The sequence below is a fragment of the Tachypleus tridentatus genome, chromosome 4, assembly GCF_004210375.1.
Source record: "Tachypleus tridentatus isolate NWPU-2018 chromosome 4, ASM421037v1, whole genome shotgun sequence".
NCBI classification, from domain to species: domain Eukaryota; kingdom Metazoa; phylum Arthropoda; class Merostomata; order Xiphosura; family Limulidae; genus Tachypleus; species Tachypleus tridentatus.
Genome location: NC_134828.1, coordinates 50,520,275 through 50,587,710, shown reverse-complemented (window position 1 = coordinate 50,587,710; position 67,436 = coordinate 50,520,275). Strand labels below are relative to the sequence as shown.

General features: G+C 34.4%; 2 protein-coding genes across 5 annotated transcripts; both read right to left on the bottom strand.

The window, feature by feature from the left end:
* Positions 1-7,662: 7,662 nt before the first annotated feature.
* On the bottom strand, positions 7,663-23,495 carry LOC143249112 (uncharacterized). 4 transcript variants are annotated; one of them, XM_076498438.1, is made up of 3 exons: positions 23,102-23,494; positions 21,300-21,384; positions 20,000-20,857 (listed from the first exon to the last, which is right to left on the bottom strand). In XM_076498438.1, the coding sequence occupies exons 1-2, from the start codon at positions 23,350-23,352 to the stop codon at positions 21,330-21,332; spliced, it is 306 nt and encodes a 101-aa protein (XP_076354553.1). In that variant the 5' UTR covers positions 23,353-23,494; the 3' UTR covers positions 20,000-20,857; positions 21,300-21,329. The 4 variants fall into 4 exon arrangements, with proteins under 4 accessions (XP_076354554.1, XP_076354553.1, XP_076354551.1 ...); XM_076498439.1 differs by lacking the exons at positions 20,000-20,857; positions 21,300-21,384 and adding an exon at positions 7,663-7,681 and having other exon boundaries at positions 23,102-23,493; XM_076498436.1 differs by lacking the exon at positions 21,300-21,384 and having other exon boundaries at positions 23,102-23,495.
* Positions 23,496-31,345: 7,850 nt separating this feature from the next.
* LOC143249110 (uncharacterized) lies at positions 31,346-53,567 on the bottom strand. Its single transcript, XM_076498431.1, has 6 exons — positions 51,611-53,567; positions 46,706-46,838; positions 44,576-44,758; positions 43,874-44,084; positions 37,171-37,303; positions 31,346-36,688 (listed from the first exon to the last, which is right to left on the bottom strand). Exons 1-6 carry the CDS (start codon positions 53,104-53,106, stop codon positions 36,643-36,645), a joined length of 2,202 nt encoding a protein of 733 aa, XP_076354546.1. The 5' UTR covers positions 53,107-53,567; the 3' UTR covers positions 31,346-36,642.
* Positions 53,568-67,436: the final 13,869 nt, after the last annotated feature.

Here is a 67,436-nt window from a genome sequence, read left to right as displayed (position 1 = left end):
GGTTTTAGGGATCTACTTGCAATGTTTCTTTCTGATGGCATTTCAGTCTCTATGCCTAAGTGATGCGCATCGATGTTTACTGCCATTTATTTATCAATATATTTTGGTTCTAATTTTAAACGTTAAACTACTATCCTGAAATAAAAGTTTTTATGGGCATGATACAATAAAACAGTAAGAGTGCTCCTGTACAAAGTTATATTAAACATATGAAGTTAGTTAGATTTATTGGATATGGAAGTTTTATATCAATTGCAGATAACATAAATGAAAGTTATAATTTAACATTACCTGTTCTGTTGTTTTCAGCGTGAACGAAGGAAGTTTCATAGTAAGAATAATGAGATTGTGTTGTAACGAAAGTATCATACTACGAACAACTTCGCGACTATCTGGGACTTCCATTCTCTAGTTAGCTACTACTTTTACTGTGACTTTGTTATCAAAAAAGATATTTTTAAGAAACTGTTTTGTCACTAAAGGAACAACGAAGGAATATTTTATTTATCCAACCTTTTTAAAAATTATTTTAAAGCATATTTCATACGTTACGCCCAACATACTGAAGGGCGTCTGCATGGTTTAAATGTCGTTTTCAGATTTCTAAAGTTGTTTGATTGAAGGTCTTTTTGTAAAATCCAACTCATGTAAAACTTATGCTAAATCCAGAATAAATTGACAGCTGATTAGAATAAACTAGCACCAGTATATCAGATAGGGTGCACGTTACTGGTTGGAATGCTTGCTCACATTTATCAGTCTTCTTAAGGTGTATGTCAGTAATTCTACTATTGTAGAGATATTAGCCACAGTATCTCAATAGCGTGACACAAAGCCAAGATAGCTTTAGACTTATTTCTGGTTTTTGGGCTGGATCTAATTTTGATAGTCATGATCTTCAAAGGCCAGTGACTTCTTTGCGTCTATCATACACAAAAGCAAACACTTTTCATTCTCCACTTTCAGGCCTGATATCCTCATTTAATGTATAATCAATCAAAGTTTCTCAGCAGTAACCTGAAACGTGACCAAACAATAGAATGCTGGAGAGACAGATGTTGTAAACGCCTCTTATAAGCTCTGTAATGCGAGTGGAATCAGATATATGAAAGTGAATGGCATATACGTGAAATAACATGATTTGGAACTAATACTGTTCATCATGAGTGCTGAAAGCAGTCTTAATATTCCTTTGTAATCCATCTCCGTCTGCCAGTAGCTGGGTACTTATTATAGTAAACTATATAAGTAAGATCCTTCCTTTTATGTCCAGACATTCTTTTGTACATGACAATAGAAGAACCCGGAGTGTGTCGAAGTTCGTCCACTGACAGGTAACACAGAACTTTTCTTCTTTATTACCATGATGACCAAGAATTATGATAATAATGCATAACCATAACCCCCAGTAACCAGTTGATTTTTATGCAAGTGATTTCCCTGGTAGCTTAAGGAAGCCATTGCAACTACTTGACACTGGTCCCTATTTGGAGAGCAGTAAAAATGTTCCCCGCTTGGTGGTCACCTACTCTGAGAAACACATTAGTAAACCTCACCAGCAGCATCCTGTGTTCCTCACATTAACATTCGTGAATACTGTTGTCACAATAATCTGCCAGTGCTCTCAGGTGCCCTCGTATTCACGAACATGTACAATGTGATCGAGATGATGTTAAGGCATTCCTAAATGAACACTATTCAATGCTAATACAAACTTAACGAATTAGCAAACAAACAATTTATTCATAGTAAACTCATGTCGTTGTATTGAATTGTGTCATGTTCAAGTTAATCATCTTGTAAATTTCTTAATAAAGGTATTTTAGTTATGCTTGCGTTATGTTTATTTAAATTCCAAAGTGCGACGTCTATAAAGTAGTCTTCTTTGGTATAATAGGAAATACCTTGGCATTGAATTCTAATTTTTGTTGGCCTTTTTGATTTTCTATTGTAATGGGACACACTTTATAGAAGATGTATAAATGTTTTTATCTCTACTGGATTTTTAATGTGTACTAATTGCGGTTATGTTTTGTTGTGGCTTCTGAATAGCATGTTCTTAGAGAGATCTCCGACATACGAGATAAGGCTGTAATTTTCTTCTTCTTGGTGTTTATCATCTTTACTTTGTTCTTTGTTAAATATTTCGAGTGTCCATTGTTAAAGAGGGTTGCAGTGTTTTGTTTTTCTTCCTTCTTCCTAATTACTTCAGTATTACACATCTTGTTAATTCCTGAAAATACGTTGTCTAAGATACCTCTCATGACACTGTTGGAATGGGGTTATTTATAGTAGATGTATTTACTCTCATCTGTGGGATTACTATAAACTCTTGTAGTATATCAGTTACAATATTGATAACCATCAAGTCAAGGCATGGAAATTAGTTATTTTCTGTTGTTATTATAAATTGCTTCATGGGATGTTGCTTGTACAGAATGTTCAAAAGTTTTTGAATTGTGTTTGTAGCGTATGGCCACTGTTTGATTCAATTTCTAACGGAAGGACGCTGGTTGAGAACATAACGCACAAACCTTTTCAGTCAGAAGGTCCAAGATTGAATCCCAACCACTATCAACACAGAAACAGTCCTTTTCAGGACTTTCATGAAGACGGAAGCAGATTTATAGCCGACACAAGGAGTTAAAAACAAATTAATAAAAAAGATATAGCTATAAAACAATAAAAATAAAAAGATAAAAACTTTAACTAATTAATAATCAGTCCAAGGTGATTATATAGGCTACTAACCATGACAACGACTAATAAACGATCGTCAAAACCTTAATGTAAATTCGCCATTTATATAAAAGCAAGGAAACAAGGTGTAATACTCTGTGTAAAGTAAAAGCCTCACATATAAGATACGGGCATTGTACAATTTATTCACTACCACTTCACATTTTCAGTGATAATATAGTTTCTACTATAAATTTATACAACATATACGTGTCATTATTTATTGTCTGCAACTGCTGTATGTGTATCATGTGTTTTCGTAATTATTTCATTCTTGGTATTTAACGAACGTATAAAATAGGCGTAACGTATAGCATAACAATACGATTTTATATCGCATGTATTCTGTATTTGTTTGTGCATACACACACACAAATATACATAATCCTCAAGTTTTAATGAACTTAAGTTGGTTACCCTGTTGGTGGCAGGTTACCTTCTATTACAAATGACAACTCAGACAAGCTATATCAGCGGTCCATGACCAGGATCACTCCTCCCTTTTCGTTACCATGTCGAGCATGAGCTGGTTACAGTGCCGCGGGTGAGAGAAGAAATAAATTACAACTTACCTACAGAAGTAATCAAGGAATGTGTCTGACTGTTTATTTTTAACATCACTGCATGAATAAACAAAGCAGAATGGAATGTTTGGGAACACACACACATATATACACTAGACCTGCGTATACACAAAATAACGTATTTCATTGTTTATTACGTAACAAGTGAATTACAGCAAATATACGAATTGTTTCCGATGTTGCCCCCCGTTAGTACAGCGGTATGTCTTCGGATTTACAACGCTAAAATCAGGAGTTCGATTCCTCTCGGTGGGCTGAGCAGATAGCCTTTGTGGCTTTGCTAAAAGAAAAACACACACACAGTTTCCGATGCCGTTAATTTCGGCTGAAAAAAATATATATATTAAATTTTTAATAAAACCCTTTAAAAATTCTTATTTGTATTCAAAGACAATGCTTTTGTACCACGTAGATTATGCAATCTCTGTTATACGCCCAAGCAATTATAATACTGATAATATAATTTAACAAAATGGTGGAAAATTAATCTTGGTAAGTTGTACCAGCTAACTTAAAATTTCTACAATTGTTTGGTTTAAATTTTCCGCAAAACTACACAAGGGCTATCTGCGCTAGGCGTCCCTAATTTAGCAGGGTACGACTAGAAAGAAGACAGCTAACTCTTGGGCTACTCATTTATCACAGGAAGGGTTGACTGTTATATATAACGTCTCAGCGGCGGAAAGGGCGAATATGTTCGGTGACAGAAATTCGAACCCAGCCCCGAAGATTGCAAGTCGAACGCTCTAACCACCAGACCATGCGAACCCCCTAGAATAAAGAAATTTAATTCCAAAGAAAGATTAATAAATAGAACTTAAGACAAGGTCAATACTGGTTTAGGTTCGAAATCTTCTAAGCTCCTCATATACCTTTCTAGAAGTTTTTCTTTCACTCGCAAGAACACATCTACCTTTCTGTGAGTGTTGTTTTGTTGTCTCCCGCTGAGACAACGGTAAGTCTATGGATTTACAACTTTAAAGTCAGGAATTCGATTCCACTCGATGGACACAGCAGATGGCCCGATGTGACTTTGATATTTGTGTTAACAAACACTTATTTTGTTGGCATGTACACCACAAAAACTAAAAGTGAATACGAAGTGGATAAAACCATGCCAGAGTAAAGCAGACTGAAAAAAAAAAAAAAGAATATTTGAAGCGACGCCTCTAAAAGCTGGATATCTTTTAATTGATTTTATTTGTTCAACGACAATAAGAAACACAAGAACTACATATTAGACTCGGCATGGCCAGGTGGTTAAGGCACTCGACTCGTAATTCGAGGGTCGCGGGTTCGAATCCCGCTGACACAAAACGCACTCGCCCTTTTAGCCGTGAGGGCGTTATAATGTTACGGTCAATCCAACTATTCGTTGGTAAAAGAGTAGCCGAATAGTTGACGGTGGGTGGCGATGACTAGCTGCCTTCCCTCTAGTCTTACACTGCTAAATTAAGGACGGCTATTCCAGATAGCCCTCGTGTAGCTTTGCGCTAAATTCAAAACAAACCAAACCCAACTACCTATTAACGATATTCCTCAGTGCCACCTATGGACAATCCTAAGAACTATAGACCTGTACAAGCAAACACATTTTAATGATTTATTTAGGTAGGAAACCTATATATCAGCGTAAATTTATTAAGAAAAACCTTCACTTACAACTACTGAGAATTTTTCAAATGATAAATACGTATTTTAACCAGGTGCACTATAACAAGGAACCAAAAATGGATATTCACACATACATTATTGCCATCAATCGAACGTCTTTAAATTATATATCTTAATTTTCTGTTAATAATTAAGGGTTGTGGAGTTGAACAGTGAACAATACAGACTAATTTTATGAAAAACTGAATATTACAGAAATAATATAAAAAACAACAAATCCAAATCATGCGTTTTCCCCATGTTATATTATTCTGTCCTCTTCACTGATTTCATAGTCATTCACCATTATTAAAATAATATTTAATAGTACTGACAAACAATGATTTAAGGACAATATTTACGGTTCAGCAAAGTTGAATCTAATAATCAACAAAATGGATAAACATTTATCTCAGACTAAATGTTCTTAGTAAAATGATGATTTCCTTACCTATGTCTTCATAAAGCGATTTTTAACTCTTAGATATTTGACTGAAACAACAACAAACTATTAGACTGTTTTTACATATAATTTTATGGTATAGCAGTTTAATGTCGGTTCTAATTCCAATAACATTTATTACCTTATTATGTTGTCATCTGTTCGACTTTCATGTTGTGATACCAAAGATGTTATATTGTATTCTAATTCCAATAACATTTATTACCTTATTATGTTGTCATCTGTTCGACTTTCATGTTGTGATATCAAAGATGTTATATTGTAATCTCTTGAAGTTCGGATTATGATAACTTCAGTGGTTTTTGTTCTCTCTACGGTTTCTGAATCAGTTATGTTTGGCGAGTATTCTGTACTCAAAGTGCAGTTCAGAACATTCAACATTCTTGTAGATGTAATGTTGTTTTCATTCAATTTCACAGTTTTCTCAGGTTCTACGCAGCTCAAAAAATATTTATCACATGCAGCTAAACATCTATTAAACTTTGTTGTATTTATACTACTGAAGTCTTTACTCCAATTTTCTAAAATGTTTTTAGTTGCATGTGAACTATAAGAAAGCGATTCGTCTACAGCTGGGGAGTGTTGCGTCTCTTGCTCCTGAGATTTTTTTTCAGCGTACAGGGTATATTTTACAATCTGCAGTAAAGAGCTAAAGTAGCTGGTTTATTTGAATCTTGAATAAAGATAGCTTGCTCGAGTATTGCATATTGTTCTGTGTTACTATTTTTCACACTTAGTTTCAAAATACCTTTCTCTTCTGTTGGAGTTCCTGCGCTTATGGACTGATTATAAATATTCATTTCCTAAACATTTGGGCTGTTCTTATGTTCTTCTATACGGTGAAGTGATGGGTTAGATCGTTCTTCTGTCGTTTCATTTATTTTTCTCATTTCAATGTGGGATAAGGCAGTAACATTACTAATTATCTTCTCCTTGTTCAACACAGAAAAAGGTATCCTTCATAATATAAGATGAACCGAACTTGTTCTTTTCTTTATCATGTACAAGTGCAGCTTGAAATGAACCAATGGTAAACCCTGTTGAGTCTATAGTTTTAGTAATGAATACCATATTGGGATCATTAGAAATACCAAGATGAGAAATTGTATCTGAATGTTTCTCCTTAGAATCATGAAATTCGCTCTCCAGTTGTTCAAAACGACTTAGAACCTGTTCCAAGTCGAAAGACTGAGCCAACGTAGTCTGGCTCTTCAAATTAGAATTATCTGTAGTGGTTCTGGAGAATTTCGTTGACACCGAACTTCTCGTTCCACTAGGTTCAGATTCTGTGCTCTGAGTGTCCTTTTTAACAAAGGTGTCGATGTACACAGTTGCCTCATATTCATCTTGATGTAAAGAGTCCTCCAGATGTGCCGCGTAATGCTACATCAGGACTTCCCAATGTGGTAGTTTCAGATTTTTTGTTTTATCCGTTGGAATTGGTTTTCCCGGCAGGGTATAAACCGCATTGGGAGAACGCAGTGGCTTAAGTATGCGAGGAGGAAGTGGAGGGGGTTTGGATAGTCTTTGAATAGGAACATTAGTCAACTTATCGTTTTGTTCGATAATAGCAGTCCTATCAATAACACTTCGCTCTGGTTCTTTTTGTTGTATATAGGTGGCGTTATTAATCATATCATAGAATTTTCGAGGAGAAAGAGGAGGAGTCAATCCCATTTTTTTGCTGGGTGATAGGGGTTTGTCGTCATTTTAAACTAATTCTGTTAATGTTTCTAATGAATAAGTATGGCCACTAGTAAAATGTTTACTACCATTTATGTTTTCATGTCTTATCAACATTTTAATACACAAAGAAGCATCTCTTAATAATGACTAACAATCTAAACGCATGATTTCGCGGACATTGTGTCCATTGATTTTTAAAATTTCATATCTTTCTTGTAGAGGTTTAATAAGACAATGCGCTCGTGCAGCTGGGCTGTCTGCATTTATTGAATGAATGAAAATTTGAGACATGTTGCTCTTAACGTCAAAAGCTCCTTTGAAGAACCATACATTACCTTTACCACCATAAAAATGTTTCTTTTTAGAAAAAAGAAGCCAGCAAATAATTTTTAATTCATAGCTCCATTTATTTCATTTCCACAAAAGCGTTTATCCCTACATTTAAACCACAATCCACTTCGACACGAAGTGTTCTGTTTTTATTTCAGATTTTTTCTGAAACATCTACTATTAGATTATTCTCCTTTCAGAATTTGGACATTCGCTGATGTCTCACCTAAAAGTAAGCAAAATAAAAATATTAAATTTCGGAAAACTATTTCATTGTATTACAAAATATAATTTTTGTTATTCTTATGAATCATACATAAACGTGTAGGTGTATGTGTATGTTTTCTAATTCAATAAAGTTCTCAACAACATTCACTTTGTGTTTTACGTGCAAGAAAATGGACATAAAAAGATTTAAAATAAACAAGTATTAAAAACGCGACGTTAACAACATGACCTTAAACTTCTAATGCCTCTTTCATAAGCCATTTGTTAAACTGTTTTCCGTTATGGCACGACATGAAAAAATTATAGTAATGAGGATAGGATATAGTAGTTAAGTGATAAACAGTTGTCAGTATGATATACACACATAATATTTACAGTCTTGAGGATAGGACAAAACTAGCCAAATAATCAGTTCTCAGTAAAACCGGATGACCTTCGTGATGTCACTAAACTACCTTCGTATATCACTCACTACATTACACCATCAATCCCAATTTGCTCCTAGTGAAGAAAGGGCCGCCTGTTGAAAGCGCTCGAGTTATAGGGTTTTTATTCATGACACGAAAACATTAAGTTTTTTTTTATTTTCAAAACATAGTACCTTCAGCAAAAAAATTATTTCTTAATGTAATAAAAATAACTTAGTTTCATCTGTTTTATTTTGTAAGCTTCCTTTATTTGGTGCTGCATATTTATACATTAAATAATTTAACATACGTATATTTCTATATTGCCTCAAATTAGGAATATTTGTTTTCCTTTAACTCGAAACATTTCCTAATTTAATTTTATTACAAGGTATAAATACATTACTTATAGCTTTGAACATTTACAATGTTGTTGTTTTTTCTTTTCAGACAAACTCACAAGATTGACTATATATCTGTTAACTTCTCACAATAAGGTTTTGTAGCTAATAATTAATTTGATCAACTCCAAGCAGTAAATTCTGTGTTGGAGTTACTGATTATTCTAGTTAAAATTGAGTGTCAGGAGATAAAAACAAATATATTACAACTTTTAAACACTGTTCCATTGACATTTTAAAAGAGTTAAACTGAGTTATTCTTGAAAGTATCAAAACAACTGTGACAACTGTTTTTGTAGAAACAGCTTACATAAAAAGTGTTCCAATCACTTGAGTGTGTATCCAGCAGATTTGATGAGCTCTGTATCGAGAAAAACGCATCATCAACAATAAGAGAGAAATAATGTGTTTGAAATGCTGTTCCTTCTAGAAAAAACAACAACCGAAAAACAAACAAAGGAACTGAATAAAGAACCTGTATTAAAAGATATAATAGGTATGATAATAATGCTTATGACAAGCATGATTAATTAGAACCATGCTATGCCAGCTTAGAATATGTTTCCTTGCACCTTTCTACAGGTATCGAAAAGTGTTTTTCCAGACTGCTAAATGAAATTAAAGATTTAATTACAGGTTGAAATTAGCCCACTTATGTTACAATTTTTAGCAAACGTATGTTTAAAAATTACTTTATAAAGATGAAATTCAGTTACTACATAAAAATGAAATATACATAATGAGATTCAATAACAAGACTCGGTTTTTGAGTAAAGCAATCCGACTAAAAGCAAGACAAATTTTGATAGGTTCCATTTTCCGATTACAGAATCTTTTTCTAAATAAAGTGTTTCATTACTAACCCACGTTTTATCTTTAGTGCTAACCCACGTTTAAACTTTCGTTTTCTATATGTGAACATTTTATAGCATTAAATCCACTGTCAATTTTATTTAAGTCAGCATTTTATTTACTATGAATTAGTGGTTTGCAACTAAAATGATGCTAAAATGAGCTTTGCAAATCACTTCAACATAAGAATTTTTATTTATTTCACTCAATCAATATAAAACGATGAGTAAGAAAAAATATATATAACGTATCTACTATAATGCATTGCAGAAGAACACTAAAAATAAAAACTGAATACACAATATATTTTATTAATTATTATTTGTTTGTTTTTGAATTGTTTGTCCCTAATTTAGCAGTGTAAGACTAGAGGGAAGGCAGCTAGTCATCACCACCCACCGCCAACTCTTGGGCTACTCTTTTAACAACGAATTGTGGAATTGACCGTAACATTATAACGCCCCCACGGCTGAAAGGGCGAGCATGTTTGGCGCGACGGGGATGCGAACCCGCGATCCTCGGATTACGAGTCGCACGCCTTAACGCGCTTGGCCATGCCGGGCCCCTTATTAATTATTAAGAAACATTTCAATGTGATATAGCTATATATCTTTTGGTTTGCAGAAAATAAGTCATCTTTCTTTTGTATGAGAGTTTCAGGGTCTATAAAGTAGTTAAGAATGTATTCCAAGTAAAAAAAAGGAAACCCAACGAAGACGAAAAGACCGAAGGCTTTCGAAACATCGTCCTCTACACTTGTGTTATAACAGGAAATTGCTGTCCATTTAAGTATACTCATTAGAAATGTGCATTATTTAAAGTACGTGACATGGAATGGAGCAAAGCATCCGAATAGCAAAGGAAATAACGTATCCATTACCGGAATGAACTGGGAGAAAACTTATTTATAACACAATGTTGACATATCGTTGTAGTGATTAATATCTGTTTCCTTCGGAAAAGTTCTGAGAGGACCTGAAAATTAAGTGTCAAAGGTTTCTTCCGTCATTTTAATGAAACAGAGCCGTTAATAGCATTAATCGCCTGATGGGTAATTGTTGTCTCAAGGTGCTTCACACAGTCAGTAAGTGACTCACTGAATACGTATGATCCCACCTAGACGTACAAATTTCTTCACTGGTACACTGTAAAAAGAAGGTTCTGAATGGCATGCCACTAACATTTAAAACTCTGTACCACGAGTTTAAAACTGTCATAAGAGCGATAGGTGAACTAGCAGCAGAAAGACATAACATAACAGAAACATAAGATAAATTGGCAAAAGCACAATTACCATAAGTCAGTAAAACTGTTCATCATTTTGTCTCTTAGACTCGATAATCTAAGAGAATGACACATCGGTACCGTCACAGATAATTGCCTTTATTAAACCGAGATAGTTAATTTTAAAATCAAGAGGAGATTAATTCCAAAGTCAATAGATTTTAAATTGTTCTTAATACATCATTCAAATCCTTTAATGATTTGCTGATTCTTGGAAATTAATATTTTGAGTTCAGATTTCTTTTCCCATTCATAATAATATAATAAAGAGATCCAGACTTGAAATAATTCGGTAATAATTATAACATTAAAGAGACATAAAAGGTTTTCATAGAATGAAGGCGAAGAAAATGGTTCGTAGTGGCATAGAGAGCGTCGAATTTAATAAAATAAAGCAAATAACAATTTGTCAATTCTATATCGGATTATTCTCAAACCCGGAAAAGACGTCATTCACTAGTATTGGACAATCAGTACTTTATAAAAACCGACATGTTGCCAGACGTTTTAAAGTCATTTTGTCTACTTATAACATTTAACATCAAAAGAATAATTTATCAAGGAAACCAAACAAACTTTAACGTTCTACATTCATGACAATGTTCAGCTAAATTTATGACATTGATGTACTAGTAAGTAAATAAAGTTGGGTTTTGTTCATATCAGTTACTTAATATTGGTCAGAAGTAAATTTACGGACCTACATAGCCAACATTCAGGGTTCGTAGCCAGCTTGATGCATAGTTTTGACCTATAAAAAACAAGAATAACGTAGCTACAATACAGATTCTTCACAAAAATCCGCGATTTTTTTTATGCAAATATCCTCAGTAATTAATTTTTAAGTAAAACAAAATACAGTAAAACTTGTCTAAGACGGAAACCTGTAAAAGCCGGAAATATCAAAAATTTTTAGCATTATCTTAAGATTTCTCTTATAAAAGGCCCTCTATATGGCGAAACCTGCGTAACGCGGACGAAAAACTATCTTTCACCTACCTCTACCATCAACAAGTAGGATTAGAATCTGAGTAAGGCGGAAAAAATGTTTTTGATTAATTATTAATTTCTTATTTAATTAATAATTTCTTTTAATATTAATAAATTCTCAGACATTCTGTTACAGTAAGTATTGGTTAAATATATTCTGTTCTTTTTTCATGCTGTCGTTATTCCAGAGGTCGCTATTCAAAGGAACGATTGACTGTACTTTATGTCACATTTGCTGATGGAAAACTAGAGAAACTATGGTTAATAAGTAAAAGTGAAAATCTGCACAGTTTCAAAAATTTAAGGAAGAATCAACTTCCTATGGAACGGGAAGCGAATAATATATTCGAGGAATTTTTTGAACAAATTAAACAAAAGAATGGAATAAGATAATAGAAATATTCTACTTTTCCTAGATAATGCAACTTGTCACCCAAAAATTCAACTTTCAAATGTTTGTTTAGACTTTTTACCTCCATGTACAACATCAGTTCTACAACCACTAGATAATGGAATTATACAATGTATAAAATTGAAATACAGAAAATTGATGCTTCAGCATATTATTAAAAACATGGACGATTGTAAGAGAGTATCTGAAATGACCATGAAAATTGACGTGTTAGATGCAATTGCATTTTTAAGTCAATCAATAAAATGTGTAAAAGATGAATGCGTATAATAACGTGCTTTCGAAACTGCAGCTTTGTTCTTGATAATAGCGGAGACTGTAGAGAAGTTGTTCGTTATGACGATTCTAGTGAAATCCAAACTCTGAGAAGATTGATGCAGATGGTTCTGTGAATGCGGAAAGTTTGGTTTGAATTTCACGCAAAGCTACTCAAGGATTATCTGCGCTAGCGTTAGCCGTCTCTAATTTAGCAGTGTAAGACTACAGGGAAGGCAGCTAGTCATCACCACCCACCGCCAACTTTTGGGCTACTCTTTTACCAACGAATAGTGGGATTGACTGTAAAATTATAACGCCCCTAGCTGAAAGGGCAGGCAGATTACGAGGCGAACGCCTTAACCCACCTGCCCATGCTGGGCACGGATGCGGAAAGTTTTGTGAACGTTGACAAGAATGTTGTCGCATAAACTGATGAAATTGATTTAAAATATATAAGAGAATCGCACAATGCTAATAGTGCGAGAGATTCAGAAGATGAACAAAATGGAAAAGATATTAAGGAAACAAAAATTTCTACTTCATCGCAATTGTTAAGTTATATTTACACTATCAAATTGTATGCAAACTTGAAAGGAGAAAATAAACTTCATAAAAAGGCCTTAGAATCGGCGTTTTCTTTTAACCGCATAAGAAAGCCCATTAAAAAAAACGAAAAGTTGAAATTGGACACTTTCTTCAAACAAGTTTGATTAAGATTTTGTATACTTATGGATATTTTGAATGCCTGTTTTCGTTCTTATTCTAATAAATATAGCATAAAAAGTATAACAGCTTTATTCACAAACGTCTTATTTCCCTTGAATCAAGCAACTATAATGTTCCGCTCAAAAATTATATATAATTAAGAAAATGCATGTTCACTGTCTAAGTCAGAAAACCTGCTTAAGCCGGAAATTTTACTAAGTCCCGTGCGACTTCGCTTTAGGCAGGTTTTACTGTATTTATTTATTTATTAATCAATTTTTTGCGTATCACAAGCGAGTAAACACAAGGGTCCGAGCAGTTTTTCAAACTATTGGCGTGCATAGTTTCGAATTCTTAATTATTTCAAAATCACAATTAAATAAATAACGAATAGCAATCAAAGAATAAATACCTTGGCCTACTTGTAAAGTTTGTACCAAGGTTAGAGCCTTTGATAGTATCTCATATCAATGTGAGGCCCCCCGCTAGTACAGCGGTAAGTCTACGGATTTATAACGTTAAAATCAGCGGTTCGATTCTCCTCGGTGCGGTCAGCAAAGCCCGATGTGGCTTTGCTAAAAGAAACACACACACATATCAATGTGTGTCAAAGATTAATTATAGAATAAAAAATAATCACAGTATAGTAACTATGTACATATAATATTACTGTCTGTTGTACGTCATTGTAACTACTTCGCGGGGTGTGGATGGATCTTCACCAAAATTGGTATGCTGACTTATTTGGTTCACGCTGGGGATACATACATTCGTTTGTTCGTTTTTCTTATAACAAAGCCACAGCGGGCTATCTGCTCAGCTCACCGAGGGGAATCGAACGCCTGATTTTAGCGTTGTAAATCCAGAGACATACCGCTGTACTAGCGGGGGGCAGGATACATACACATTCACACACACATTTTCAGTTTTGCATTTTGCGGTGTTTATGGGCGTTGTTTTACCACTACTTCGCCCCCTGTTAATGAATCTTTACAAAATCTGGTAAGAAAGTTTATTAAATTCATGCAGAAATACATGCAACGTTGCGGTTTCACATTTTTTGTAGTTTTTTACAGGCGTTTTTTTTAGCAATCACCTATAAAGGAAGCAAATGTTCACGTCCTCAGATATTTAATTGATCAACAGGAATTTACATTAACGTCCGTCATGGGACAGGTACTTCATATTGTAATTAAATATTAGTAAAAGTCAATATTATTTATGTGAAAAAGCCTCGATCATCTAGTAACAGTTGATACAAGTGCTGCCCCCTGGTTGTAAGAAAGAGAGAATTCACTAAAGTGTACATATCACTGGTAGTTTCTAAGCTTTAGAAAAACCAGATTTCACATGTTTGTATTTATTTGTTACATGTGGCAATAGCAAAATCAAACAGAAAAAGTAACATAAACATATAATCCTTTTCGCCACAAGTGTTCGATTTCGATAAATATTTATAACAGTAAAAGTGTAGTAAAATAGAATTTAACCTCGCAAGAGCTTTATTTTGTTTGTTTGTAGTTAATCACAAAGCTTTACAATGGGTTATCTGCTCTGCTTTCCACGGGTATCGAGATCAGGTTTATATCACTCCATGTCTGCAGATATACTGCTGTGCCACTGGGGACGAGAGCTTGTAAAAACTATAGTTTGTTGATAAGCGAAGAGCTAGACTTATAGACTTACGTGCTATGACTATCGCGGGTATTTAAATCCGATTTTAGCATTATAAGTGTTATATTATAGAATACTCTGCAGAGTATAACATTGACCTAAAACATGTCTATGATGGCTGGATGTAAATGTATATTATTTCTGAGTGGGTATAAAGAAAAGCTTAGAATGACGCATATGAATTCGCTGCTCTTTTAACTCAAAACAGAGAGAGTTAAAATGAGGATAGACATTTTAAAGATCCACTTATTTCTAGATGTCAGGAATGTTAGAAAAACTTCTAACGCAAAATAAGGACGGGTTTATAACTGTAAACAATATTTGAAAAATGGTTTATCTTATTGCTTTTACTTCTAACACAAGAAAAGGTTCAGTGTTTAGTGTTTCATGGCACAAAGCAGCTAGGCTATCTGCGCAACACAAGAAAAGGTCATCATTAACTATATCTTCATCCCGTTTCACTGGTTGTTGTTAGAAAAGTTCAGAATGACGATCATTATTCAATTGTATCCCTCTTCTTCAGTGGTCATACAGAAAGGTTAGAATGTTGAGCATCTTCAATATTCCACTTTAAGACGGTTAGAAAGATAATCATTTCTTAACTGTCTCACTGATTTTTTAGAATGACCATCTCTGGCTGTTTAGGAAGATTTAGGAAGGTGATCATCAGTTCAATGTTCCCCATTTCACTAATTGTTTAGAAATGTTAAAATAACGGTGATCTCTTCAATAACCCCCTTCCTTTGTTTATTTAGGAAGATTAAAGTGATGATAATTACTAAGTGCTATTACAACTCCTGTTTGTCGCTTATATCTCTACCTAAGATGATAAAATCACGCAGTGCTTTCTTCATTTTACCACAAGCAAACACTATAAAAAGTTTTGATTATGGAGGTCAGTGACTGAAATTGTATAACACGGCATAAATTGTTGAAGTTGAAAAACAACTTTCCTTCAATATATGTTTTATATCTTCAAGAATGCTGTCACTGCTAACATCATGATGATAAACGCCCTTTGTATTTTATTCTAACAGTCATTTAATTTACCTCAAGCAGGAGGTTCTCAAACTTATGATGCAAAACGAAACGTGATAACGTAATTACTAAAGAGCAGTTATAACTTTAAGTAAAATTAAGTTTTGTTTATTATAAAGCTACAAAGTAAAAAACTTGTGCTATGTCGACCATAAGGAATCGAACTCCGGATTATGGTGTTAGTCGATGAACTTACCGCTGACGTGAGAAGTAAAGTAACGCTCACGTTCTTTTAAATTATTTAGCTTATACCATGGCCACCAGTATCTGTATCTTAGTCCTCATAATATAGTAAATATTCTCCATTCTATGTTTACATTTCTTCTTCTCGGAACATCAAATTCGCATTCTAAGAACGTCTGAAGCCTTTTCAATAACATTTATTCCAAAAAATAATGTTCTTGGGTTTGAACAAATTATGCTCTTTCTTTTTGCTTATTAGTAAAAAAAAAAAAAAATAATTTCGGCTTATTATTTGTAATAAGATATCAAACTACTCAACTCCTCTGAAGCCCAATACAGTCAATGCTATCAAAGAGATAAGACATAGTATATTAAATTTCTAAAGATGAAAGTAATGTTTTATACTAACCAGTGTCAAAGAGATAAGACACAGTACATTACATTTCTACAGATGAAAGTAGCGTTTTATGCTAACCAGCTGTCAAAGAGGTAAGACACGGTACATTGTGTTTTTACAGATGAAGGTGTCTTATACTATACAAGAAACAATACATAGCACATAAGATCTGTACAGGTGATATTAGTACCTTATATTAAACAAGACATGGTACATAAGTTTCTATAGACGACACCAATGTCTATTATTAACCAACTATCGAAGAGACAATACACAGTACATAAGATTTGTATAGGAGACATCAGTGCTTCATACTAACCAGCTATCTAAGAAACAAGACATATTATGCTTTATTTTCTAAGGATAACGTTCCGGCATGGCCAGATGGTTAGGGCACTCTCCTTGTACTCTGAGGGTCGTGGGTTCGAATTACCATCACACCAAACTTGCTTGCCCTTTCAGCCATTATAGGTAGCATCCAATCCCACTATACTTTGGTAAAAAGAGTAGCCCAAACATTGGCGGTGGGTGGCGATGACTAGTTGCCTTTCCTCTAGTCTTACATTGCTGAATTAGGGACAGCTAGAGCAGATATCCCTCATGTAGCTTTGCGCAAAGTTAAAAAAAATATATATATATAAGTATGACATCACCGTCTTAAATTAATCAGATATAAAAGACTGTACATAAAATTCCTTATATATATGTGTTATATTAATCTATTTTCCAAGAGACAAAACGCAGCACATACGATTTCTATGGATGAAATTAATGCCTAATAATGACCAGCTATCCAGTAGACAATATACATTACATAAAATTTCTACAGATATCATTACTGAGCTATGCTGACCAGCAGCCCAAGAGACAATACACAGTACACAAGAAAGATTTCTACAGCATTAATGCTTTATATTAGATATATAATAGACAAGACAAAGTACATAAAATTTCTTCAGGTGGCATTAAAGTCTTATACCAAACAGCTATCCAAGAATCAAAAAACATTATGTATAGCCAGTTACGAAATACATTACAGAATATAATGGGTATATAAGGAATAGTATAATTAATCGTAAATGAAGAGGAAAAGCTCTGTTTTGCTTTAGTAGGAAGCACATCCAAAAGACCAAAACCTCAGCACAAATGTACTTCACTTTCCAAGACAACTTTTCAACACACAAACAATATTCATTTATAAAATAAGAAAAAACATTAAACCTTTGATAAGAATGATTTACTGTAACCAATCATGACGATATACAAATCGAGCTGGGCAAACACAAAACAAAGAAGTATTTATTTAAAAAAGATTTGCGATGCCAGAAAGTTGTGGACAACTATAGTATAGGAAACTAAAGTGGAATTAAGTAAATAATCAAAAAAGGAAAAAGAAATTCGTACAGAAAACTATCTTGAGAAGTAATCAACTCTTTTCCTATATAACTTTCACATCTTCATATACCAAATTATACTGAACTTTCTGAAACAGTCTGGCATTTGTATCACGGATTACATTCAGTTCATATACAACTTTTAAACAGTAAATTTCTGACTTGTTTGAGAGACTAATTGTCAGGTTTTATAGGGGCTGAATTCTTTACAATTGGTGCCTGTTACTTGTTAGCGATAAATTTCAACAATAAACGGACAGCATTTGTTCCAAAATAATATATTCAAAACAAGTCAAATATACCTACAAAAATTCGTTATAATATTTGTTATCACAGTTGTATTCAGTAAAAACAAACAAAAAACGTACGTTTTAATCTTTCACTGCTTACCTGAAACGTTTAAAGTTTTTATTCGTTCTATGTAACTTTGAAATGCCATGGAGGTCTTGTGGCGAAGGACATACGTACGTATACGACTGTCCTATGAAGGGGGATATGTGTGCTCCTGGCAGTCCTCTAGAGGTGTGGCATTATGTACCTATAGCAGCCGTGTAGAGGGGGATATGTAATGTCCTAACGCAGTCTTATAGAAAAGGATATATATGTACCTAAAATACTCATCTAGAAAATTATATATATGTTCCCATGGCAATCTTCTTATATGTAGACAGCAGGCCTCTGGAAAGCACATGCATATGAACATTTCAATCTTCTATAGGGGGTTATATATGTCCATGGTAGTGAAAGTGTTATCATTTTAAGCCACCAGTGAGGATTTTGTTGAATAACTTTGTAAGTGTGGTTTATATTTATACCAAAATAGACTCCTAATTGTAAGTTGTAAGAATCTGTCAACGAACCATATTTAATCATAAAAATAATAAATTTATGATTTTCTATCAAATAAACTTTCCGTGTTTTTGATGCAAAGAAAAAACGAGAAGAAAATAAAAACTGGATATTTATATTTCTTAATGAATTATCTCTAAATTTGGTATGTGAACTAAGAGTCCAGTAAAACATATCCACTGAAAGTATTTGATAGTTTGGGTTATCGCAGTCCGAACTACGGAAAGAGGAAAATCACTAAACTGTTAATGACAGTGTGTCTTGCAAGTTGTTTCTTTTCCCACAAGACACACTAAAGAGTATCTTGGTTGAGCTTACACCTAAATTAAATATTTTAAAAAATTGTAAAAATAATAAATTTAAATAAAAAGTAATTATATTTGATATAATGAGTAGCAAATCGTGTTTTTTTCTCCAATTCTTCTTATCACATCTCTTTATAAATAAAAGTTAAGCCATCATTACTGTCTAATGTCAAAGAGTGGCACCCATTACAGTTCATGGGATATATGTTATTGTTCAAACTGTGATGAGTTAGTAACAGTTATTTTCCATATTACAAACTGAAGTGAACGTTTATTAAGTTACAAAATAATAACACAAACAACTATCTAAATTTGAGTTCTGATCTATATAGTCAACTTATTTTTAATCAAAAGTTATTACTGATTATATGAGATTATGACGGAACATAGTATAGTCAGTACACGCAATGATGTATGTTACACGCATTACTATAGCGAAGTATAACCAACACACACGATGATGTATGTTACACGTATTACTATAACAGAGTATAACTGACACACGCGATGATGTGTGTTACACGTATTACTATAGCAGAGTATAACTGACACACATGATGATGTGTGTTACACGTATTACTATAGCAGAGTATAACTGACACACATGATGATGTGTGTTACACGTATTACTATAGCAGAGTATAACTGACACACATGATGATGTGTGTTACACGTATTACTATAGCAGAGTATAACTGACACACATGATGATGTATGTTATACGCTTTACTATAACATATATTACTAAATCGTAGTTATATACTGTGCACTCTTTGTCCTCGTTTGGAAACCCCTAACAGTGGAGGAAACATTTGTTCTCTCCGGCAAGGAAAATGAATTTGTGCATAAGAATACAATGAATATTTTGGATGTAACAAAGATTATAATTCTAAAGAACAAGTTTTTTTTTACATGTTGACAGTAGTTGTGTACACTGAAAGTTATTCCTACTTTATAATAACAATGTTCCATATACCCTTTTAACTTGCCAACTACTTAATGTGATGGATGTAAAAGTAAACAGTACTGGCCGCAGTTGGATACTTGTATTATATTTATAAAGTTATATCATTATATAACGGACTTTCAACTGGATTTATGAGGACTGACAGATAACGTATAGTCAAAAATTAATGATGTATGGAAAAGTGCTGTCACACGAAATAGTACAAATCCAAAGTAACTTTATTTCAGTTAGGCCTTAAATGTATTTAAATGTGAATCGATGGGCTTCTAATATGGGGCACTTTATATTTAGCTCAAAGTTCCATAACCTTGCATCCACTGCTGTCTTACATTAATACACCTCAAACAATGATTTCTTATATTTCTAATTATATAGGAAATGTGTCAGCCATAATGTGTAACTAACTAGTTTGGTAATTATCAAATTAATAGTAATAAACTAGACCATTAACTGTGGTGATTAATGGGTAACCAGCAATGATATAGCGCTAAATGTAGAAGTGATGGGTCGCCAAGATCTCACGTACCGTCCTCTACCCCTATGGAGCAGCTGACCCTTCACTTCTAAATTTAGCGCTATATCATTGCTGGTTACCCATTAATCACCAAAGTTAATGGTCTAGTTTATTACTATTAATTTTTTACAAGATCTGAATTAGGTTGTAGTCGTTTTTTTTTTGCGTTCCATAAACGTACAGGATAACACATGTACTAAACAAATACAATAGACGAGTTGCAGTTACGTCACGCAATCACGTGATATAAACTTATGCCGCCATGATGGTAGGCTAGAAGTTCCATCAGTCCGCGTCAATTAGCTGGCCAGCAATTCGTTTCTCATGACAGTTCTGAATTATTTTGACCATGGTGACTACATGCGTAGCTGTTGGCTGTCAGAACAGACGAGACCGAGATCCAGGAAAGAGCTTTCACCGTTTTCCAACAGATCCTGAGCTTAGATCTCGATGGATCGCTGCAGTAAATCGAGAAGGTTAGCAGCCCACCAGCGCGAGTCGTGTCTGCAGCGACCATTTCATTCTGAGTAAGTAACCACTATTTCTGCAGGAGATAATAAGTATATAGTTTAGATTACAAATATAGGAGGGCTCTGAAACCAGAAACAAAATACAATCATTCTATAGTTGTGCATAAACAGTCATAAACAAAATAGTTCATGACAGGTCACAAAAAAAACGATTATAAAATTCTATCCCTGTATTATTTTTTAGCTTAACATGCATCACGACTGTGTATTGTATAAAATTTACTTTTCATTTAAAAGAACGGTACATAAACAACTCGGTTACTCATGTCTCTTGGATTAGTCTTCTTGTTTAATCAATAACAGTTAATGATTCACTTTTATTTAAATAAAAAAATTCAGGCTGCAAGTTATTTACATATATTATTATATACTGGTACTTGTGTATTTGTCAACTTATATATATATGAAAACAGCTAATTGTCACAAAATTATGTAATATGTTTATTTTTGTATTACAAGTAAAAGTGATGACCCCCTTTCTCCAGGCTATGTTCCTTCACAGTTCCAATATGTGTCTTCTCCACAGAAGTCAAAAGTCACTCTAGAAACATTCAACAGAAGATCAGCCTCCAAAAAGCAAAGAGGGTTTTTAATTGTTAAACTTCTGTTAAAACCGTAATAAATGTTTATTTCAGTAACCTATGATGTGTTTGATTTTTGAGTATTTTTTCATATAAGCATGTCCTTTGTAACTTTATGTTTCTGATAATAATTTAATAAACATGAATATATATAAATCAATCACAAGTAGTTTTCATTTTGTTTCAGTGGTGTCCCAGAGTGAAACTGACCAGTCTCTGCTGTCCATGTCTGCTTCTGCTGAGTACTGTGTGGAAGCAATTGAGAACTGAAAATACTGTTCTCTGTGAAAAACCTGTCAGTATTTCCTTTGATCAAAAATCTTTAGAAAAATATGACAAAAAAGGTAAATGTTCTCATGGGTCTGAACTCATATGCAACTCTGTTGTGTTTGTATAATATCCTGAATATTGTATTAAGGCCAATGGAATCTCTGAGTGTGTTTCAACAAATACTGATAACACTGTTAAGATTGAGATTCAACATGAATATGCAATACTTAGGTTTTCTGTACGGTGTGCATTCTTCAACAATATCTAGATTGTTTCAGACAGTTATTGATGTGATGTATGCTCGTTTAGTTCCAGCAACCATTTTCTGGCCAGATCGTGATCTTCTTCATAAAACTATCCCCACCTGTTTCCAGAGAACATTTCCAAAGTGTGCATGTATCATTAATTGTTTTGAAATTTGTATTGAGAGACCCTCTGATTTTAAAGCAAGAGCTCATACATATTCCAATTACAAGTCACATAATACAGCAAAAACAGCAAAATATTTGATTGGTATTTCACCACAAAGAGTAATAATTTTTATATCCAAAGGCTATGGAGGCAGAACAAGTGACAAATTCATAACAGAAGATTCTGGGTTTCTTAACAACATCCATCCAGGTGACACAATATTGGCTCACAGAGGGTTTGATCTAAAAGATACATTTGGCTACTATGGTGCTAAATTGGAAATTACAGCATTTACAAAAGGTAAAAAGCAACTGTATGCTGTAGATATTGAAAAAAACAGACAAATAGCATGTTAGAATGTGTCATAGGTGTTACCAGACTAAAATACACAAAGTTTGAATCAATTATTCCAATTACTGCTGTGCATGGTGTTGATGTTGACAACATAAATAATCTTGATAAAATTGTGCATGTTTCCTGTGCTTTGGTGAATATGTGTCCTTCTGTTATCCCAAAAGATTAGTAAATTATGTTTTATGTCCCAGTAATATGTTGTACTTTCACTAGTTATGTTTGTGCCAAGTAAATGTTTGGAGGTATTTGACTTTTATTTTTTTAAGTGAAAAGGAAAACTGTAAACCTGTATACATAAATAAAAATAAATATTGCAATATATGTATTTATTTATGCTCACAAAAGTAAAATCGTCATACCCAACCAGGTCAGAAAAGATTACAATTTCCACATTTATCACTTAATATTTAAATATTTAACAAGAGCAGTCTATGCAGTAAACTAAAATACCGTACAATGGTAATTAACATAACAGGAAACACAAAACATTTCAAATTACTGGCTTTTTGGTTTAGGTTTTATACACATTTTTCTGCAGTCTGTACATAACCACTTTCTCTTGAGAATCTTTTAATCTAAGGCAATTCAAGTGAAAGTGGGTAATTCTGCAAATATCAGACTTGCAACACTACATGCACCCACCCAGCTATAAAAAAGTTGTAGGCTTCCAGACTCTTGTAGGACTTCAGTCTCTCTCCAGTGTGTGATGATGTGGTGTTAATGAAGTAATGATAAATGTCAGGTTTTGGATGGGCAGCAATGAAACTGGTGAAATTTTCAGGCAATATCAGATATGGATTGATTTTGATGGCACTGATTTTATCAATATAACGGTCCCGATGATTATGACTCGAGCCTTTTGCATAATCAGATAAAAATATAGGTCCATTCATATTGAAGATCGATCTGATATGACTAATGACAACATTTACACCACGCGGTCACAGTTCACAATGTATACGTCCATACAAACGGTCGACTGCGCTGCATGCTGATGTTGCCTACCAATATGGCGTCAGCATTGAAACACGTATCAGTGATGTCACATGCAAAGAGTCTATAGTCAAACATGTAGTGCCACCTACCGAACAAATTTTAAACTGTGTCAAAAACCTCTTCGGAAGGGGCAAATTACCGCTAATCCTAAAAAGCCTATTAAAGTTCAGACATTTATAGTCGTGTTACTGTACGAAACCCAAACACGAGATCTGTAGTATCTAAATAAAATCATACACGCAGAAGTATGAGTTACGTTGTTAAAACATAAAATATCGAATAGCTTGAAATTTACCTATTAACGTTTAAATAATACAGAAAAAAAAACAGATATTAAAAATAAATTCGTAAAGAAAAGACTATAAGACATACGACAAATAATAAGCATTCAAGGAATTCTTTTAAAATAGGCAAACACAAAATTAACTTGGCCACTAGTGATGGAAGTTAAAACTAGAATATTCTGCAAAATGGAAGGTGTTCACATTCAAGTAAATTTGTGTCTTTCGTATCATAAAAATTTCTACTTATTTATCATCACTAAGTTACACCTAACTGCAAGACTAATGCATTTTTAAGTCAGTGCTACAAAATGCATGATTGCAGTAGATAAAAGTTACATTATTATTATATTTAACCGAAACGTTAATTAGAAGAGCCCTCTTTTACACGAGAAATCTTTATTTTCGTTAGTTGTAATAATCACACGTTCGGACAAGTTTTTAGTTTGTTTCTATAAATTTCTCACAAATTTACCGTCCCTTGTTTTGAGCTTATAGACTATAGTAAAAGCAATTATATAGCCAACAACTTTGAAATATCACATTTTCTCTTTTCTTTCCAGATATTCAGACATCTTACTCTATCTAATTCCTACTTCATCAATTAAAATAAATTTCAGTTAATTATCCCAAGACTTTGGAAACACTATAAATTTAAAAACTTAACATCTTAAACAAAAAACGTACAACAATGTAGCATTATTAACTTAATTATCAAGATAACTTTACCTACATGTTCTTTATATTCTTACACAAACACACACACACACACACCTGTCCCTTAATTTGAATATAAGTACTACACAGACTATAAGAGATATTCCAATTAGGAAATAAAAATTCGACACAATTTCTAAAAGTTTCCCAACAGGACAGTCATAGTCTACCGATTTATGACGCTAAAATTCGTGATTCAGTACCTCGAGGTGGGAAAAACAGATAGCCCAGTGCTGCTTTACTCTGGCCCGGCATGGCCTAGCGCGTAAGGCGTGCGACTCGTAATCCGAGGGTCGCGGGTTCGCGCCCGCGTCGCGCTAAACATGCTCGCCCTCCCAGCCGTGGGGGTGTATAATGTGACGGTCAATCCGTTGGTAAAAGAGTAGCCCAAGAGTTGGCGGTGGGTGGTGATGACTAACTGCCTTCCCTCTAGTCTTACACTGCTAAATTAGGGATGGCTAGCACAGACAGCCCTCGAGTAGCTTTGTGTAAAATTCCAAACAATAAAACAACAACAACATAAAAATATCTTATAAACTGTTAAAATGTTACCTTTGTCAAACACACAAACACTAAAACTTAAAGAAGGAAAAACAGCAACATCAAAATACTGTATTAATGATTTTGAATAAAACTGATCATAGGATTGCTATTTTCGCTTATTTTTCTTTCACCCTCCGCTAGTACAGCGGTATGTCTTCCGATTTACGACGCTAAAATCAGGCGTTCGATTCCCCTCGGTGGGCTGAGCAGATAGCCCTTTGTGGCTTTGCCATACGAAAAACACACATACTTATTTTCTTTTAAAAATTTGTAAGTATGTAAGTGAGTGATTAAGTAGTAAATTTGTAATCACACAAAAATAAAAGTTAAGGGTCACTGGATTAGATAATATAAGCGGTTGATCAATTTACTATTTATTATCTTATCAAGACGATACTCTAGTTAGATGTTTTTATCTGATCTCAGTCATTCTTAATTTCAACTTCTGGAGTAGTATAAAACCTGTGGAGCAGCTGCCAATATAACTTGCTTAACTAGAGGTTAAAATACCTACTTCGTTGAAATGAAATGAACATATTTTTATTATCTTAACATTAAGTCCAAAAGTTTTCAATTGGCAGAAATCACATCATTTTCCTCCATTTAGAATTCAATATTTAGTTTGTTACACAATTACATAAACGTTTTCAACGATTTATTATACGAAAATATGATTAATGCTATGTAATCGAGTTAACGATCTCCAAATATTCTGTAGTAATTCTGTCTGCTCAATTTCTATCACTAACCTATTTCTATTAGGTCGTTTCATATAAAATGGCTGACTTTCACTTAGTTGAAGAGTGACTGGAATTGGGACAAGTTGGATACAGTACTTTGACTGTATGCTATTCAGTATTGACGAGAACGCTGTCCTTTTCATTTGTCTGTCATGCCAAGTTCTATAATAATCGTTTTTGATCTTCTTTGAAACCCTATATAAGGTGAGGTCTTCAAAAAAATTGAGACTACCTTTTTATATGAATTCAAAATTGGGAAAATATGCAGCCGAGACTGTTAAAAACATTAATTTGGCGTTTGGAGTCAACGGACTATCCGGCGCTGGTTCCAGAAATTTTGTTCTGATATGAACCTCGATAATGAGCCCTGAGAAATAGAAGGCCTCAATGTGTTGTGAATGAAAAAAGATTAAGAGCTCTTGTGAAAGCTAACCCACAAACGAGAGTTCGGGCACTTGCAGCAAACTTAGAAGTTTCCAGTGCAACTGTTTCTCGTCACTTGGCTGCAATTAGAAAACTTAAAAAATTGAACAAATGGTTACCGCACAAATTGACGGAAGGGCAGAAACTGGTTAGGAACACGAGGGAGTCATTCATGAAGCAAATCGTTACCTGTGACGAGAAGTGGAACCTGTACGACAACCCGAAGAGATCAGAACAATAGTTAGATGCAGATGAATTTCCAAGACATGCGCCGAAACCGCCTTTGCACCCAAAAAAGGTTATGGTGACAATATGGTGGTCTGCAGAAGGAATTATTCATTACTCATTAAACAATTACAAGACTATCCTACTGTCAACAAATTGATAAAATGCATTGAAAATTAACCACCAAACAATCATATTGGTGGAACAGCCATGGGTCGATTCTGCTGCAAGATAATGCCAGACCCTATATCTCACAAATAACCATTTCAAAATGAAGAAAATTTAACTATGAAATTTTGGAGCATCCACCATACTCAACTCATTATCTCCAACTGATTATCACCTTTTCCGACAAATGGGTCACAGAAATGACCCATTTCTTGATCGAATTTTCATCTGTGATGAAAAGTGGATCCTTCACAACAACAGAAAGCGATCTGGGCTATGAAACTTTGCCTTTTCCTCCTTATTTCCCACATTTGTTTAAGCAGCAGCAGAAAATGGCTTTAATGAATTTTTTAGTTCTAGGACTTCTGAGTTTTATCATGACGGCAAAAATAATCTTGTTTCTCATTGGTAAAAGTTGTTAAATTAATCAGTTTTCTATTTTTACTAATAAAGTTGCTTTTGATTTTTTTTAAATTTCTTATTACAATTAAAATTTAAAATTCACCATTATTTTTCGAACAATCTAGTATAAATTTAAATTAAACAAACATCAATATTAAAATACATGTATAATAGTAAGTATGTAACTCATCACTTTATAAACATTAGTACCATGTGTTTCAATAACAGGCTGATTGCTGAACAGGCTTTTCTATAGCATTAAGCGAATAGCGAACACAAAATAGATTAGATGGTACAAAACAACCGTCAAACAGTGCTCTCTCATCACGGTGGTTTTTCAAGAAGAAAGAAATGAGAAAAATAAGTTTGTGCAGGTTAAACATGTGAACACATTGTGCTTATCTGTCAACTTTTTTCTTTTGCACAGTAAAAGGTAAAATATTTATTCTCAGTGACATTTGCACTAATTTTATAATATAATTTCGGAATTTCCATTACCATTAGCAGAGTTATGTTACCGAAAATAGTGGGCTAAAACCAATAATAAAGATTTCACCTATCATTGTACCTAAAAACGTCTGATTTTTGTGTTTTTTATTCTTAATTTTACCACAAGTTCATGCATTTTTATTTCCTCACTGAAGTGGCAGCCCTCTATCTATAATCTAACATGTTAGATCTTGCATCTAACTACTGGCAGTAGAAACAGATTTGAAATTACTTTCAGTAGGCGAAATGGATTTCTCACCGCATAATTAAGCCTGCATAATCTTTTAACTATTGATAACTGATGGAGTTAAGTATACATTTTAGACTACTGCTAAGAACCTCAAATGATATTCCAATAAGTAAGGAACACAGATTGAAAATGAACATTGGAATGTGTTCGTATGTTCATAGGTGGCAGGGGATGCGTGTGCCCTAATCATATTAACATTTTGAAAGTGGGAAATTGGCCACAACCACTTAAAGAGTTCAAAGTTTGTCCAGCTTGGTGTCGTATTATTGTTATTTTGGGGCGAGCGTCTCAAAGATGGCTGAACAGCTTACTAGTCACAGTGAAGCTGATTCACATTTTAGATGAGTTGGGAATGATCACTCTAGTCACTAAACTTTATTTTAATTAATTCACTAGCGTTGACTTACGTGAAGTCAAACTTTCATTTGTAATGAATACAGATTTCAGTAGTAGTAGAATACATGTATGAGAAATGCTATCAGTGGTGTAATATATAATTGTGTGTGCTAGTTCAGACTAATTGTAGACTGACTGTTGTCGAACATCGTTGCAGTAAGACAATGAACTGTAGCATTTGTTAAAGGCTGTCAACACTATAGTAGCTCAATGTGGCACATTTGAAAAGGCTGTTTGTCCCACTTTAAATACTAGAAATATAATATCTTTTTTAAATACGTTTGGTAAATTTTGCTAAATATTTGTTGAGGTTTTCTATATTTATCTAGTGGTATCGATGTAAACAGATCTGCAGAGGTAAATCTGCCAAAGGACAATATCTAAGGGAAGGTAACCATTGTGTCACAGGATGAGATGCTTCTCATAGACAATTCATTCATCAGAATAACTGTGGACTTGATAAGACAACTAGCACCTGCATCTGACAAGGCAACTAGTACATGTTGACTGTATTCGACTATATGACACCTTCTCCAGAAGCCAAAGCATTGTCCAAGATAGAGATGAAGAGAGTTGCAGAAGACTTTCTTGGAGTGTACTACAGAGTAAGCTTTCCAAAAGAAATCTTGTTGTGACAGAGGGACTTAGTTTATTTCAGAACTGATGCAAGAAGTGTGCAGAAGTAGCAGCACCAAGCAGCTTTTTATCACTCCATATAACCTCAGATGCAATGGACTTTATGAGAAATTCAACTGAATCTTAAAGAGCATGCTGGGGATGTTTTACGAAATATTACGTGACAGGGACAAGTACCTGCAGCCAGTATTATTTGTTTATAGAAAAGTCCCACAAGTGAGTACAGAATTTTCACCCGTTAAGTTAATGTATGGATGAACATTATGAGGTCCAATGCAGATGTTCAAAATACTGTGGACAGGAAAAGAGGAGACAGAAGTGAGGAACACTTACCATAAACTGACTTGGGGAGATCTATCAAGTTGCTTGCGACAAGAAGGTCAAGGATGAATGTTTCAAGACTGGACAGAAGGTCTTAGTTCTGCTACTCACAAATAACAAAAAACTCACCCTGTGGTAAAAAGGACATTTTGAAAAGAGTAAATCAGCCAACAGGATGGATTATAAGGTAAAAGTAGATGGGAGACCAAAGTCTACCACGCCAACCTGTTTAAGAAGTACTTTGAGAGGCACAGATTGCTACTGCAAGTGTGGCAGTCATAAACACAGAACCATTAGTTGGTGACTTCCTCATAGAAAATGAAGACCTTCTATAACTAAGACCACATGAATGAAGAAATGATTGACAGAAAAAAGAAAGAACTACAAGATCTACTGTGCCAGTATGTAGATGTCTTCACAGGTAGATCAGGCAAAACAAACATTGTGCAACACAAGATCGAGACTACAATTAGAGATTCAGTCAAGTTGAAGCCATGCCCTGTGTGAAGAGATGCCTGATCAAGGAAAACGTCGTGGCAACATCAGAAACCAGAATCATTGAGTCTTCGAATTCAGTCTATTGTTCACCAGTGGTAATCTGGAAGAAGATGGATGGCTCAAACCGCTTCTGCATAGATTTCTGGAAGCTGAACCTTGTGATGAAGTTTTATTCTGAACATATTGACATTCCAGACGCTATCATGGCAAAACTAGACAGAACAGAGTTTTTTTTTCCAAAATGTATAAAACAGTAAAGGATTTTGGTAGATTCCGATGGAGACAGAATCTGAAGAGAAGACAGCCTTTGTGACACCAGACAAATGCTACCAGTTCAAGAGGATGCCACTTATGTTATTAAACTCAACAGCGACATTCACCTGCATGATGAGGAAGAAGTTACACAAAACTACCAACATTTTAATGGGAATACTACATGAAGAAACTCAGAACATAAACTAATACAGGTGTCATCTGAGCTATGTCTACGAAGAAGTGTCACTTTTCCAAGTTCACCCTTCATATAATTGTCTGAGCCAGGTGAAGGTACAAAATGACAGAGTGAGTTTATTAATCAAGCGGTAAATCTCTAAGTTCACCGCTGAAATCTGTGAAAGTTTTAATTTAATTTTGTCTTGACATTCTAGCAGCAAATTCAACTCTTTCTTGTTTTCTTGCATTATTTTACCAATATATTGTACTTGTCACATTTGCCATAGTGTTTTAAATTCAGTTTCCTTTTGTCATAACTTTATTTTAATTATTTCGCTTTTGTTTCATTCTTCAGTTATGACTGTAACTTACATTGTATTGGTGAATTGATTTACTCGCATGTGCTTTTGTATCATTAATATTTTACTAAATACATTTTTAGCACTTATGGTCCCATTCTCGATGGTTCAGATGTAAATTTGAAAGCTGATCACTCTAAACTTCCTTTTATGTTTAACAACAAACAATAATCAGCACTTAAGTGTGTGTTGTTTTTTTTAATTTCGCGCAAAGCTACTCAAGGGCTATCTGCACTAGCCGTCCCTAATTTAGTAGTGTAAGACTAGATGGAAGGCAGCTAGTCATCACCACCCATCACCAGCTCTTTTACCAACGAATAGTGGGATCATATTTGTTTATTAAATTTCGTGCAAAGCAACAAGAGGGTTATCTGTGATAGCCGTTCCCAATTCTGAAACGATAGATTAGGAAATAGGCAACGTAAAGACCATCACCACCAACAACTAACTCCCTTAGACTATTTTTTACCAGTTAATACTAGGATTAGCATTCACTTAAACGCTTCCACGACGGGTGCACTATGTTTTTGTGTACACATCGCAAAATTGAGTTCCAGTTAATGTATTTAATGCCAGCTATCAATTACTTGAATAAAACAGAAAATAATTAACAGTGAATTCCATTTATTATTTTTCTATCGTTTAGAGTCGCAGTCATTATCAAGATTTTACTGTTCTTGAGCATAGTCAAATTATTGATCATATGATATTTTGTTACGTGATTATAAACACATTTTATAACAATTGAATTTTAGGGCACACTAAACAATTTACTAATGTCATTAATGAAGATTCTATTACTGATATAAAAGGATTAGTGTCCTTTTTTGTTATATTTTTTAACAATAATACTAATATTTCACCTACACATACGGAAACTACAGCCACCAATGATTCAGCAGCAGTAAGACTGAGAGCTTATAACACTAAAAATTGGGTTTGATGCCCATTGTTAGGAGAGCACACATGAGGAATAGTGTAACTTTCTATCCAAAACAACAAAATCAAATTAATAAAAAAAAGTTTTATTTTCTGTGTGAGATCTACAAATACTTTGATTTTCTATATTAACATTATTTTAAGCTCTCAGAAGACCAGTTTCAAATAAACACTCAGCATTTTGAACAAATCTCCTCTTAAAGACTTATACTGTTAACAACCACATTGAGATTATTGATTTAAACTTATTTAACTAAAACACTAAAAGATACCAAAGGGCCTTTTGATCCATCGAGGCCATCCTATCCAATAAATTAAATACTAAAATACTCAAAGTCAGCCATTATCCTACAAATATTTATCACATTTTCTCTTAAACTCCCATAATTAACTGCATCTATAATATCTAAAAGTAATCCATTCCAAAAGTCCATTAGCCTATTAGAAAAATAAAGTCACCTTAAGTGAAGATGGCAACTTTCCTGTCAAAATTCAAATTTGTGTCTCCTAATCTTACCATTTTCATCATTAATCATGAAAAATGATGTATCAACACTGTCAAATTTTTTTTTAATCTTAAAACTTTTCAATCAAATCCTCTCTTAAGTTTTTGTTTTAAAGAGAAAACACTTTCAGGGATATTGATCTGTTCTTGTATCCCAAGTACTGTCCTAGCAGTCCTCCTCTGAACCCTTTTCAACAATTTATTGTTCTGTCTAATGTAAGGAGTCCAAGACTGAATAAAGTACTCAAAGTGTGGCCTAACCAGTGACATTATAACTTATTTGTCATGCTACTAGTAACAACACATATCTTGAATGGCTTAAGAAACTGATCAACCACAACACCAAGATACTTTTCTTTTATTAAATTTTAAGATTATTCCCACCAAAATTATACTTATAATTCAAATTGTGATATATTTCACATCCATTACCTTGTGTTTATTCTAATAAAAAGCAACCTCCCATTATTTATTCACCCACCTCACCAAATACTCCAAATCCTTTTGTAAAGCAGCAGCATCAGCCTCCTCATGTTTAGCAACACCCAATACTTTAATGTCATCAGCACATTTAAATAGTCTACTAATGCAAATCAAAAAGACCAAAAGGTTCCAACATTCAGGCTTGAGGTATTCCACTTCATATTTTTTTAGTTTGACTGAAATCTATCTATAACAATCTCTGCTTTCTTTCATCCAGCTAGTTTTTTTATCCAGTGAAGTCACCATATCCCTCATATCTACAGAGATAATTTTTAGAAAGTTCTTTATGTGGCATTTTGTCAATGCTTTCTAAAAATCTAGGTGTATCAAATCTACAAAAGATTACTAAGGCAAGATATCCACCAATAAAACCTTGCTGATTATCATAAAAATAAGTAAACTTTGTCAAAAGACTTTGTAAAGCACATTTTATCAGACTTTTCAAAACTTTGCCCACAACCGATGTAAGACTAATAGACATATACTTACTGGGACAATTTTTATCACCTCCCTTAAAAATAAGAGTAACATCAGCCAACTTCCAATCTCCTGGCACATGATAACTTTTAAAGGACTTAGAAGAGATAAGATAATAGGAACAAGCTCACATATCCAGTCCTTAACATCTTGCAAAACCCTTGTACCAGGAGCATTGTCATCCTTAAACTTAATTTCTTTAACAAGTTCATAATTAATATGATCATCTTGATCCCACCTGACAACTGTTTAGAATGAGGAATATTGCTTAAACATTCATTAGTAAACATTTAAGAAAAAAGAACAAATAATCCAGCCATCTCATAATCATCAGATATTAGTATTTATGTATCATTCTCTAGAAAGCTTACTCCCATCTAAGCACTTTGCTTATCTTTGATGCATTTGATGAAGTCATTATCATTATTTTTACATTTTTAGTTAAATGTTTTCCATATAATTTTTTGATATCCTACTTTCTCATTTGACCAACTTACTTGATCTTGTATAATCTTCCAACATTTGCTTACATAATATTTTATTCACTATTCCCTAGATGACAAAAGACAAAGCTGAAAATATGAAAAGGATTTCAATCCCCATTTAAAATAGCAAAGCTATTTTTATTCCCTATATAGTGCCTATTCTAAAGGTCAGTTTTATTAAGAGACTATAGAAACATAAGACATTTTAAAATGTTAGAGTACACAATTAAAATGTCATATAACATTACTGCAGTCTGATACAGTACAGTTTGAAAAACATAGGATATAGGCAGCCTTTTCTTTTCAAGATAATGTCCTTACAATTGCTCCTAGAATTTGAAACCTCTGCAAATTCATCTCTGCATTCTTTTATCTATTGCTAATGCTATTTTTTGGTCATCAACTCATCTGACTATTTCACCTCTCAACTACCACATACAAGTCTTGAAGGCCAAATTCCATTTTTTAGACAAAGAACTGTCCAAAACATTTGTTGAGAACTGTTAATAGTGGCATCTCTTGAAACATTGTTTTATTCTTCCCTTGTTGTAATTGTGTAAATATAATAAATCAGCAATTAAAGTTTCTTATTGTTACTTTAAAAGGAAACTTGCAATACGTATTATGCTGGTAAAAAAAGCAAAAAACCAGAAAAACAAAAAGAGATTTTAAGAACTATTTCACATATATATCTTGAGAGTTATTTTAACTGTGATGTGCTATTCTTCAGGTGGAATGTTAAGCATTTGCTGGTTTATTTGTTTTAACACAAACTACACATCAGGCTATCTATGCTCTGTCCTCCTTGAAGAATCAAATATAAAATTACTTCTGAACCACAAGAAACTTAGATATTTATATCACAACTGGGAACTGAAAATTGTTCAGCAATGGACAGTGCAGGTGACAATGCTCTACCATAACCTTATACTGAGTTAAGATTGGGGTTGGTGGACATTCATATGAAAAGTAAAAAAAAAAACTGTAAAATTACTTTTATTATATCATTATATTACAATCAAACTATTGACACAAATAAAAACAACAAACCAAAATGGATTAAGTATTTTGTATAAAACCAAGTAAAACTACAAATCAAAACTAAAAGCTTGATTTATAACACTGTACAATAACTACACTAACTATGAAACAAATTTTCAATTATGATTCACTGAAACTGTAAGTTGTTTTAATAAAATCAAAACGCTTCAATAAAACATATGCAAGATAATGTAAGAACTGAGGTTAAAAGTATATTAATAGAAATAATAAAAGTAAAATTGCTTGACAGATTATTTGTGAGTACTTATACATTTAAAAAAAAAGATTAAGAACTATAGTAAATACATTTTAAAAGATTTTGTGATAAACATGATATAAAAACTCCAGAAACACACTAAATAAACTTCAGAAAACACAGTCCCTGATATTCCTTGCAAGTTGTTTCAAAGTATAAACCTTACAGAAGCTCTTGAAACTGTAAGTCAAGACAAGAATAGCACAAAATCCAGGTCTATCTCTTTTGTTATAGCAGGTATATGCAAAACAGCTTTGCTCATAGGTTTCATAGTTATTGGTAGTTCTCTTGTATTTAACATTGCTCTTTAGTTTTTAAAACAGATTAGCCTGACTGTTGTTTTAATTCAACAACAAAAAATTACTGATGTTAAAGTTCTGGATAACAAATACACAATAATTTTACCAATAAAATACTGATTACTAAATTTTATCCTGTAAGAAAAAAATATTAAAAATAAATGACACTATTTAAAACACAATTAATATTTTTATACCAAATGGATGATTGCCACATTTATTACATGATTTAAAAGTAATTGATAAAAAAAAAAGACAAAAACTAAATTCTTAATTAATTTTGGATTATTTTGAAACTTGTTTATACCTGAAAAATATATATATTCAAATTTAAAGTCATGGTATTATTTTTACATGCATACATTATTTTCTATTACTTTTCAACATCAACAATAACAAAATTAATAAAGAATAAATTAATAATTTACACTAAACCAATGTTAAATGATTTATCTTGTATCAGGTATATTTATTTTTTATTCATCACACATTTCATATACATAAACTTTTAGAATTTTAAAGTTTATTGAAAATCATATCGTGAAAATTACTTTCTTTCGAATATAATAACTTCTAATTTTATCATTAAAATCTCAGGATTACAGTGGATACAAAACACTTAGGCATGTCACCATAACATTTGTGGCCATGTATTAACAAGTTGATATTAACAACTGCTCTTATTAAGTTCATACATATTTCATGTAGATTATATTCTATGATATTCTTGTTCATCAGAAAAAGTAATTTGTGAATTTACCAAATTAGAAATGTGAGAAATTATTTTATTCACAGAAAAAAAGTAAATATTTTATTACACTCTCCTACTCACAACCTATTTGCTTAACTGAAAAAAAATTATAACAACAATTAATCCACTTCATATAACAGAACTACATATTTCACAGAAAGTTTTTATCAAGATGACAGCTTCAGAGGTTACTTTATATAAAAAAAATTGTTTCTACTTTGGTTAGTTCATTTTTATAACAAACAATATATAAAAAGATATCTTAAACAAAAAACTTTCAAACATTCCTTGTAAAATGAATTTTGTCCTTCATAAAATCATAATTTTCAAATGTTCATAAAAAGAAGTCTTGTTTTAAATAAAAACTGTCCACTCAACACTTGCAATTTATCACTTTATGAATGGACCTCATGAACTTTGCCTTGTATTTAAAATCTTATTTTAGTCTGATAGACTTCCTAACTACTGCTTAAATACGGTTGGGTTTTGATAATTTGTTAGTACTTATATACAATTTGGTCGAAAAATTATTTCAAAGTTGTTGGTTAATTTAGTTTGGTAAGATATGTTGTTAAAATTTATGGATATCTGACAAAGAAATTCTGTGTTGACTTGTACTTAAGTTTAGGAAAAGTCTTGCAAGTTGCTAACTGAGACAGAATCACAGAATATTGTCTTGATTGATGCAACACATAGATTGAAGTGGTAAAATCTTTCTAGTTTGTTCAACATCTATACTTATATCAGAAAGATTTCTAGATTGTTGTGTCATTAGGTTCATACTATAAAATACTATCTAAACTGTTGCATAACTTGGTTTCAAGTTGGAAACACTGTCCAGATTCTTGCTCACTAAACTTAGGTAAGAAAAGTTTCTCCAAGTCCACCTTCAGACAACATAGTTTTACACCACTGTGTTTGAGTTACAAACAAACAAGTGAATATGGATTAGAATGGATTCTCCAAACTGTTGTACCACTGGATTTGGGATAGAAAAAGCTGTTCCAATTGTTGAACTACACTGTTTGGGCGAGGAAAGGTAGTCCTGATTATTATACAGTTGAGCTTAAGTTAAGGAAAGCTCTCAAGATTGCTGCACGATTTTGATTCATAAAAACTGCAAAAAAAAAAGATACTTATGAAAAAACTATATACTTTTAACTAAAAATATACTAGTACTATAAGAAATAAAAAATCAATAATTTTAAAAAGTGCCACAATCTTCGAAATCCTCTTTAATTTATTAAATATATAAATGTAATTTTATACTCAAAGGAAAACAACTAGGTATCTCAGGAAAGAAAGTTTTCATCAGTCTTGAAAAACACACATACACAAAACAATTATCTAACAGCTTCTAGAATAAATTACACCACTGACTAGATAACAACAGCTAGAATAAAATCAACCACTCTGACCCCCCCCCCCTCAAGACACAATAGTGAAAACAAAACCTGAGACTTTGACTGGATAACTTATGGCAAGATTAAATTCATGGTTAGCATTTATTTACCAAATAAATAATTTTAAGTACTGAAAAAACAACAGTAGAAGTAAAAATATAGTTGTTTGATTAAAAATAAGAGCATTAACTCTTACCCTTTTTGGGAAGTAGTTCTTCTGCCAACTTGAAGAAAAAATTCACCTTGTTTAATTTGTTTAAAAGCAACAATAGCTTCAGCATGTGACATGCCTTGTAATGATTGGTCATTAATCATTAACATCTCATCTCCTACAATAAATAAAGACAATTTCAACAAATGTTCAGGTGTAATTTCATAAGACAGTGAGTTTAATAACAATATACAACTTATATAATGCTGTTTTAATTTAATATAATTCATTTAATTGAAGTATATGAATGAAATTTTCTTATTTTTTTAAGAATTACTGCACTCCACTATTAACCCATTACTATTAATCAAGTATTCTTTAGTAAGTGTGTTCTGTTTTTACTGCAGTGAGGCTTTACAGAGTGCCATGATTATAATGGCATGCAATACACAAGTTTAAAAGTATCTTCAAAAATACAAGTTCTAGAAATGTTGTGCAGAGAATATGACACATCCATGAAAACATAAACCTAATCTTTATTCACAGTAAAATTAAATATGTTATTATTTCATCTACCTGTCAGCCTTCAATTCTGGTGTGACTTAACTTGGCTTTAATGTGAAGGAAAGTATTCTTTGAAATATCAACATAAAAATTAGAGAATTTTTATTTCCTGCTAAAACTCTGGTGATGATCCAATGATCTAAGGGCCCATTATTCTGAAGGTCTAAGAGTCCAAAGATACAAGTTTTTTAAAAGTGAAAAATGAATTTTTGGTGAAATATTTTAAATTTTATGACAAAAACACCCCAGGATACAACCTGTATAGTTCAAATTTCTCAGAATGGACCAATAATGTATATCATTATTTTCCTGTTGTTTTCTTGTATGCACGTACAACGTTAGCTGCAGAGCCTGTATATTTACATCAGTTGGATTTGGAAATCTAACTCTAATGATACAATGTACATTAAACATTCTTATTCCATAATGTTGTGACAAGAAATACTATATCCCCTACTCATTAAACATGTTGAAAGTTTGAAGTCAGTAAAATTATATTGATACCAAACTAATGCAATGAGTTGAACACTACACTGTCAATTCAAATACTTTTGTTGTTATTATTTAAAAGCAAACTGTCAAGGGTATTTGGTCCCTTGAATTCCCACCAAGATGCACCCTTTGAAGTTTTCATTTGAGATTTCATTCATCTATAACAAACCTACAAATTTGTTTATTCATTCAGTCTTGAATTATATTCCAAAAACCAAAACCCTGACTGTTTGTCCTTTCAAATACTGAGAAATAACCCAAACACCGGCAAATAAGTTAAATAATCTCGCCCCTACCAGGAGAGGGGGATCAGTTACAGTGTCATGTGTGTTTCTAGCCATTATCATATTGAAGTGGGTCAGTAATAACTTATTACCTGTTAATATTTGGTTAATAAGCAAGTCATATCACACACAGAACACCTGCACAATAATATATAGAAAACTGTGTATAACTAAATCTGACTGATGTTACATATTAAACAAATTATGGAGAGTTGAAATTTCCCAACTATTTCAGTTATTCAAATAATAAATCTAAACCAAAGATTACTATTATTTGATTGAGGCCTAACTATAGTTGGTTGGTTTGATGTTTTATGGCGCAAAGCAACTAGGCTATCTGCGCCAAACACCCGGTAAAAAGTTAAAATTAAAGTAAAATTAGTAAAATTCATAAAATGAAATTAAGGTAAAACAAAAAAAAAATTCAGTTTTTGATTTGAAAAAAAAACATAAATAGCATTTAAACCAATTTTTACATCTAGTCTACAGCGGTAAGAGTAAAACTACAGTAATACAAGTGGTAAAGGCCTTTCTGTAACATAAATGTAATTATCTTAACTCGCCAGGAAGATAACAAGTAAGTTAAAGTTGGCCTTTCCAGTCCTGGTTCGAGTTATTTGATGTTATGGCCATTTTCAGGAAGCAAAGTAATAAAAGTTTTAAGATTGTTGCAAAATTTGAATTATATAACTCGCCAGGATGACTAACGGGTAATTCAAACGCCAGTGTTAGTAACCTGAAGATGGCCTTTCCAGTCCCGGTTTTGAGTTATTTGACGTTACGGCCATCTTCTAATTTCAAATCGAACTAGATGTACTTTGATTCTTAAAAGGGTATCACATTAGAAAAACGTCTAATGTATAAATTAAAAAACTAAATTAAAGTTTCAGTTGAATAAGAGTATGATATATCTTTAGCATAGAGCATTGATCTGCTCCCCAAGTGGTGGAAGAGAGTACACAGAGGATGTTCAGTGCTCTTGTACATTTGACTCATAGCTGCTTTATGTGTGGTATAAAGGTTAGCTTGTAGTCAAAGTTAAGCCCCAAGAACTTTTTCTCAGGGGCCACAGGCAGTACAATTTCACTGATATGGAGTTTAGGATCAGGGTGAATACCCCATTGGCAGCAAAAGTGCATGCAAACGGTTTTAGAGAGACAGAAGTTAAAGCCATTTGCTGTGGTCCACTTCAGTAAATGATTGAGGGCAGTCTGTAGCTGCCACTCAATATACCTTATGTTCAATGACTCACGGGATGCGAAAGTTGTCGACATAGAACACGTTTGCAACAGTAAGACGGAGTTGTTCAGTGATGGGATTAATCATTATACTGAAAAGTGCAACACTCAAAACACAGCCCTGAAGGATCCTAAGTTCCTGTAGAAAAGAACGGGAAAGTGTCGAACCAACACAAACTTGGAATCGCCTGTCCATTAAAAAATTGACAACAATGGGCAAAAGGCCACGTAACCCATAGTAATGGAGGTCTCGCAAACTTCCATACTTCCATATTGTATCATAAGCCTTCCCAACGTCAAAGAATATTGATACAAGATGTTGTCGTTTGAGAAAGGCTTCTCTCATTGACGTTTCAAGTTAAACGTGATGGTCCATGGTGGAGTGCTATGGTCGAAATCCACACTGTGTGGGCAGAAGAGGTTGTTTGATTCGAGGAACCATACAAGATGAGCATTAACCATCCTCTCTAAAGTCTCACAGAGACAGCTCGTCAAAGCAATTGGAATGGTAGTTTGAAGGAATCTTGGGATCCTTCCCAGGCTAAAAGAAAGGTAGGACAATAGCCCGGTGCTAGGCATCAGGATAAACATTCTACTGCCAGATCCAATTGAAAATAATCAGAAAACTAGCAAGAGAAGCAGGAGATAGATAGCAGAGCATTTCATAGTGTATATCATCAGGTCCAACTGACGTACTGCCAGACTGATGAAGAGCCAATTTGAGTTCCACCAGTGTAAAAAGACGATTATAGACATAGAGATAATCAGCTCAGAAGGAAAGAGATGATCACTCTGCCCGAGTCTTGATGGCTAAGAAGATGGAGGAAAAAGCAGAAGTGCTAGATAGCCAGCAAAAACCTTTACCTGGAGTATCGGAGATGCACCAGGTATCAGGTACTTCCTGGCCATCAGAAAAGAAGAACGAGGAAGGGACAGAATTATATTGCTCACTGACCTTTCGAATCTTGTCCCATATGACTTTGGAACTGGTGGTAGATGTGCTGGTTGTGATATTAATCCAAGAGTTCTGGCTTTGACGTCTTTCTCACTGAGCATATGCACGGTTCTGCTGGAAAGTAATGTGGTACGAGAGTATAGGGTACTACAAAAAGTATCCCAGGCCCGATTTTGAGTCTTCCGTCCATGTGGCAGGCAGGATTACACCACAGACAAGGATATCATGGAAAACGTGTCGAGGTTTTAGGAATACATTGAGCAGTTGCCTGTATAATTCAGTCAGTTACTTCTGCCACACAAGCGTTTATTGATGATTTACAGACAATGGCAGGATCAAATTCTGCAAAAGTAATGAAAGATGGCAGTTTGCTTGATCCAGCTTCCACCAGGGCATGGGGGTTGGATGGCAGTGTCCACGGCTAGTCTCTCTCAAAATTATAGGAAAAATGGTCACTGCCTCAACGATTATTGTCAACCCTTCATGAAAAGTGGGAGAATAGTGAATACTGAGATCAATAGCAGTAAAGGACTGACAAGATGCATGAAAATAAGTATAAGAACAACTATTGAAAAGAGAAAGGTTGTGATCAATATCAGCACTTCCCCAGAGGGTATGATGTCCATTAAAGTCCCCCAAGATTAAAAAGGGAGACAACAACTGTTCAATGAGAACATCAAGGTCTGATTCATCATAGGTCTCTCCATGCAACAGTTAGGGAGAACAAACAGTGATGGTAGGACCCAAGGAAACACAGATGGCTACGGCTTCCAATGGTGTGTCGAGTGGCAAAGACAGGGTGGGCACATGCTGTTCAACCAACAGTGCCACCCTTCCATGCACTCGTCCATCACACAACCTGTCATCTTTGTACAAAAAGAACCGCTAAAAGGTAACTGTATTGGCAGGTTTCAGAAATGTTTCTTGTAAGGAGAGACATACAGCATGCTAGGAAGAAATTAGTCCTTTGATGTCATCCAGATAAGAACGTAAACCTCGACAGTTCCATTGTATGAAGGTGGCCATTTTTATTTGTGTAGGCGAATTGGGTGGAGAGCCCTTTTGCTTAAGATCACGTCTTTTTTATTTAATGTCTTTATTCGAGGGAGGTTTATTGGCCTCCATGGATCCTGCCCTGGGTCGATTGGGCAGGTCTTTGTTATTGGAAGAGGATTCCAGCGACTGCGAACATGAACGAATGAACGTTTTGCATCTTGGGGTGGGAGAAGAAGTACCCAAGGAAATGTCCATACGAAGGACCAAAGGAAGTGGATCTTGGGGTTTTCTGGAATGTATGTTAAGGACAGAGATGGATGTTGAAGTTGATTAATCAACTTTTTAACAATGGAGGTCAAAAGACTTTTCATTTGGTTTGAGAAAGATTCTGTTGGAGGTACAGAGAGATGCACCTGCACTCAGACTGTAGTAGTAGAATGAAGTGTAGCAGCACACGTCCAAGAAAAGTGGTCGATAGCAACTTTTGAGCATCAGCATAAGTAATGTTTTGAATCGTTTTCAAACAATGCACCTCTTTTTCTTCCAACCGTTTAGGGCAAGAACAAAAGTAGGACGGATGAGAGCCATTGCAATTGACGCAATGAGGGTCCATTTCACACTCACTGGCCTCGTGGTCCTTGCCACTGCAACAAGCACACGTTAAGGAACCGCAACATGACGTCTTTGAGTGACCGAACCGGTGACACTGGAAACATCCGAGAGGGTTTGGAATGTATGGCCATACCTTGCAACTAAGATAACTTGCCATCATGGTAGCAGGTGGATGTGGTGATGTGAATATCAGAATGAAGACATTAGTCAGCATTATAATTCCATCTTTGCGAGTGGAGATACACCTCACTGCAGAAACTCCTTTGGTAAAGAAACCAGTGAGAATCTTGACTCGGGGATGTTCTTCAAATCCCTCTCAACAATAACTCCTTCTAATGAATTCAAAGTAGCATGAGGGGTAACCTCAATAAGTACATCCCCAATTGCCTTTGAATTCAAGAGGAGTTCACTGTGTTAGGATGTGGATGTTTCAACCAATATGTTTCCAGATTGAAGCTCCTTTACTGACTTTGGAGAGCCAGCAAGTCCCTTTAGTCCCTTCTGAATGAAAAAGGGAGACATATGCCCTAAAGCTTTGTCTGAAAGAGGCTGTAGGATAAGAGGTACAACAGGTGTTACAGATGGTGAAGATTGCTGCTCAGAATTTTAAAACGTAGTCGTTTACCTATGGACTGTTTTTTCACGAGTTAATTTTTTTTGGAAGAATCCATAATATAAAAGGAATATTTCAGTGCCCACTGACCCCACCCACCATGGAGCCTTACAAGGGGACGCACTACAATGCCAAACAAGGACACTGCAGCAATGCCAGGGTTTCATGAGCACTATACCAAAACATCAGCATCAGATACAATGTCCACAGCACCTGTTGAGAACATCCAACACTGGTACTTGGTTTTACCCTAGCCCAAGTGGACCTGTTGATTGACCTGAGGGAAGACCACCCCAAGGCTGCCAGTCTACAGAAATTCAAGGCCAAAGTGATGTGTTAGGATTGGCAAACATGTGAGTGGATGTTTAGATTCTAGAGGTAAACTTAAAGAGCAGAGCCTTCCCTGGGAGATCTCCTCACCACATACAGGAATCCACACCGATGGGGACCTATCTACATAAGAGAAAGTAATATTCCATTACTGTTTTATTAGGCTTTAAATGTGCTCATAATTATGACTGTCTGCATTTTGTTACCATTTGTCTATATATTTGTGAAAATTGCAATATTTTTAAATAGGTTTTAAATTGCTACAAATTAGAAATAATTTCTATTTAAATAGAATAAGAATCAAGTGATTTCAAAACATGTAATCTAGATATTTAAAGCAAAAACGCAGAGCATTTATTTTTAGTTTCGCGCAAAGCTACTCAAGGGCTATCAGCGCCTGCCTTCCCTAATGTAGCAGTGTAAGACTAGAGGGAAGGCAGCTAGTCATCACCACCCACCGCCAACTCTTTGGCTACTTTTACCAACGAATAGTGGGATAGAACAAAACATTATAACGCCCTCACGGCTGAAAGGGCGAGCAAGTTTGGTGCAACGAGGATTCAAACCCGTGACCCTCAGATTACGAGTCGAACGCCTTAACCCACTTTGCCATGCCGGGCCAGCACAGAGCAAGTTTCAGTCTAAGAAATCTTATTTTCCTCACCTTCCTTCAGCTTTCCATTTTCTGCTGCTTGTCCTGTTGGAAAGATCGTCTTTACGAATATACCCATTTCTCCTTTGGGTGAATCTTTTCCTCCAACAATACTAAATCCAAGACTCTTACATCCTGGACCTTTTTGAAAAGTCATTGTGTAAACAGACAAATGAGAAGAATTAGGCCTTCTTGGTAAGATGTCAAAACTGTTTTCAGGTTTCTATGAAAAATGAAGGATATATATATGAGAGAGAGACACTTGTATGTATTTTACATATTAATCTAATGATTTTGTAAAAAGTTATGGAAAGAGTTGAATTACTTTCAAAATGAAAACAAACATCGAGGCAGAAATTTAAACTGAGCTAAAATTTATCAGTTCTCCGATTGCTAAAACAGACAAATTATGAATTTGTATAATAACTAGCGTGAAGTGTGGATGGCAAAGTAACATTTCAGTTTTATACTTAAAACTCATTATACTCATTATATTTATATTAGTGTACTTATTCTTAATAACGCTTTAATGTTTGTTTAAGCTTGTTTTACTTAGCTACAGATCTGAACACAAAACATCGCTTTTCATATGTCAATTTCAAATCAATATTTTATTTAGAGTAAGTCAATAATTTTAATTCGAAAAAAAAGGTCATTATATTGTATTCTACATCTGTATAATAATGCTTATACGATCAATAGAAACATATTTACCTTGTTCTCTGGTTCTTTTCTCTTTTCTAAAAAAGGATAATGCCTTCTGTTTTCTCGTTCATATTCTGAATTGTGGTATTTGTTCACCTTTGAGTTGACATCCAGCTTTTGGCTTGTCTTCTTCGAGTAGTTATTTATATTTCTTACTAAAGAAGTTTCACTCAGATGCGGCTCCTTGTTCACCTAAAATAGTTAAGGTCTATTCATCTTTAATGTTATCGTACTTATTTCATTACAATAAATACTTATTCATCCTAGACGTGGAACCAGAATTTTTATTTCTATGAATGTATTAACGCTTTGAAACATACAACTTATCACAAGATGGATGAACCACTAACACTGATGGAGTACTTAACAGATTTAAGATGAGAAATATGAATGTTCATAATTCGTTAAATCGTAGTTAAAGTTCAAAATTATTCAATGTTAACAACAATATATTGTAAAATCCTAACAACCTAATCCTCTAAATCAGAAGTTAAAATTAAAATAGTCTAAAGAAATACAGTAAACACAATTTAGTAATGGCAACAGGTAGGTGATATATGTACTGAACATATCTGTTGGAGAAATTGTCTCGGTTCTCTCTGTTCACAAGACATTAAAGATTTAAGTTAATAGCAGCTGCAACCTAGAACATGTTTTGAACTACACAACGTCACTTTGTTTTATTGGTTTTTTTACCAATTTTGTATGGCATCAAGAAGTGTTGCAACTGCCAGTACTGGCACTTATCTGAAAAGTAACTTCCTTTGCTTTGATCTTCCATTCAACAGATATAATAAAACAAGAACCACAAATTATCCACGAAACTAAACATTTTAAGCGTTATAAATTTATGTGCATCAGCATTATTTATTTCTGATATAAACATCATCTATTAAAAAAACTTAACAAGACATTTTTTTTGGGGGTAGCAGTTCAAAACATTGAACAAATACCATTCTGTTAGACTTTTATTGTTCTCTAACTTTTAGTCTATATTTTATAAAATATTAAATAATATCACCACAAAAAAGTGCCAACTGATAAGTACTAAAAACATTTTAATACATTCTTGTATCACTTAGTAGAAAGTTTTTGCTTACCTGAAAAATTTAACTGATTAATTGTTAACATTTTTTTAATTGTTGAAATTATACAACACAGTTTGGGAACTTTAAAATATTATTGTAGCCTAAGTTAGGTTTCTAGAAATTTTAATTTTATAGCATAAAAAATTTCAACGTAACATGATGGATGTCACCTTAATTGTTTGTAAGATTCTCCAAACTTTAGGAAACAGCGAATTATGCCAGTGTGTTCTAAACCAGTTCATGAAAATAATTTGTTCTTAATTGAGAAATTTCCGTTTTGAAATTGAAGTAATCTCTTTGTTTCATATGCATAAAAACACATGGGCCGAATAAGTTATATTAAAATTATTTTGAAGGTTTATTACATTGTTATTTTCACATCTCCTCGTCCAATCATTCTCTATCTGGTGATCATGCTTCTTAACAATAAGCTTGCAGTAGGTCCATTGCATACTTCTCCATAATCAATATGGTGTTTGAGAAATGATGTTCTTTTAGTGCATGTTTTAATGTGCAATTGCACAGAACTCCAAAGTCACTATGTCTAAAGACATTAACAGGTATGCAACTGTCGAATAGAAATTATAGCCGAAAATCTTATTTTGGTGAACTCGTATCTCATTGGCTTTGTTTCCAAACATAAATCCTTCCCGATTATGTTGCATAGTTTTCTTAGACATGTGGGTGATCCTGGTGCTACAATTTATCCACCATCCTTTGTATTCCAATTATATTAATTACAAGGAAATGAAGGGATGCTCCTGTTAGAAAAAACAAAAAACTCTAAATACTTTATTTGTATACATCTTTATGATCTAGGTTTGTGAATATGTAGCTTCTGAAATGGATTGTTACATGACCTACACAAAATTGGTAGAATCATATTACTTAAGAAACAATCAAACAAAGCCAAAATGCAGTTCTGATACATTCCATTTCACAGCGACTTTCTGATTTATATATTCAGAATCGTTTTAATATAAAGTATTCAACCTTGGGTGTGTGTGTACGCGCATGGTTAGTAAAGCGAGTAATGCTTAGATACACTTACTTTTCTTACCACTACCAAATTAACGCTGGTTTCGAAAGTTTGTAGAAGCCGTTGTGCTTCTTTCAAGTCTACACCTTGAACTGTTTTGTCGTTAATCATCAAAAGTTCGTCTCCTTTCTGTAGTTGGCCACTTCTTGAACAAAGCAAATAAATAAGAGATGTTATTATAATACACTTTGGTACGTATTTTACATTGAAAATTATGAGCTACATTAAGTATATTTGACAACAAAAAGTTTGAATAACATTTTAGTTATAGTTTTACTTACTTTCTTTGACTTAAAACATTACCTTTCCAAAACAGCGCAAAATTATAAAAATAACAGTATAATTAGTTTATCCGACAGATAGCACGCACTATATATTACAGTTCGTCAAGAATACGGGGAGCAGTCACAATTGTTTGTCACAGAGCAAAGTCACACTTGGCTATCCGCCGTATCCACCGGGAGGAATCGAACTCCGGATTATAGCGTTGAAAGTCCAGTAGAAGGGGGTGAGTACCTATGACAAACCGCAATATTCGTCGATTTTCTCGTCAGAAATCAAACTTGTATATTTCCAACAAATGTGCTTTCATGTACAGACGTTTGGGATAGCCTTTGAGAACATTTCTTTGAATGAATGAATGCAGTGTCCAGAAAAAGGGAGTAAAAATAAAAATAATAGCTATAGTGTAAAAATGGTACCCTGTTTTATATTATACACAATGGTTGGAGATGAATCATTTTCCGTACAACCCAGGTTTCCTTTGACCCTGAGTTCAGAGTCAAACGCCTTAAACCTAAATTCCTACTAATTTAAGATAAAATATTATATATACAAAATAAATTTAAATTTATGATATTTACGTGCACATAAAATTTTCCCTCTTACATTTTTACTCGTTTAATTTTTATCTGTCTCTAACCAAAACATTATACGTGAGTGAAACAATAACCAAGCTAGAATAAAGGGGCCAGCCATATGAACAGAGCCAAGCTACATAAAATGTCAAGCTATAAACACATGCAATCTATAAAGACAGCCAAAATGCAATGTTAATATCACTAAATTAAACAACATACATTTGGAAAGAATTTGGTTTCTTCTGTATTTTAATGAGGCCAGTTCCTCTTATAACGAAAAATGAGAAGCCACATTTGCCTTAATCATGTCTTGTTTAATTTAATCGTTTTAACAGTACATAATTATGTATTTCTTTATAAATTGGATCTTTTGGTAAATAGATATATCTTTATAAGGTTTGTCCCTTTATTCTGACTTTTTGTTTTAAATTGCAGTTTTACCACAACACAAAATGTTGGTTTAAAATACAATATATTTATTAATATTTTTTGTTACATAAAACTCAGTAGATAAAAGACATTTTGTTCATCTCATATGAGAGGCGAAAAGCATTTAGCTACTTATACTGCGTCAATTTAAATTACAATTATTTCCAACGTTTATGTTTCTATTTTAATAAGGTGAAAGAAAAAAAAAGATTGTTTGACATAGTGCTGCTATCTCTCCGTTAAGATAGTTACTAATTTGAATTGAAAAAGAGTTGAAGCGAAAATAAACTTTAGCAGTATATTTGCAAGATTAATACATCATAGTTCAAATTAATTAAGACAGGGTAACGTACCCATATAATACGTGCTTCCTCGTTTACTTCATGTATTATCTTCATAAGAAGTAAGAGGAACTTTTTAATTGATCATTTATTATCTCTAAACGATTTTTATATTTTCTAAGAGATATTGTAGTAGGCAGATATGTTCAGAAGCACAAAAGGCTAGTAACATAGCATTTATTAAAGCTGATATATTACGTATGATTTCGTCCTGTACATTTAGTAATAGTAGCGCTTTCTCTCTATAACTTGTACATGTTGCCACAATGGTAGTTAAACTTTTTCTGGTAGAATGACACTCGTATACTTATTTACTTACTTTTCATGTTAGAACTAAGAAGCAAATATATTTTAAAAGTGGTGGAAAACTTGGTAACTTATTCAACAACAAAATTCAAAATTTTGATGCACTCTGGTAAGAAATTAGTCCTGAAATTGTTTCAGCACATAAGCTTAGATTTTTATATTTATACATATCACGATGCATAAACAAAGAATTTAAATAACCTACAAAACCATATAATCATCGTTTATCAATGTTTGGAAGTAATGTATCACTGTATACCTTTCTTGTAAAAATCATTTGCAATATTGTCTGTTCCTAGGTTGTAGAACATTGAACTTGCATAATCGTATTGATATTTTCAGTCTGAGCCTTTGTAATTTGTATTTTCAACCCTTCATAATACACGAACTAACTGACATACTGATCAGAGAAAAGATGAATACTCGGCAGAATACGCCACCATAATGGTTATGAGTTGAGTAACGTAGCTGACTGTTATCGTAATTACACATCTACCGCTGAAATATGGAGCGTGTTAAGTGGCTTAGCGGCTCTAGCGTCAGACCTTCTGGTTCGCAGCCCGGCATAATAACCACTAGACTATGCCCGCCCAAAACGTAGTTAAGAGTTGTTTCTAACAGTTTCATAACTCAGTTAGGGACAGTTACCCAAGGATGTAATAAGCGATAGTTATATATGCTGTCCGAGCATATACAAAGTAGCAAGGTATTTAACATATCAAGATCAAAATCATTAAAAAAAAGATGTCATCAAAAACAATTAGAAATACACTTTCTGCCTTAATTAAATTGTATTGTAAAATCTACAAATATACTTATAGCACTAATATGAAATGATATAAATTGTTGTAGAATTATTATTTCTGGGTTTTACAAATTTGACAAAAATCGAATCATTTCATCTTGGATTTGAGTATCCCACTTCACTATAGTAAGGACCTCCTGGGTAATGATTTATGTTAAACAAACCGTAAGTCTCAAATACGTGTCTTTATATAAGTCTGAATATCCGTAATTAAAAGGATTGCTAGGTGGTGAAGAAAGTAATTCAATAGAGTGATTATCTAGCTTTCGTTAAGCCTAAAGAGCTTTGTTGTGTCGCCAGCTCATTGCCATATGCAATTTGTGTGACTTGATATTCTATACAATATTTAAAGTACAAGTGATCTTAATAAAAACAATTTCCTTTGGTTCAGGGATAATTCATATTTTCAACTGTGCCGAAATATTAATACATTTTTAAAAAGACAGTTCAGATCCACATTCCATGTTGTCTTTAGTAACGTTTACAGCGAAAGAGTTGTGTTACTCCATCGAGTGGTTTCCAAGCTGTGTGTCACAAGGGTTTCACTAAACGAAAAATGATCAAGAACATAAGAAAAACTCTACAAAAAATAGTGTACGTCGCAGCAGAAGTGTCACGTAAATAAATGAGTGGGTTAGTGTATTGTTTGTGAAAAACGTAGAAACCACTGCTTTAATTTGAAGCATATGTGATTTTATATATTTTTTATCATGATATAATCAGGCATAGCGTCCACATTTAGAAGTTAATTTTTTAGTTTTTATTTAACTTTTTGAGAAAGTTTGTTTTGTTTAATTCCGCACAAAGCTACTTCCGTTACCCATTCCTAATTTCGAAGTGAAAGATTAGTAGAAATGAAGCAAGTCAACATCACTTACTGCAACTTTTGAGCTAGTAGTCAGACAATATATAAAATAATCTTAAAATTTTCGTTTATACTAAATTTAAAAACATTCTTTATATTAATCGACGATACCTATGAATAAAGCTTATCCAATGTCACAGTTATTACCCAAGTTTTTATACTATTTAGTTATAAAATAAAAAACAAAGTTTGTCAGCAAGTTAAGCAACAACAGCATAAACACGCGTTGTGTTATTTTGCCAGTAGCTCGTAGAGAGTTCGCGTGGCAGGTGTTTGAAAAACAAAACTGAACGTAAAGTGTAATGTTACACTTTGTGATTAAAAACCGTAAAGTCCTAGGCAGGAAGTGTGCTGAGCCAACGTTCATGACTATTTATACCACGCCTTCTGTTCTAAAACCCCGAACAATACAAGTGGCATTAAAGAAATCATATCCGGGAAGCTGAAGCAATATGCAAGTTAGGTGGACGTCTGCCAATAGGTTTCAATTTTCAGTTTGCAAATTAACGCGCTACTTTCGATATTAATGTCGCCAGTTTCAAAATTTTCAGTTACCACCACCTTCAGCCAGAGATGATATTTATAAATATGTTAGTTATCGTGAATATAACTAGACTATACTGTTTACAAATTTCTCTAAACATTTAGTTTTATTTACGAAACCTGTACCATTTACCAAAACATATGCATACACTCATTTGCAACAGACATATTAAGTAGCCTGCCTCTATTATTTACAAGCTCTTCTATACGTTTGTTCAAACCCTTTTACATGAAGTGTATTTACAACCGTATATATACATTCTGTTTATGTAAACAACATGAAAATAATAATATGCCTACCATATAGAAAAGGAGCGCGGTGGAAGGAACCACTGTTAGAAATAACCAAGGCATTTCCCAGTCTAGTCTCCTTTCAACCATTAAAGGAAAGTAAGGAAACAAGTCAAGTGCAGGTCAGAGAGTGAAAAAGATTTGGTTGACAATCCTATCAAATTTGAAAAATTTAGATTGGTATAACGTAAAGAAATATAATTTACATTTTAGGTAGAATGCGAAATGATGGTATATACATCTACGTACCTTTAAGCCTGAAAAATTACTTATTTTATTATTTAGATAACACACAAGATAAAGTAACACATATGAATAAAATCGAATAGAACTCTAATATATATCACAGAACAGGTCCTTCAGTATGAAAATATCACGTATCATACAAATCTCTAGCCTATACATAAAATGATACTTTCGAAGCAAAATTCACAAACTTGTAGATATAAATGAGTAAGTAGGTCAAATCATTCTTACCTGTCCGCTGGTCCATCCTTCTCGAGCGCCACTATGACATAACCTGCAGCATCTCCCTCATTTTCCCTTCTTCTGATGTAAATTCCTAATTCTCCCTGCTCGTCTTTTTCTAAAGTAATTTTAAGCGTCCTGTATTCTATGTAATATTCCGAAACACTGTATCTTTGATTCCCTGGCCTTTCTAAGTTTACGTCTGGATCTGAAGAAACAGGCTTCGAACTAAAACTTTCCTCATAGTGCAGTGCTGATTCTTTGGACGCGAACTCTTCTGATTTTGATTCAGTACACCAACGAGTGTGTAACCACTGCTTCCTAATGTCGTTAGAGGAAGAAGCAGTTTTGTGACCAGCTTTCTTCTGTCTTAGTTGATAATTTAGATCGCCACATAAACTGGATTTGCTTGTTTCTTCTTCTGCATTACCCTTGTTTTCAAGCTTACGTGAAGTATTCGCTGAATTACTATTGTCACGTTTTTCTTGAGCGGTTTCAAAAAACAAAGAGGTAAATATACTAGTTCGTTTTGGAGAGATACTTTCGATCTTCTGAAAGTCTTCTGATTCAGGATTGTGTCGCTTTTTCCATCTGTTTCTCAACAGTTTGCGGTCCAAAGTCCATGCTTTAAAGTGTCCCAGACGTGTTGGTTCCTTCTTTGTAACATTTTTGGCTGTTTCTGTGTAATTCGTTACGTTATGAACAGAATCAGTTACTCTTTCAGATTTAGAAACACTGGTGTTTTCCTTACTTTTCAGGATAAATTGAGATAGAATTCCTGATGTCCGAAAACTTTTAACGTCTCCATCAGATTTGAACGAGGCCCGGCTTTCGCTCGTACTTCGAGACCTAATCTGGCCCACGCTTGTGACACTAGATGAAATGGAACTCTGACTTTTAAATTTCTGAAGTATAGCTGTAAATATTTGGAGATTAGTATCTGATGTTTCACGAAGACGATACATGCAGTTTTCTTTCGATGATTCAGGACGATTTTGTTCATTTGTTCTAAAGATACGCATTAAACTTTTACTAGTTGATGTGGGTATATTTGTTCCCATATTAAAGTCGGGCTGCATTTTTTCGGCAGTCGAAAATTCGTCGTGAATACTTTTTATACCATCACTTTCATACCCTGACTCGTCAGATCGGTGATGCACTGAACTTGCCAAGCTAGCATTATCCTCAGCTGTAGAGAAATGATTGAGCAGTTGGTTACTTTCAAATTTCCTGCTCTGTCGTGATAAGTTATCGAGATAAACTTCCTCTTCAAACACTGTTCCCAGCTGTGATTTAGCATTAGTCAATTGGTAAGTCTCGCCGTCTAGCGGATTGAGTTGGTCTGTTAAATTATCGCAACTGACAGTTTTGATTGGCAAATACGAACCCCCGGCTTCTAGCAAGCTCGCCAAATGCTCCGTCGATCCAAACTCGTTATAGTGTTCTAACCGCGAATGCAGGGAGCCAACCTCAAGTAAGGCTGACGTCGATATACTACGAAACATCACGCTTTTGTTTTCCTTTTCACCACTCAACACTGCGCTCAACGATGCGTTTCTGAGACCCACCCGTATGTCGGACTCACATTCACTATTTACACCATTAACACCGGAGATATTCCATTAGAAATTATTGTTCGACACCTGTCGGGTACATTTTTTAGTGCAGCGATCCATCGATACCCGAGACAACACTGATTGCATCAATATCAGTCCTGATTCAGGACACGACGATTTGCTAATAGACTTTACCGAAACAGCATATTTTAAGGAAGAGGTATGCTTCCTACCAGGACGTGGAAACGGGAAGCCTGTAATAATAAGAATAAAAAGTAAAATGACGTATATTGTCCTACAGGGAAATTATTTATGCTAGTACCGGCCAATCATTTGATGCGAATGATGCGTGATAGCTCAGTCAAAGCGGAATAATAACAATAAATAACAAAAGTATTATAACTCGATTCTCTTCATCGATGCCTCTTCAAGCATTAGGCAAGTGTGTGACATTTATATTTTGTATTTTTAGAAGCTAAATGTGAAGAAACGCATGTGCCCGAATTGCAATAAATAAAACAGGTTTACGTTATTGAGGTACGTCGTAACATTTTCGAATATTTCTTCAGTACCTTTTCACATCTTTTGGTCTTTTCCTGCAGCGACTTTCACTGAAGTTACATGTTTTGCTACCAATCTGGAAATTGTGAAAGTATGTCTATGATCATTTGAGATAAAAGTTAGTTATTCTAACTTCGAATATCTAGAAATGTAAAACCAAAAAGCTTTCAAATATCATTATCAGTAAACACTTTAAAATAACAAATAATAGTAAAAATAGTCATTAAGACTTAGCTTCCATTAAAAAACAAATAACAGTAAAAATAGTCATCAAGACTTAGCTTCCATTAAAATAACAAATAATAGTAAAAATAGTCATCAAGACTTAGCTTCCATTAAAACACAAATAACAGTAAAAATAGTCATCAAGTCTTAGCTTCCATTAAAAAACAAATAATAAATTTTCTCTTTTTAAATATCTAATTCTCGGGGAAAGAAGCAACGTGTTTCTTTCAAATCAAAGCCCGAAAGAGCTATCTGTTGTGTCTTCTGCGGGAAATATAACCTCGAACCTTTAACATTGTAAGTGTGTAAACGTACTGCTGACCCATCGAAAAATAAAAAAGACGAAACGACTCGTGTAACGTCTATCCAAATGAGTTATATATATATATAGAAAGTATTAATACACACTGCAATATTGTACAGCAAACTTAAGAGGCTAACAAATGTAGTGATTCTGTTTTTTGTTTGTTTGTTTTTTGTTGTTGTTGTTGAGCCGCAAAGATACACAATGGGCTATCTGCTTAGCGTGCCACTGATATATAAACCAGATGTTTAGCGGTATAAGGCCTCAGATTTACTGTTGAGTTATCGGGAGGTGTGGTATGTAACACCACCACGTATTTTTCATTCTTTGAGAATTTAACTCTGTACTGTACCATGTACCGTACATAATAATTTCTCAGCTTTATCATAAATAGTGAGAAAGGTTAAAAAATAAAAAGTGATTTGCATATTATCTAGTATATAGAACAACGTTTAGAGCCGTTCAACTTTATTTTTAAAATCATCATAATTTTATGATGTTTTGAATTTCTGTAATAGGTACGTGTCGAACGTCATTTCTAAAAATGTTTTTCTGATAATCACTCAGTATGTTGGTGTTAAATATTAAAAATTATATCCTTGAGACATAGGGGCAACACGTACGTATATTGCGTTGTACAAACCATATGTATTAAAATATTCTGGTAACATTTCGAAAGATTAAGATAATCGGTTCCGACTTGTTTAAAGTGATTATTGACTGACCTACACGAGTATCGTGGGAAGGTTGCGATATATTAGTGGTATCTCGCAGATGACCAACAAAGTAGAAAAGTTAGACTCGCTAACAACTGAATGTTCTCAGTTCTCGTACTTTGATGTTCGTTTCATAATGATTTGCCACAGAAAAGTCACAATATTTATATACAGAACAAATGTTTAACGACATTCTTAAAGTTTGAAAAAATAATACATTAAATAGATATACTGCTCATAGTAGGGCAAGTGAAAATGAGTTTGTTTGTAAATAAAGAATTCGAAACTCAGAAATATTCCTCTACCTGGATGTTTTGTTTTTATTGCTGCTAGAGAAGAAAATTCTGGATCGTAAAAGTATGTTGATGTGGAAAACAAAAATACTTTCAGCATCCAGGAATTCCAAAGAGGACTTAAAATGAACTATTCCCGAATCGTTTTATCATTGGACGGTCTTCGAGATTTGAGCTGCCAGTCTAATCGTGCTCACCTATTGATTCTTGGAATTAATCTGAAAATTAACACTGAAGTTTGTCAAGATGAATATAAATAACGTCACGAATAAAACTATTTCTGCATAGTGATATACTGTTTTCCTATTGTTTCTTCTCCTCCATTCTTATTTTCTGCATAGTGATATACTGTTTTCCTATTGTTTCTTCTCCTCCATTCTTATTTTCTGCATAGTGATATACTGTTTTCCTATTGTTTCTTCTCTTCCATTCTTATTTTCTGCATAGTGATATACTGTTTTGCTATTGTTTCTTCTCCTCCATTCTTATTTTCTGCATAGTGATATACTGTTTTCCTATTGTTTCTTCTCCTCCATTCTTATTTTCTGCATAGTGATATACTGTTTTCCTATTGTTTATTCTCCTCCATTCTTATTTTCTGCATAGTGATATACTGTTTTCCTATTGTTTCTTCTCCTCCATTCTTATTCTTCCAAAAACTTTTCAATCGACCGCCATTCCTTCATTCCTCAGCAGATTTACAAAAACTTGAGTACGGTTATACCTTCGTCCAATACGTTCAAACATCGTTTTATTCTTTTTTTGAATTATGACTTTTTAAAGATTTTATGGGGTCAAAGATTAAACAACCGAAAAGATATTTTGAGCTCTGTGCAGCCACATTTACAGCAATCAAGATGAAAATTGGCACAATTATAAATTTCCATGTATTCAATACATCGATACATAAAAAAGTTGTATTTGCTTATTTTAGAAGGTCAGAGCTCACAAAAAACACAATTTGGGAGGTTTATGATCAATTTCTCGGCCATATTTTGATCTATTTACATGGAATTTGGTACAAAGATATTACTTTACAGGATCAAAAGGTTACATCCATAACTTTAGCAGTTTCTGTCAAATACTTATCCTTGGTTCGATCGATTTATATGGAATTAAGTTCAAAGATATATTTCTACAGGCAACGCACACTGACAAACAAAAATATTAGACTTTCCCATTTTTAGTCATTATAGGGGGAGGTAAATATGTTACAAAAAATCATAATTTTAGAGTTTTTTCATAATTGTTTGTTTGTTTTCTGAATTTCGCGCAAAGCTACACGAGGGCGATCTGCGCTAGCCGTTCCTAATTCAGCAGTGCAAGACTAGAGGGAAGTAAGCTACTCATCACTACCCACCGCCAACTCTTGGGCTACTCTTTTACCAACGAAGAGTGTAATTGACCGTCATATTATAACGCCTCCACGGCTGAAAGGGCGAGCATGTTTGACGTGACGGGGATTCGAACCCGTGACCTTCGGATTACGAGTCGAGTGCCTTTACCACCTGGTCATGCTTGACATTTTCGATAATTATGTATTGGAAGAATATAGACAGCTTTGTGATTTTTGTCTTTTGCTCAATTTTTCCATGAGGAAAGTACAACTTACGGTTTTCCTTAACTATTCATGTGTATGTAAACCACATTACTGAGGTTCCACGAAATAATGTAAACAGGTTTCGATTATTTTGTTGTTGTTTATTTCCTACGATTTTTCTGTTGTCTAAATTGGCCAAGTTGGAATTGCATGGCGAAGATATGTGCTCACTGCAAATGTCGGCCTCCTTAAATTAATTAATTTGTTTCCAATACTTCGGAGAGGCAAGAAATTATTTCACAATTTCCATTTTCAAACTGATTTTCCACAGCACATGTTTTTCGCAAATTGCGGACACTGTCAATCAGTTGCCAAATATTTCTGTTCTGACCTTGTAGTTACAAGTCTTTGAATTTATCGAAAATTTCAATAGGTAGCACAGTACTAGAAGCCATATTTAATAGATAAAATATGCTGGTTGTGTGGAAGTGCAGTAAAACAAAAAATACGAAGTTTATCTTTCAGCTGTTTAATGCAATTGAGTACCTTTTTTCTGTGAGACAACCAGTATACCTCCGTATTCAGCACGAGTGTTTCATAAATGGACCCCACTTTTGCACAGAGAATGGAAAACAGCCTTTAATTTGACAAAATTCATGACACTCACAGCATATCATAAAATTTTGTTAGGTTTGGGTTTCTTTCTTTTTAGCTAGTATTTCTTTGCTCATGATGTAAAGTGTAAATGCTATACATGTAATAGACTTTACTTTGGCTCTGCATATTTTCATGTTTTCCTTAAACGCAGTTGCTCCATCAACGTATACTGAAACATAATTAAGCCAAGAAAGATTGTTTGTGGTGAAAAATGCATAAAAAAAACAAGAAGGCAGCTTTTGCTATAGCTCTCCCTTCTACTGTTTCGTAAAGTAGAAGCTCTTCACATATTTCCTCTTCGTAACAGTTTTGTACAAGTACTAGAAGCTGGGCTAAAACTGTGGTTTCTTCAAGTTATATGGAAAATTTTGGACTGTTCTGAATGTAATCAATAGAGATTACGTTCATACACCTCACGACAGTGTCACGCGTTAAAGGGGCAGGTTAGAGGACCTCATTATATCTTTCTACATGCATGACCTCACAAATTTCCGCAAAGAAGAAATAATGTCTCCTCTTTGTATTGTGTTATTTCATGCGTTTCTTAATCGAATTACATGCTTTTAAAGAAGCTTTCAAGGCTTTTGCTGAACATTGACTTGTTATTGAAGTAACTGCTTTGTCTTTTCAATATCTTCACTTGTTTTAAAAGCCTGGTAATTTTATCAAGATGCTTAAGGTGTTTACTTTTCAAATGCCTAAAGTTTATTTGCTTCATGCTGGCGTTAGCTAAGTAAAATCTGTGAATGAATAATGCTCGTCAGTTGATTCTAATTATTAACAACAGTAAGTGAAACTAAATTTTGAACAATCCTCTTGGTACGTACACGCTTTAGTTTTAGTTTGGTGGTCAGTTTATCGACAGAAGATATAGAAGTCAAGGAAGTGCTTCGTACAGCTATATTGCTATCAAACTTCATAATCACCATCGTTTAAAAACTTCCGTTTGTTCACTTACACTCATTGCTCAAAGAAGAACGAGATCGCTCTTGCCAATATGCGACATCTTCTTGCCTATATTTTTAGCAAACTAATAAACGAACACTAATGTACGTAACTTGAAATTAACAATCTGATAATTGTATAAAAAAATGTCCCGATATCTCGGCCATCCAATCAACAGCCTCGTTGCTTTTTTTTTAAAGAATATAGCCATGACTATGTGCTACATTCCCGCAGCATTGGCGTATAATATGATAATTAGGGTTTTTGTTTCAGTGTATCTGATGCATCATTTCACCCTGATTAAAACAGGGGCATTACTTCTTGGAGGTTTGAATGTTTTTAATAAAGTTAAAATTTTAAAAGATGCATTTTCGTGTGTAAACAACGTGAGCAAATATTTTCTTTGGGTATCAGCTAAAACTACAGATTCACTAAGATAAGACAATAAATACAATTAGGTAAGTGAGGGATTAAATATTAATTAACAGATTTGAAAACGATTGATCAGTTGTCTATTGATTTGGTTTCATTTATAAAATAAGGTAAAATAATTCAGTGATTTGAAAATCAGCTATCTTCTGTGCTAATTTATAGATTCCAAATTAGTAAAGAGCGAGGTGCAGTATTTTGGGGCAGCCAATAACCCCTAACCAGAAAAACATGTACTAGATTTCCTATATCTAAATAGGGAATCTTGCCTATTTGTATGAAAGTGTTCGAATAAAACTTTTTTTGTTTATCAGAGGTGAAAAATACACAACATTTTGGTTATGTAATTTCTCTTTATTTGCTTCTCAGTGTTGATTAACCTGTATTTGTTCTTTTAGCAATGCAACCACTGATGAAGTTCTCCACTCTAACCGATCTGTGTATAGATACTATATATCACCTTCCTATGTTACTCCTTTTTTATATATTACCTAACAGTAATGTAGCTTTTGAAACTTCTTCAGTTCTAAATTTGTACTTTCAGGTATAATTTATATGCTTTTTAAATTACACTTGCACTCCACAATTTGCTTGTCGTGGGTTTAAAGTATAAATGAAAAAATACTGACTGAGACTCCCTCAGATTTAAAAATGTAAAATAATAAGGTTAACCATCGCTTCATCCTCACTGAAGTCGAAGTTCTTATATTGAAAATCTATACAATAAAAATAAACCTATGTTTCACTATTCCGTGAAGCAACTTATACAAGGTCAGGGCCAGGCATGGCTAAGCGTGTTAAGAGATTAACTCATAATCCGAGGGTCGCGGGTTCGAATCCCGGTTGCACCAAAACATGCTCGCCCTTCAGCCGTGGGGGCGTTATAATGTGACGGTCAATCCTACTATTCGTTGGTAAAAGAGTAGCCCAAGAGTTGGCGGCGGGTGGTGATGACTAGCTGCCTTCCCTCTAGTCTTACACTGCTAAATTAGGGACGGCTAGCGCAGATAGCCCTCGAGTAGCTTTAAGCGAAATTCAAAACAAACAAGCAACACACGGTCAGCTCACGGTAGATTTAAGTAACTTAATTAAACAACAGATAAAAGCAAGATGGTGTCCGCAGAAATGGAAATAAAAGTTAATTCTAATGTCGCTAGAGATTATGAGGAATTCCGATATAGTGAAATAACAAAAATATTCTAACTTGACACCAGAACTCGAAGTGTGAACTTTAGCTTTTGTAAACAAGATATTTATAAAAAAAAACTGTGAAATACTGTAATCTTATGTAAAAGTCTATAAATTTGACGCTAAAACCTTGTAAAATTTTTTACAAAATCTGTTTAAACTCTACTTTCTCAGGCTTCAATGCTATCTTAATACATCAATAAGCTCTACAAAGTTCATGACACAAGAAAACAATGATTGGTGTCTGTTATATCAGCTAACCGATGAGCAGTGAAGGTCGGGAGTGAATTCACTTGTAACTATTATCTGGTTTGGTACGAAGAATTTGTTAGCTAAAACCACGTTGATATTCCTGCAAGAGAATCAGACGAGAAGGCTTTCGTTCTCTACTGAACGTACTTAAGTGAAATAATTTTTGTGATTAACAGAGAAAAAGTTTATTTTCATACATACAAGATAGTCAACATACTACTGTATTAATTAATGAAATGATCAGCAGCTGTCCTTTTTGTGAGATCAGATAGAATTCTGAAGGTATGAAGACCTCATTCTTTCCATGTACCATCACCACCACATTATTGGTCATATTCTCATTATATTTGTTAGCTATAAGATACAGACATCATTCACTTGGCCACTGAAAAACACTGCAATTATTAGTCTTTTCTACACAGATGTATAAAGTTGCTGCAACATCCTCATGGACACAGCAGATACGATCTGCTGCCAAGAACAATAAAAACACACAGCAACTAAAACTTTACTGATTCAAAATTTTCTCGACTTCGTGTTTGTGATAAAACTGTATACAAACAAAACTAAATTAATTTATTTTAAATTCCCATATTAATAAATATGATACGCCAGCATACTACACTTTTCAGTTATCTCTGTTTCAGACTTTACCTCAAGCCAACAGTTAAGTTTAACTGCCATCGGATGTTAGTACGTGTTTTGGCAATACTTAGTACCCTCCAGTCTTTTTGTTGTTCAAAATTTGGAGTTATCTTGTTGTAAAGCTCTGGGAATTTCTAAATGAAATGCATTTGAAAAATCACAACTGGATTATTTATGGTAACATATCTTTGTGCTGTCATTGAATATCATCTAGGATTACACGTGAGTATACGACTACATGTTATGTGTATTCATGGTAAGTTACTATTTGTACAGAACTGACTTTACCTTGATGCACTGCAAGGAATGCCCACAGTAAGTAAGGGTCCTTCAGCTGCTATTCTGAAGTTTTAAGCTTTGCATTCGTCTACCAATGAAATAAATATCCATTTCATTGCATGTCTTAGCTATAATGGAAATGGCTATGATTTTAACTCCCACCTAGTAAAATAGTCTTATACACATTTCTGAGTATCAGGCCCACATTAAGTAATATGAAAAGGTCGTATTTTTGTTATGTCTTGATCCAATGAGATATTATACTTCCTAGTTTTTAAAGTTAATCAGCCATTTCTGTGAAGCGTGACCTATCTGGATGGTTTACCAAAACTACACGTGCAACCAGTTCTCTCTTCATCATAACTTATTTGCAGTTGAGCTTATGAGTAGCAAATATGATTGTACATTCTACTCAATCCTATGACTATGATAACTCTGCTTAGATTCCATGGTCATTAGTGTCTAACATGAACTTGCTGTTTTGTCGTGAGTAAACAAGCACTGGAGCATCCACTAAAGGAAACTTTAAGGATTAAAATGCTTAATCATATTTCTTGCCCTATCCAAGGTGTGTCTTAGTTTTTGTAAAAGCAGAAAATAAGCGCATATAAACAGTACTATGACATAAAATTGAGGAAACTTTGAACTTATTGCTGGTTACAGGATGAGGTTATTATATCATAACGGTTATCATAGTTTTGTTTGTAGGGCCTCCGTCTCTCTCCACACTGCGACCATGAAATTATTTTTGTATACATTAGTAGTTTCAGTTTTCAGGCCTGTTTTATTTTTGTGTTGAAATACCGTTCTCAGATTCTTAGCTGAAGATTCAAAAGTGTGATACAACACTAAAACTTTGTCGAAACAGAACCAGGCATCTCTCATTGCAGTCTGTTTAGTGTAAGCTCCATTGCACTCTCGAAAGTGGTGGGCATGTTATGTAATCCAAATGACACGATGCAGAATCCATATAAGCCATCTCTTGTGCTAACAAGCTGTTTCAGTCTTGCTCTCATCATCCACTTTGAGTTGCTGTTAAAACTGTTGAAACAATCTAGAAACTTTTTGTAATATTCATGAGTGAAACTGATTTCCCTACAAGTTTTAAACAAGTATATCTATAAAAACAACAGATTTGCCCAGGACTTTCAGGTATGTTTTACGAGAATAACTGCTGCGTATTTCCCTTTAAGAATGAAATATAGATATGATAATGTGTGTTAGACAAATAAAAGTCTATTACAGCAATAAACAGCAAAAACAATCAGCAATAATCACGTACTTTTGCAGATGACAAATATCCTTTGTTCTCAACCTGGCGTTTAGTTTTTTTGTGCCTTTTCTTTCAATATTGGAAGCTCCAGATATGATCCACAAACAGAACACATTTTCAGTAGATCAACTAGTGGAAAACTGGGCTAAGTACGTGCAAGTGGACACAGGATGTTAACATTTTTTCTTTGTGCAGTTGGCAGCATCACCTTATGAACCATATTAACTGAGAGCACAGTTAATTTTCAGTCAACCTCCCAATCGACGTGCAATTGATATTTAACTTCAACTAATTCAACCCGTATTCTATACACCATACTGAAATATCTCTGTCGGCACAAAACTAATTGGTCGATTGGTTTGTCGTTTTACGGCGCAAATGAACTAGGCTATCTGCGCCAAACATCCGGTAAAAAGATAAAATTAAACTAAAATTAGTAAAACTAAAAAAAAAAAAAAACAAGTTAAGGTAAAACAAGACAAAGTGTAATATTTTAATTAAAAACATTAATAGCAGTAAATCAAATTTTTACATCTAATCTACAGTGGTAAGAGAAAAATTACAATAATACAAGTTGTAAAGGACTTTATATAGCTTAATTGTAATTATCATAAGTCGCCAGGAAGACTAACAGGTAAGTTCAGAAACCACCGTTAGTTACCTGAAGTTAGCCTTTTCAGTCCTGGTTTCAAATTACTTGACGTTACAGCCATTTTCTAATTTCAAATCGAACTAGATGTACTTTTGATTCTTAAAAGGGTATCACATTAGAAAAAAGTCTAATGTATAAATTAAAAACCTTAATAGCATTAAAAAGGTTAATGGCCTTTAAAACACTAAAAACATTTCTAAGGTGAACAGTGTCACCATCGCCAATAACACTTCTAACGTTACGGATAAACCTTGGAACGAAACACGTTTAAAATTGTGCCGTCATTATGACTCTCAACGACAGTAAAATGTGGCTTTTTGTGACTCGAGTGTTACACAGGCAACAGAGTGGTGCATCAGTCCTAGATAAAATAAAACGATGAGTTAAAAAACTGTGACCAATGAGTACTCTAATTAGAACAATTTCCTCTTTCAGGTCCTTATGGAAGCAAGACGGCCAAAGTCCAATAGACGGTTTTATTTGGAAAAACTTATTTTGACGTTGTTCACTCCAAGCCGACTGCCAACTGGCACAAAGTCAAGCCTTGAATACAGGAACATAGTCAATGTATGGAACAAGCACAGCAGTGATAGTGCAAAAGCAGACAGATTTAGCTGCGGTGTTGGCAATTCGGTTCTCGCGAACGCCGACGTGGCCTGGTGTCCAAAATAACTGGATAGAAGTAGATGTTAAAGAGAAATGGGCCAGTCGCTTTTGAATATTGGCTAGAACGGGGTGTGAACTAACGTGAAGCGATTCCAGGGCCAGTAGAAAGCTAAGCTAGTCAGTATAAATAGTACAATTTGAGTACTGCTTAGCTTCTATGCGATCCCTGACAATAGAAATGGCATACATTTCAGCAGTGAACACATAAGCTGGAGAGAGGATTCTGCGTGTAACCACCGGACCACAACAAACCATGGCAGAGCCCACACAGTTATCTGATTTTGAACCATCTGTATAAATAGGAATAGAAGGATGGTTCAAAAGATGCTGAGCAAATAACAGACAGTATTTCCAATCGGGAGTGTCTGCTTTTCTCAGATGGCTTAAGGATAGGTCACATTTTGGGACTGTAAAAAGCCATGAGCTGACCAAGGAATATAGTAATGTTGTCCAAGGACAGATCCAATTCATCCAACTTCTCCTGAATACGATGGCCAAAAAAAGCAATGGCAGATCGTCTGTTTTGAAAAGGTGTGGCCAACCAAGGAAAGAAAACACAACCCCAGGTGGGATGATTTAGTAAAGAACGAAATTTCGAAGCATATAATAAAGACAGTTGCAAATGGCAGAGGTGCAAAGAAGGTTCATGAGACTATGGATAGGATCTAAACAGGAGAAGTGAGGAAAGCCCCAGTGCAGAGCCGAAGTCCTTGATGATGAATAGGGTACAGCATCTTTAAGGCCGCTGGTCTGGCAGAGCCATAAACCAGGGATCGATAGTCGAGTTTCGATAGAATAAGAGTATGATATATCTTTAGCACAGAACGTCGATCCGCTCCCGAAGTGGTGGAAGAGAGGACACAGAGAATGTTCAATGCTTTTGTACATCTAACCCGTAGCTGCTTGATGTGTGGTATAAAGGTCAGCTTACGGTCAAAGATAAGCCCAAGAACTTTGTCTCAGAGACCACAGATAGAACAACTTCACTGATACGGAGTTCAGGATTTGGGTGAATACCCCGTTGGTGGCAAAAGTGCATGCAAATGTTTGCTGAGGTTCATTTCAGTAAACAATTGAGGGCATTCTGTAGCTGCCACTCAATATACCTCATGTTCGACGACTGACATGAGATATGAAAGTCGTCGACATAGAACCTGTTTGCAAGAGTGAGAGGGACTTGTTCAGTGATTGGATTAATCACTATACTGAAAAGTGCGACACTCAAAACACAGCCCTTGGGGATCTTACGTTCCTGTAGAAAAGAACGGGAAAGTTTTTTTTTTAATTTCGCACAAAGCTACTCGAGAGCTATCTGTGCTAGCCGTCCCTAATTTAGCAGTGTAAGACTAGAGGGAAGGCAGCTAGTCATCACCACCCACCGCCAACACTTGGGCTACTCTTTTACCAACGAATAGTGGGATTGACCGTCACATTATAGCGCCCCTACGGCTGAAATGGCAAGCAGAACAGGAAAGTGTCTAACCAACATGAACTTGGAATCTCCTATCCATTAAATTTTTTTAAATAAAAATGTGCAAATGGCCACGTAACACATATATATGGAGGTCACACAAAATGCCATATCTCCATATTGTATCATAAGCCTTCTCAATGTCAAAGAATATTGATACAAGATGTTGTTGTTTGAAAAAGGCTTCTTTGATTGACGTTTCAAGTTAAACGTGATGGTCCATGGTGGAGTGCTGTGGTCGAAATCCACACTAGGTGGACGAGAGGAGGTTGTTTGATTCTAGGAACCAAACAAGACGAACGTTAACCATTCTCTCTAAAGTCTTACAGAGACAGCTCGTCAAAGCAATTTGAACGGTAGTTTGAAGGACTCTTGGAATCCTTCTCAGGCTAAAAAAAAGGTAGGATAATAGCCAGGTTCCAGGCATCAGGAAAAACATTTTCCTGCCAGATCCAGTTGAAAACAATCCGACGAATAGCAAGAGAAGCAGGAGATAGATGGCATAGCATTTCACAGTGTAAATCATCAGGACCAATCAATGTACCGCCAGACTGATGAAGGGCCAGTTTGAATTCCACCAGCGTAAATGGGCAATTATAGTCAAAAAGGCATTCAGCTTGAAAGGAAAGAGGTGATCACTCTGCCTGAGTCTTGACGGCTAAGAAGGTGAAGGATGAAACAGATGTGCTGGATACCTGCAAAAGCTTTCACCTGTAGTACTGACGATGCTTTGCATATGAGCTACTTCCTAACCATCAGAGATTAAGATCGAGAGGGGTACAGAATTATATTGCCCACTGACCTTTCGAATTTTGTCCGTTATTACTTTGGAACTGGTGATAGAAGATACGATGGTTGTGATATTAATCCAAGAGTTCTGGCTTTGACGTCTTTCTCACTGAGCATATGCACGGTTCTGCTGGAAAGTAATGTGGTACGAGAGTATAGGGTACTACAAAAAGTATCCCAGGCCCGATTTTGAGTCTTCCGTCCATGTGGCAGGCATGATTACACCACAGACAAGGATATCATGGAAAACGTGTCGAGGTTTTAAGAATACATTGAGCAACTTCCTGTATAATACAGTCAGTTACTGCTGCCACACAGTCGTCTATTGATGGCTTCCAGACGATGGCAGGATCAAGTTCTTCGAGAGAAGTGAAAGAGGGCAGTTTGCTTAGTCCAGCTTCACTAGGACACGCAGGTCGGGAGGCATCGACCACGGCCAGTCTCTCTCAAAATTATAGGAAAATGCTCACTGCCTCATGGATTATTGTCAACCCTCCATGAAAAGTGGGAGAATAGTGAAGGGGAGCAAACTGAGAAATCAATAGCAGCAAAGGACTGACTAGGTGCATGAAAATAAGTATAAGAACCAGTACTGAAAATTGAAAGGTTGTGATCAGAGAGTATATGCTTTACAGAACGAACCTTCTTATCAATATTAGTACTTCCCCAGAGGAGATGATGTCTATTAAAATCAATTAGTATTAACAACGGAGACGGAAACTGTTGAATGAGAGCATTAAGGTCTGATTAATCATAGGTCTCTCTAGGCGACAAATACCGAGAACAAACAGTGAAGGTACGGCCCAAGGAAACAAGGATGGCTACAGCCTACAATGGTGTGTCGAGTGGCATAGACATGGTGAGCACATGCTGATCAACCAACAGTGCCACTCCTCCATGCACTTGTCCATCATACAGTTTGTCATTTCTGTACAAAGTAAACTACCGAAAGATGACTGTATCGGTAGGTTTCAGAACAGTTTCATGCAAGGAAAGACATACAGGACGGTAGGAAGAAATAAGTGCTTTGATGTAATCCAGATTATAACGTGAACCTCAACAGTTCCATTGTATTCAGGATCGCCATTTTTATTTATTGACTTTATTCGAGGGTGGTATGTCGACCTCCATGGATCCTGCCATGGGTCGATTGGGCAAGTCTTTGTTGTTGGAAGAGGATTTCAGCGGCGACTGAGGACGTGAAGGAATGAACGTTCTATATCTTGGGGTGGGAGAAGAAGTACCCGAGGAAATTTCCGTACCCGGAACCAAAAGGAAGTGGATCTTTGGGTTTACTAGAATATATGTTAAGAACAGAAATGGATGTTGAAGTTGATTCATCAACTTGATTAACTATGGAGGTCAGAAGACTCTTCATGTGGGTTTAGAACGAT

What these genes read in the sequence shown, in the direction of transcription:
- LOC143249112 (XM_076498436.1), bottom strand. Translation starts at nt 23,352, where the DNA reads ATGAATGGACCTATATTTTTATCTGATTATGCAAAAGGCTCGAGTCAT. An exon ending in TACAACTTTTTTATAGCTGG is followed by an intron (nt 20,858 to 23,101) that starts GTGGGTGCATGT and finishes TATCTCCTGCAG; the next exon opens with AAATAGTGGTTACTTACTCA.
- LOC143249110 (XM_076498431.1), bottom strand. Translation starts at nt 53,106, where the DNA reads ATGTTTCGTAGTATATCGACGTCAGCCTTACTTGAGGTTGGCTCCCTG. An exon ending in ATTTGGTAGTGGTAAGAAAA is followed by an intron (nt 44,759 to 46,705) that starts GTAAGTGTATCT and finishes TAACTATTTTAG; the next exon opens with GTGAACAAGGAGCCGCATCT. An exon ending in AGAACTACTTCCCAAAAAGG is followed by an intron (nt 36,689 to 37,170) that starts GTAAGAGTTAAT and finishes TTTTTTTTGCAG; the next exon opens with TTTTTATGAATCAAAATCGT.